General features: G+C 43.9%; 2 long non-coding RNA genes across 3 annotated transcripts; one reads left to right on the top strand and one right to left on the bottom strand.

The window, feature by feature from the left end:
* The first annotated feature begins 28,120 nt into the window (after positions 1-28,120).
* LOC111186707 (uncharacterized) lies at positions 28,121-34,190 on the top strand. Its single transcript, XR_016387945.1, has 2 exons — positions 28,121-30,933; positions 31,387-34,190. It is a non-coding gene; the product is annotated as an uncharacterized LOC111186707 (long non-coding RNA).
* On the bottom strand, positions 32,705-52,170 carry LOC111186708 (uncharacterized). Of its 2 annotated transcripts, XR_016387946.1 has the most exons (4): positions 49,791-52,170; positions 45,355-45,532; positions 34,956-35,109; positions 32,705-34,667 (listed from the first exon to the last, which is right to left on the bottom strand). It is a non-coding gene; the product is annotated as an uncharacterized LOC111186708 (long non-coding RNA). The 2 variants fall into 2 exon arrangements; XR_002647933.3 differs by having other exon boundaries at positions 32,705-35,109; positions 49,791-52,167.
* Between the last annotated feature and the right edge of the window lie 19,919 nt (positions 52,171-72,089).

Below are 72,089 nucleotides of genomic sequence, written 5' to 3'. Positions count from 1 at the left end.
CTTCTGGCAGGATTCTTTGCTGGAGTCTTCCGCTCTCCCCACGGAAGGGGGCTGGAGTCCCAGCTGATCTCATGTCTGCTCTGGGCTTCTCAGTGTTCGTAATTCATTACTGAGCATAGTTTGCGATTTATTTTTCTGTATCTAAGGGGTGAAGTGCTGAGGCAAGTTTGGGTTTGGGTTATTGTTTTCCTGTTTTGGTACCTCGAACATAGGAGGTTCAAAAGCTCCTTTCTAAATGGATGTTCACTGCTCTTTTCAAGATTCCCGGAAAACTTTTTGAAAGGGCTTCTCGGTGGCAAACCCCCAGGACTACTCTGTTGTACCTTCTGGGAAGAAGACAAGCCTGCGGCTGGGCTCCTGGGCTCTAGTTGCTGGGCAACAGCCAGTGGTTTGTCGGCGGCATCCTCAGTGTCCTTTTCTGGAATAATTGCGCCTTCCTTAAGGAATAAGTAGGACGGTGCAGGTAAAGGGCTTCGGGAAGGCACATGGCATGGACTCAGTGAACTGCAGCGAGTGCTAGTTTATTATTTCTTTGCCACGAGCTCCCTCCAGGAGGCTAGAGCTTGGCTTCTGAGCACAAGTGCTTGACGGAGGGAGCTTGGTGTTCCCTGAACCGAGGAGTCCTGCGGGAGAGGTTTGGCCCTACCTCACCTGCGACTTCCTCTCTGTGACTTTGTAAGTCAGGGCTTTGTGATTCAGTTTCTCTTTGAATAAAACAAATGCTCTTTACTTACCACCCCTCCCATACTGTTGATAAAACACACTCAACACACCTTTATGGAACCCTTATGATGAGCTAGGTTTAGAAAGAAATACCCGGTCACTGCCCCACCTCGCATGGTGAGGGTGCCTGGGGCAGCGCCCGTGTTCGCCTCAGTGCTAAGGGCACGTCCTTCTGTTCCCCAAGTGTGCTTGGTTGGGTGACAAATAAGGTCACTCTACAGAAAACGTAACACCAGGCCTGGGTAAGCTCAAAGTCAGGTGTAAGAGACAAAGATACATTGATAGATGACGGAGAGATAACTGATAGATAGGAGATAAATAGATGATAGATAAATGGATGCATAGATAGATAACTAGATAGACAATTGATTAGAGACAACAGATGAAACAGATAGATAGATAGATAGATTAATAGATGAGAGAGACAGACAAACATACGGGAGATTAAGAGAGCTAGACCTAGACCGGGCATCACATCCTACCTGCAGAGCTGAGTAGCTCTGTGACCGTGGACAAATCACCTCCTCTCTGCGTCTCCATTCTTCAACTGGAAACCAGGGATCACTGGGTGGTACCCACCTCTGGGGCTGGTGGGCTGACTAGCGGGCAGGTGCTTTGGCCTGTGCTCATGCGCAATCAGCTCAAGTTTTCTCAGTGGGCAACCGATCACACGGCCGCGGCTCTAGCGAAGAAGGGGTTCACCTCCCCAAGAAAGAAAGAGAACATCTCAAAAGGAAATAACTTAATTGTAGCATGCAGTGTTGCGTGTCGTGTCAGGAAATAGAATTCTATTTTATGGTTTAGTACATTTTTCTTTTGGAGTTCATCTGGGGCTGGGGAGATGGGCTCAACTGTCAGATTACGGGTCATCTAAACTGACAACAACACAGCAGGCCAGGGGCGTGAGGGCTAGGGTGGAGGACGTACACCATGCAACAGGGGAAAGGATGATGGCGTGATGGCTTCTGCCTAAGCTGGGTGACAGGAGAGGGACAGGGACAGGGGAGGCAGAGAAAGTGGCCTTCTGAATAGGAGCCCAGACCTCCTGCCACGTCCTGCTCGCACATACCCCCAAACAGAGCAGATGAGGTAGAGGCCGAAGGAAGCACGGTTTTCATTTCAGAAACATCCACATCTCCTGCTCCACCAACTCTCCAAATGCCTTTTTTTTTTTTTTTTTGGCACTACATGTGGCAAGTGGGATCTTAGTTCCCCAACCAGGGATCAAAACTGCTCCCCCTGCAGTGGAAGCATGAAGTCTTGACCACTGGATCACCAGGGAAGTCCCCAGATGCCTTCTTGAATTTTATTATCCCAACCCCCCAACCCCTGCCCCACTGAGGAGGAAGCCGGAGCCCAGGGAAGCTGGGTGATTGTGACACCCCACAGCCACAGGCCAGAGGACCAGTGTTTGGACTCTCCTCCTTCTCTAAGGCTTTCCTGCCTCTGATTACTTTCCACCTTAGGTCAAGTTATGGGTCCTCATAGCTGAGATTTGTCTTACCTGCTTCTTAAACCTCAACTCAAACTGCCTTAAGCAAAATAGGAATTTATTGGCTCATATAACTTAAAGATCTAAGAGCTGATAGCTTCAGGCATGGCTGGATCCAGGACTGGGGCTCAAACCAATATCCACCAAGTTCATCTCTTTTTCTGCTTTCTTCTATGTTGGCCTCACTCTTGGACAGGTCCCCTTTCCGAGGTCCCCCCTTGGATAGGGGACCTATCCAAGAGTAACTTGGTACTCTTGGGCCAAGTAACTCTGGTAACTTCAGGTTACCAGGTAACCCTGGTAACTTGACATTAACATTCTCTCAGCTATAAGCCCCAGTGGAAATAAAACACCTCTTTGCCAATAATTCCAGCAAAAGTCTTGGCTCAGGTCTCATCTAACTAACTTAGACCATTCGCGAACAGATCAATTTGCCAAGCCTAGGTACTAATGTCCATCCCTGAAGACAGGATTCAGGGTAAGGCCCCCAAAACCCACGTGAGCTGCAAGTTGGGGTGGTGTTAGTCAAAGGAAAATGAGGGAGCTTTTTACTCAAAGAAGGGAAAGTGGATACTCTGTAAACAAAATATATGGATGTCCATCGCATGCAGTAAGGGCTCAGTACACTTTAGCTATTAAAGGGAGCGCTTGACCAAAAGTTAAAGACCTTAGGGGATCATTGAAGCTCCAGAATCATACCTTTAAGCTGGTGGTTCTTTATCTTGGGGGTTCTTTGTCTTAAAACTCTTCCATCCCTGAGCCCCACCTTCACGGGTTCTGATTCAGTTGATCTGGGGTGAGGTCTGCCCAGCACTGGTTATTAAATGCACCCAGGAGAACATAATGTATGGGGCTGAAAACCACTGCTTGAAGCTAATACACACTCTTGGCTGGTGCCCACAAACTCTCAGCCATGGGACCACCTCCTTTAAGACCCAAGGAATTATGAGGAAGTAATGGTTATATGTGATGCTTCAACGCAGAATTTTAAAATCTCTCCACATTATTTCTTCCAGTGTCCCATGTACTGAAACCGGACTTTGGTGGTAGCTAAAAAAATGCAAAGTGGAACAGAGCTTGGGCGTGTGAAAGTGTGTGTGTGTGTCCCTTGTGATTATACAAAACCTTACCTGGAGTGGTTAAGTCAGCAACACAGATGACTCAGAAACTTAACTAATGCTGAGTCACATGCCTCCTTGTTTTTCAACTTTCTTCCCCCTTCCTCCACCTCATGTCATCCACAAATGTCGGATAAAAGGTTGTGGGTATTTAATATCATCAATGACAGACGGGTGGACATCATGTGCCTCCGGAGATGATATCCTGAGAAGGATACAGCATCTTCTCTGCTCCGCATTCCAGCCAAGAACGCACAACCTATACCTAATCACACAAACACAACTTGAGGAACATTCTGTTATGATGGGGTAGCAGGCAGGGGAAGGATGGTGGTTTTCAAAAATGCTAATCTCACAAAAAACAAAGAAAAACTGTGGAAATTTTCTGGATCCAAGGAGGCTAAAAGAACATGACAATTAAATGCGAACCCTGCCCCTAGACAGGACTCTGTACTGGTGGGGGGAATGTCAAAAGCAACAGCACAGGCTAACTGATGAAACTGGAATATAGATGATAAATTAAAGAGTTGTATCAGGATAAATGTATGAAGTTGTTAAATCTGTGGCTGTGTGACAGATTATCCCCATTCTTAGCAAATACATACTTGGAATATTCAGGAGAAAAGGGCCATGATGAATGTAACAGCCACAGATGGTTCAGGAAGAAAGTTTGTGTGTGTGTGGTGGGGGGGCGGGGAGAGAGAGAGAGAGAGAAAAACCGAACAATCAAGTAAATGGAGTAAAATATTAATAATATTAGGGGCTTACCTGGTGGCACAGTGGTTAAGAATCCGCCTGCCGATGCAGGGGACATGGGTTCGAGCCCTGGTCAGGGAAGATCTCACATGCCGCGGAGCAACTAAGCCCGTGAGCCATGGCCGCTGAGCCTGCGCTCTGGAGCCCGCGAGCCACAACTACTGAAGCCTGTGCGCCTAGAGCCCGTGCTCCGCAACAAGAGAAGCCACTGCAATGAGAAGCCCGCTCAACGCAACGAAGAGTAGCCCCCGCTCGTCGCAACTAGAGAAGGCCCGCACACAGCAACGAAGACCCAATGCAGCCAAAAATAAATAAATAAAATTTTAAAAAAATTATTTAAAAATTAATAGGTAAATATGATACACGGTATACAGGTAATCTGTATTATTTCTATATTTGCAACTTGGTGGGTAAGTTTGAAATTATTTTCAAGTAAACAGTGTTTTAAAAGCTGGAGACAGAGAAAGGCTATAAACAATAAACAGTGTTCGTTTAGTTGAAATGTAGAAATATACTTCATAACTCATGAAGATTAAGAATTCCAAACACACGCACACACACCCCAACCCCCATATATCAAAGCTCGTACCTCATACTAATAAAATGAAGCGTTCCTGTTTGCACCCAAGATAATTCAACAGTCAAAATGTGAGGTGCATTCCTGAACATTTTCATAAACTCTCCCAGATTAGGGGGTTTACAGGAAGCTGCCGGATGGCACAGCCACACCCCAGTGGTTTCTCAGGACCCACTAAGTTACACTGCAGTACACACAGAACACTCCCTCTACTTAGAGCTTCCCGGTGGTATACATTGCCCCCTTAGAATAAAATCCAAACTCTGAACCTCTGGCTCACGAAGCCCTGTAAGCATTTGGTCTCTCTCTTTTTTTAAATTTGGCTGTACCACGTGGCTTCCGGATCTTAGTTCCCTGACCAGGGATAGAACCCAGGTCCCCGGCAGTGGAAGCGTGGAGTTCTAACTACCAGACTGCCAGGTAATTCCCTGGTCTCTTTCATTTACTGGGCTTCATCTCAGACTCCCCCTCGTTAGCCTGCTTTCTGGTTCTCGAACACGCCAAGCCCTTTCTTAACTCAGGGTCTTTGCACCTGCTGTTCCCTCTCCTGGAAAACTCTTATCCAGTGCTTCACATAACTGTCTTCATCTTTCAAGATCATGTCGGTCTCAACTGTTGTCCAGCTCTCTCTATTTATCGTAGAAATGACCACCAAGTGGATTTCTTTTAAAACTCCATACAAATATAGTGCAGAAACCTTATCTAAACATCTCCCACTCTGCTCAGTTTCTGGGCACTTCTTTTCGCTTCTGCTCTTTATAAAGAGACTATGCTGCATGACCCCACCTTTCTTTTGGGGTTACCCTCACCTCCTCAGAGAGCCCTTCCCTCAACATTCTCCTCCTTCCTTTCCTTTATTTTTCTTCATAGCACTTATTACTCTCTGACCACACACACACAGTATATATCTGACAAATATAATCTACATATATTTCTATCACTCCAACTCCCCAACCCCAACCTCCAATAGATTGTAAATTCCATGAGGGCAGGGAGTGTGTATATTTTTATCACCACTGTATCCCAGCACCTAAAGCCGAGCCTGGCATAATAGACACTCTAGAATTTTTCTTGAATGAATCAGTGAACAAACGAGCAGAACTGGATACACAGCTGGCACTCCATGAATGAACGTTGAAAAGAAGAACAAAATTGGAAGGCTTCAAGTACCTGAATTCAAGACTTACTATAAAGCTACAGTAGCCAAGAGAGAGTTTTTACTGATGTAAGCAGAGATTTGTAGATCAGTGGAACATCCAGAAATATACCCACACAAATAGGATCAGTTGATTTTATAAAAAGGCATCAACTTAACGGGAAAATGGTAATCTTTTCGACAAATGATGCTGAACAATTGGATATCCATAACAAAAAATAATGAACCTTGACCCTTTTCTCACAGTATACATGAAATATTCATTTGAAATGGACCAAAAAGCTAATAGACCTAAATGTGAGAGAGAAACTTATAAAACTTTTAAAAGAACACAGGAGAAAAATCTTTACGGCCTTGGGTTAGGCAAATATTTCTTAGGACACAAGATCATCTATATAAAAGAAAAAACATGGATACATTAGTCCTCATAAAAATTAAAAACTTTTGATCTTCAAGACCCTATTAACAAAATGAAAAATCAAGTTACAAATGGGGAAAATATTTGCAAAGCATATAGCTGATGAAAGGCTTGACTCTACGGTAGAATAGATAAAGAATACCTATATTCTAGATATATAAGTAATAAGAAGACAATTTTTTTCAATGGGGAAAATGTTTAAGCAGACACTTGACCAGAGAAGAAAGAAGAATATCAAATAAGCACATGTACAGATATTCAATATTATCAGTCATTAGGGAAATGCACATTAAAATCACAATGAGATATTACCACACACCCGCATTCTAGGCTAAAATTTTAAAGACTGATAATACCAGCTGTCAGCAAGCATCTGGAGCAATTGGAACTTCCATACAGGGCTGATGGGAATGCAAAATGGTGCAGCCACATTGTCAAACAGTTTGGTATTTCTTATAAAGTGAAACATACACTTAGCATGCGACCCAGCAATCCCACTCCAAGGCGTTACCGAAGAAAAATAAAAGCACATGTCTACACGAAAACTCATGTTCAGCCATTCATGACAGCTCTATTTATAATAGCCCCAAACTGGAAATAACCCAAGTGTCCATCCACTGACGAATGAATAAACAAATTGTTATACATTCCTGTGATGGACTATCGCACAGCAATATAAAGGAAAGAATTACTAATATGCTCAAGAACACGGGTGAATCTCAAAAACATGTTCAGGGAAAGAAGTATATGATTCATTTATATGAAATTCTGGAGAAGGCAAAGCTATAGAGACAGAGAGCAAACCAGTCATTGCCAAGGTTGTAGTGATGGTTATAGGGCTGTATGCCTTCGTCAGAATTCGAAACCAGACTTAACATGGGTGCATTGCGTTGTATGTAAATTATACCTCAATAAAATACAAGCATGTTGGATGAAAAAACAATGTATTTCTGTCAGATGTGATATTTATTCACGTTCCACCTCCGGAAAAGTGCCAGCCTCAGCAGCTGTTGCCTGTTGACACTGACGTTCTTGTTAAGCTGCTGGGTCAGAGGACAAATAATAATAATGATGACTAATGTTCATGCCTTGGCCCAGTCACTGACCTTGACCTCCTCATCTGTAAAATGGGATCATCGCAATGCCTGCCTCCTAGGCTTGTTTGGGGGAGGGCAAGAGGAAGTCGTCCATATTAAGTATGACTTGGCAGATGCTCAGTAAATATTGGCAAGCACTATACTAATTATAGGTTGGGCGTTTATTACTGTGTCTGGTCCTGGGCTAAGCTCTTTGCAGACTTTATTCCATTTCACCCTCACAGGGCAGGGCTTCTCCTTACTTCCCTCTTACAGATGAGGTTGAAGATCAGACCAGTGGGGGATAGAAGGTCACACAGCTGGTAAGTGGTTAGATTTGGGATTCAAATCCAACCCTGCCTGACGGCACACTCAGAAGTGCTACGGGAATCCAGTTCTGATCATCACTGCTCTCCTTTCTCTTGTTTCCCTTCTATTCTTGAGTCACCAAGGAGTCATTTCCTGTGTCGTTAGATCCTTCAATGGCCCCTCTGCCCACTGAGTCCTCCACCCACCTCTAGGGCACATCCTTTCTTAGTGTCTTGCTAAAAGGATATCAAATCAGTTGGAAAGCATTAATGGTCATCTCTTCAGAGAGGCCTTCCCTGACCTCTCTCCATCTCCTTCTATTGCTGTATTGTTCTTCATGGCATTTGCCCTCTCTGACATTGTATAGTATCATTTTTGTTGACTGTCAACACACACACACACACACACACACATACACACACATACACACACACACAAACCTCCCTATCCTCGTCCCCCACTCCACAGACAAGGGCTGAATCTGTGTGGAGTGTTGTTTTTTTCTTCCCCACCATGCTACCCCTAGTACTTAGACTCTTCACACGGAACTGGTGTAACCATAAAGTTTGAGAAGGAACTTGTAAGGCCCTCATCCAACGCTTGCATTTTTATAGATGGGGAAATCCAGAGGGGTTAAGAGACTTCCCCAAGGTCACACAGCTGGTTGGGGCAAAGCCATACAGCAAGCATTGAATTCTTTTGGGTCCCCATCAGGTGATGGTTCTGCTTCTTCACAATGCCCTCATGTCCAGGTCTAAGAAAGCAAGAGGCACAAGACACAATTTAATCATTTTAAAAAATTAATTTGAATGTCATGTAGTAGGGCTGGCAGTGAGGGATCTAGGGGACATTTGACCCAGGCCTTATAGTGATCTTCTGATGTCATCTCCAAAAATATTGCAGGCCTTCACAGGGATGTAGCAATAGGGCTTCACCTTTATACTTGTGTCCCACCCACAGATCATGCTGCTTATATAGTTCATTCTAAGATATGGTGTCTTATAAATCCTATAATCCTGTATACAGCCCAACGTCATTGCAGTGGACAGTAATCAGTGTGTGTATTCAAGTTCTTATTTTATTCAGTGTAGACACTGAAAATATTTCATAATTTTTGGTAACCCTTGTTTCCGCAATTCTTTATTTTTATTTCTTGAGATGCTAGAAGTCTCATCAAGTAGGCACAGCCTGGTCCTCTCCCAGACTCTCTGTGGTCCTGGGTCCCATACCTGTGTAGTGTCCACATTCTTTGAGATAGAATCCCCATCATAGTCGCTCCCTGGGGGTACACAGCTCTCTGGAAGGCTGAGAAAGAGAGACAGTCTTCTCAGGCACAAGCTCTAACAGGAGGTGGTGTTTCTGCAACTGGCTTTTACACAATTTCCCTTTTGCATCTCTACACAGCTCAGCCTCATCCCTGGTTGCATGCTGTTCTGTGGATGACTTGGCATGAAACATTATCTCTGCAAGAAAAACAAGTCAAAGGCTTAGGCCCTGATGGTGAAATCAGCACTCACTCAGCGAGCAGCCAAGGGAAATGGGTACCTGGCTATGCTCAAGCCACTAGATTAAAAGGCAACATCCCACGTGCCAGAGGGCATTACATAGAAGGTCATAGGGGACAGATATCTAGGAGTGTGTTTGTCATAAACTCAAAATCTGTTTGAATAGCCGACCCAAAGTGGCAAAAAGAACTATTAGCCAACCAGTGACCCAAAGGGTGACTTTATACTTCTGGGATGAAAACTGATTGTTAAAGAAATCCTTTGTGCTTATCACAGATATCAACGTTTGATAGCATTGGCTGGTCCCAAATTATGCCAAAAATGACTATTCAGTAGCAATTAGAATACCTTTTTGCTTCCCCTTAGACAAATTTTCTACGGTTGAAGCTGCCCAGTTTCTTAAAATGAAAGTCCATCCTTGCATATAGATAAGCCCTAGCACTTGATTCTTGGATTAGTGGATTTTCTCTGTTGCAAAGTTTGGTCATTAGTCAAGGTAAATATTTACATATCCATTTAGAGTTCAGATCAGAAGGAGGATGATGTAATAGCAAGACCACTGCAGTTGCAAGTGGAAGCAGCATAACTCAATCTGCTTTAAGAATAAAAAGGAATTTATCATTGTATGTAACTGACGCATCCAAATATACTGTCAACTTCAGGCATAGCTGGATCCAGGTGTCTAATGCAGTTAGCAGCAGGAGCGGGCCATTCTCCTTTTCTTGGCTCTCTTTTCCTCTGTGTTGGCGTTATTTTCAGGTAGACTCTCTCCATATGAATATAAAGTTATCATCTATAGCTTTAGGCCTAGATGATCCTCATGGCTGGTGAGTCCAAAGGAGACACACATGCACACACGCACCTTTCCCAATACCTCTAACAAAAGTCCCAGGTAAGAACCTCACTGACCATATACTTGAGGCACGTACCCAATCCAGAATACGTTCTCTCTTAACTGGCCATTTCGTGTGTATCCAGTTGTTTACCATTACAAACCAGACTGACACGCCGATGCTCTCCTAGGTCTCCCTAGGCATTCATGTCAGTTTACTCTGGAGCAGAGAGATGACTTATGTCTTTGGACACCAGACACAATAGCTGGCTTACCTTTAGGAACCATGGTCTAAGAAAACACTGTGAATCTGTAAACCAGGTTTACACACCAAAGAACAAGAGAGCTCTCCCTTCCTACAGGAAGACCAGGCATGTCCTCCCACCTCAAGCTCCCTTGAGAGCTGGAACCACCATCACCAGCGTCACAAACATTACTGTTTGCTCTCTCACCTGAGACCATCCCTGGCCACGTTGGATCACAGAGTTTGAGTAATGTATATATTCAATGAGCAGAACGATGCAACGTCTCTGCATTGATGGAAGGATGTGAGAAAAGAGGACAGAGACAGAAAAGGCTGAGTGAGCTCTGAAGTCCCACCTGCCACTCTGCTAGCTACCAGAAGCATTGCGCTTCCTTTTGCAGACGGTGCCAAAGCCAGCCCTGAGCGCTTCCCGCCTGAAACCGTGGGCGGGGAGGCCCTGCTGCCGGGGCTGAGTCCACAGAGCCCACAGACCAAGCCCTCAGCCAGGAAAATGAGTCAAAATGACCTTTCCACTCTGCCTCCTTCCTTTAGAAGGAAATTTTCCCTGACATGGCGTTTCATCTTAATAAATCATGTGCAGTAGACTTCAGGGCTTGAGAAAACATTAGCACTGGCTAACATAACCGGCAATAACAGAATTTCTTGGAGCCTAAATAAGAAGTTGATGTATGACTTCCCACTTTCATTCCTGCCTCCCCACACTTAGGCTTTAATACATTTTTGTAAACGATAATAAAATTTAAAAAAAAAACAAAACAACAGAGTGAAGTACTTCTTGAGATCCTGCCCAGTCTATTTTTTTTTTAAGTTTACAATAGTCAGAATCATCGTTCAGGGTTAGGATATTCATCCAAAGCAAATCCCAGATCTTTTCATCCTGAGTCGGACCCTGGCTGAACACCTGCCCTCGTTCAAATTATGGACCTTCTGACCTAGCTCAAGGCATGGGATTAAAGCTGCTACGGAATCTGAACTCACAGATATTCGTCCTGACTTAGCCACTCCGAACTCTGCTCCACTGTAAGAATCTGTGCATTTCCTACTCTCATTTCCTCAGAATCTGCTTGGGAGTGTCCGGGAGGCTGTCATGAACAGACTTGCCATAAAAACAATGAAATAAATGGAGAGCAGGTCTCTTTCTGTAATTCGATTTTTTTTTTTTTTGTGATAGGAAAGAAAACAAAGTGGGTAAGGGGCAGAGAGAAGTCAGGTGAATCTAGTATTACCATGTCCACCTACTTACATTTCACCCCTCTGGGACTCATTGCTCCTTAACAATGGCCCTTTTAGCTGCAAACACAGAAGGGCTAACCTTCTAGCCTGTCAGTGAGAACTACCACCATGTATTGGTAAGTATTTCTGTACCAAATTCACTTGGAAATGATATCAAGTCTGGACAAAGCTCATACTGTCATGGTCCAGTTCCAGTTATTTTAGGCAAAGAAGGGAATTTCCACTTCTCCCTCTAATCTGTCGTGGGCACTCTGCTCTGAGTAACCACTTCCCTGTAATCTGTCAGAGTCCAAGTTATTTGACAGGAAAAAAAAAATCCCCTGATATTTTTAGAGAATTCCTAACAAAGCCAGCCACTATAAGAACATGTCGATGAGCTCACGCAGGATCGAAGGTGTGACCTCTTTCAGTGGAGGGAACGAAAGAGAGTTGATTCTAAAAGGCAGGAATGAAACGGGGCAAAACTGACAGTCATTCAACATCGATGTTGATGGTGACAGTGGCTCTCATTTATAGCAAACTTACCATGTGGCAGGCACTAGTTTATCTGAACCATTATTGCACTGGTCTTATTTGCAAGTTTACAGTGTTTAAGGATTTTTTTTTTTAGAGTCAGTTAATGTATATTAAATAAAAAATAAGTGCAGGTGGTAACAGATATGGCAAAAATCCATAGTAATGTGCAAATAACAACGGAGAAACGATGAGCTGGACAATACTATTTCTCAAAATAAAACAAAACAAAAACAAACAAAAAATACCACCACAACAAAGAAAAGAAAAACGAAAAAATTTTTTACCATATATTAAACATTCCTTAGGTGCCAGACACTTGATGCTTATAAAATATTATAAGCATTAACTCTAATCCTCACAAAAAAACCTATGAATTAGGAAATATTATTATTATTATTTACATATTTATTGCAGTATAATTGCTTTACAATGGTGATTTAGTTTCTGCTTTATAACAAAGCAAATCAGCTATACATATACATATATCCCTATATCTCTTCCCTCTTGCGTCTCCTTCCCTCCCACCCTCCCTATCCCACCCCTCTAGGTGGTCACAAAGCACCGAGCTGATCTCCCTGTGCTATGCGGCTGCTTCCCACTAGCTATCGATTTTACATTTGGTAGTGTACATATAGCCATGCCACTCTCTCACTTTGTCCCAGTTTACCCCTCCCCCTCCCCGTGTCCTCAAGTCCATTCTCTAGTAGGTATGCAGCTTTATTCCTGTCCTGCCCCTAGGTTCTTCAGAACCATTTTTTTTTTTTGGATTCCATATATATGTGTTAGCATACGGTATTTGTTTTTCTCTTTCTGACTTACTTCACTCTGTATGACAGACTCTAGGTCCATCCACCTCACTACAAATAACTCAATTTCGTTTCTTTTTATGGCTGAGTAATATTCCATTGTATATATGTGCCACATCTTCTTTATCCATTCATCTGTCGATGGACACTTAGGTTGCTTCCATGTCCTGGCTATTGTAAATAGAGCTGCAGTGAACATTTTGGTACATGACTCTTTTTGAATTACGGTTTTCTCAGGGTATATGCCCAGTAGTGGGATTGCTGGGTCATATGATAGTTCTATTTGTAGTTTTTTAAGGAACCTCCATACTGTTCTCCACAGTGGCTGTATCAATTTACATTCCCACCAGCAGTGCAAGAGGGCTCCCTTTTCTCCACACCCTCTCCAGCATTTATTGTTTGTAGATTTTTTGATGATGGCCATTCTGACTGGTGTGAGGTGATACCTCATTGTAGTTTTGATTTACATTTCTCTAATGATTAATGATGTTGAGCATCCTTTCATGTATGTGTTGGCCACCTGTATGTCTTCTTTGGAGAAATGTCTATTTAGGTCTTCTGCCCATTTTTGGATTGGGTTGTTTGTTTTTTTGATATTGAGCTGCACGAGCTGCTTGTAAATTTTGGAGATTAATCCTTTGTCAGTTGCTTCATTTGCAAATATTTTCTCCCATTCTGTGGGTTGTCTTTTCATCTTCTTTATGGTTTCCTTTGCTGTGCAAAAGCTTTTAAGTTTCATTAGGTCCCATTTGTTTATTTTTGTTTTTATTTCCATTTTTCTAGGAGGTGGGTCAAAAGGGATCTTGCTGTGATTTATGTCATAGAACGTTCTGCCTATGTTTTCCTCTAAAGGAAATATTATTTATCCCCATTTTATAGATGAGGACACTGAGGCTTAGGAATGCCAAGTAACTGGCTCAGGGTGACCTAGCTACAGTGTCAGAGCTAGGACACCCACTCCCACTAGACGCCAGAACCCTGGGCAGGTGTTAACTGTGATGTCATTGCCGTTCGTGCCAAGCGCAGGGCTGGATCATCTGGATGATACCACTCACTCCTCTGGGCAAAGGAAATGCCACAGGCCACTGGGAAAGGAGCCAATTCCTGTCCCTGCAGAATGAGAACATCCTCCTCGAGGTCCTCACCATCCCTGGGTTCAGCCTCTAAGCTAAACAATTTATCCTTGTAGTGACAGATGACGACTTAGTCACCCCGACCCTGCCCTTTTCCCTCTGCCTATAAGCAGCCGTGTTTCATGAGTGGTTAAAGCACGCCTCAGAATATAATTTACGTAACCAGCAATCACTGGGCACTGTGTGAAAGGTTGTCGGTGTTCCCTCAGGTCTCCCTCACCGGCAGAGCACCTTCCCGGCTGCAGTGATGCTGACGGCAGCGTCAGCACAACAGGCGCCAGCTCACCTAGGAGATGGTCCCTCCCCCTTCGCGGGGCAGCCCACAGCCAGTAACTGACTGTCCCAGGGTGTGACGGGCCAGCCCCTTGGCCTCCAGGTAACACCGTGGTGCCATGTATACTTTAGAGATCACCGTGGGATTGGGCTTAGACTCCAGCTAAGAGAAAGCTCTGCTTAACTCCTCCCCCTGCCCTGTCCTGCTTCCCTCCCTTGCCTTCTTCCGGCCGCCTTCTCTGGCTAGACCGTGGGCACCCAAATCCACATCTGCTTCTAGAAACCCACCGTGTGCCAAGGCAACAGGTACTGGGACGCTCAAATAAGATGTGGTCCTTGAACTTCAGGAGAAAGAAACTTAGTGGAGAAAACAGTTACACAAACCCACATACAATGAGATAAGAATTATAACACCTGCATCCTTTTTTATTACCTTTCTTTTATTATAGTATTTTTATGTCCCAAGACCTATGTGAAACACTACTCACGTGTTGTTCTATTTGATTCGGAGAACAAACTCATAAGGTGGGGACTCCAATTAGTCCATTTAGAGTCAAGAAAAGGGATGTTCAGAGAGGTTAATTAACTTGCCTGGGGTCACACAGCCAATAAGTGGTACAGATGAGATTTGAAGCCAGATCTCTCAGAACCTCCTTACTCTTTTACATGGTCTCTTTCCCAAGTCTCTAGATCAGGGGTCAGCAAGCCAGGCTTCCTGAGCCCTGTCTGTTTTTATAAATAAAGTTTTATTGAAACATAGCCGTGCACATTATTTACATATTGTCTGTGACTCTACCAAGGCAGAGTTCAGCCTTTGACAAGACCCACACAGCCAAAAATACTTGCAATCTGTTTCTTTGCGGGAAATTTGCCAACCCCTACTTTATTTATTTATTTATTTATGGCTGTGTTGGGTCTTCGTTTCGTGCGAGGGCTTTTCTCTAGTTGCGGCAAGCAGGGGCCACTCTTCATCGCTGTGCGCGGGCCTCTCACTATCGCGGCCTCTCTTGTTGCGGGGCACAGGCTCCAGACGCGCAGACTCAGTAGTTGTGGCTCACGGTCCCAGTTGCTCCGCGGCACGTGGGATCCTCCCAGACCAGGGCTCGAACCCGTGTCCCCTGCATTAGCAGGCAGATTCCCAACCACTGCGCCACCAGGGAAGCCCGCCAACCCCTACTTTAAATGATGTTATTGTTGTTGTAGTTTAGCTTCAGATGAAACGTGACTTCTCTTCCCTTCAAATCAAAGTTTCCTGTTCCACCGCGTTTTATAGCAGAGACTGTATATCCTCGCTCAACCCGGGGGAAGGGAGCAGCTTACCCACTATATTAAGTTCTCATGAAACACTCACTGGAGAATAAAATCACACCGTCTGTTTGGCCTACATCTCCCTGACTGTTTCACCTACTAACTCTTTCAAAGGAATTCTATCATTTCCTCAACAGATGATGCTTATAGAGACCACAAGGAAGTTTCCTCTCGAGACTTCATTGTTCAAATATATCCCATTACCTTTTGAACCGCACCCCCCCCCCCCACAAGAAGTTCCTCTTCTAGCCTTTTATTTACTGAATTTCAATGCTTGGAAATGGTGATCACCTCCTTCCAGGGTTTTCTGCCACACAGCTCTCAGACTTTGAGCCCTTTTCATCTTTTCCCATAAGTCAGGTGCTTCTTAATTGTGTTTTGTTGCCCAGTCAGTCTTTGAACTGCATCCAATCTGTTTGCATTCTGGGATGATTAAAATACAATGAGTGCCAGGAGACTGACTGAAAGGAAACATACCCAATCCATTCAGGTTCAAATGGCAAGTTGAATTTGAACCCAGCATACTATTTCCCTCTCTCTGAAAGACTCTTCTGGTCACCAGAATTTGCTAGCTGTGTTGTTGGTAGCTTGTACTAGCTATGTTTGTTATTTAATCTTTAAGACTCCCGATTTTTAAATGTAAACTCCTACGCTAGGTAAAATTTGAGACAACCTTTCTGCAAAGCAATTTCATCGTGCACATCGAGGCATTTTTAAAGTTTATACCCTTCAACTCAATCACCTCACTTCTAGAGTCAGTCCCAAGCCTTAGAATCTAATGAAATTATCAGAGATGACACCAATGATGTGGATGTAGGGATATTCATCATGGTATTATTTTAAAAAATAGGAAAAATGAAAAAATCAATTTTAATATAAAGGAATGGCTAAGAAAACAATTTCACATTTTTTTTTCTGAAGGAACACTTAATAGGCATGAAAATCCCGTGTTTAAAGAATTTTGTGAATATTGTAAAATGTTCATGAAACAATAAGTTAAAAACTATATACTGAAGAATACCAAATGTGTAAAACGCTTATATTTGTTTGTGTGTATATATGTATATTTTATAAATACATAGTAAATAGATTTATGTTTTATTGTTTTGTTGGTTGTGTATGCCCAGAACCTAGACCAGGTTTCTCAGTCATGGCACTGCTGGAATTTGGGGCTGGATCATTCTTTATTGTGGGGCCTGTCCTGAGCATTGTAGGATAGTTAGCAGCACCCCTGGCCTCTACTCACTAGATGCCAGTAGTACCCCTCCATCCACCCAGCTGTGACAACCAAAATGTCTCCAGATATTGCCAAATGTCCTTTGCAGACAAAATCACCCCTGGTAGAAAACCACTGGCCTAAACATATAAAAGGTGTTCAATAATATTGTTGAATAATTCAATTAATTAGAAAAGAGACATGGAAATTTCAGTAGTTATCTCTTGTTAATATGATTATTTTGTTACATCGTTTGATTATCATTGTATTTTTCCAAATTTTCCACCATGGCAGGTCCTGTTCATAGTCTCTCACCCACAATTCCAAAATCCACAAAGCTCATTTGACAGCAAATCTGGACTCCTTTGAATTTCCTTGAGGGCTTTAATGATCCCAGGTGGTATGAATATTCATACATTTGTTTGAATAAGTATTAATGTGTTATTTGATATTCAGTGTAAACAAAACATATCTAAAAATCTGAAAAGAATCTGGCTTACACAACACACCTGGTTTCTAGGTTTTGGGACATAGGATTATGGGCCTGTATTACTTTTACAATCAGCAAAACAAACAAATGAAAACATAGGGAAAGCATCGAGATACTCCTCTACTCAACAGAATAGAATGAACCGAGGAGGTATTATTAAGTAAACACTCACCGCAAAAATCCTCTCCAAAAAGTAAATTATGGAAAGAAGAAAAAGTTATGGGCAGTTGTAGTAATCTTTTTTTTTTTTTTTGCGGTACGCAGGCCTCTCACTGTTGTGGCCTCTCCCGTTGCGGAGCACAGGCTCCGGACGCGCAGGCTCAGCGGCCATGGCTCACGGGCCTAGCCGCTCCGCGGCATGTGGGATCCTCCCGGACCGGGGCACGGCAGGCGGACTCTCAACCACTGCACCACCAGGGAAGCCCTCAGTTGTAGTAATCTTATTTGACAGATGTGGAAACAGATGCTCGGTGGGTTTCAAAACCAAAGTCCCACAGCTGGCAAACACTGGTGCTGGGTGTGGATCTTGGGTCTATATGATTGTCTCCCACCTGAGTTGCTTTCTTGCTTCTGTGACACAGAACACAGCACCTGGCAGTCAGCCTCCACGTCGAATGAATGGATGAGCACCTTCCTGGGATGAAGTTAATTTCTTAGAAGACCAAGGTCATCTGAATTCTACCTTAAACAGGAAATCAAGCAAGGGGGGGCTTGGCAGGGGCTAGATAAGACCTGGGGCCGACTGATAAATGTTCAGTTGCAAAGTGGAAACTGTCACAGGCAGTGACATAAACAGTCATGCCGTTTATACGATGCCTTGATAAAATTGTGGGGACAGAGGCTCAGGACCAAGACCCCTTGGGTTCCAATCCAGGTTCACCACTGACTAGTTGCAGGTTCATTAAAGGTTCTGTGCCTCAACATGCTCATTTGTAAAATGGGAACCACAATAAGACCACTATCACAGGTCCGCTGTGAGGACGGGATGAGTTAACACAGAAAAATTGTTAAGAAGAGGGTCCCATGCTAGGCAACCATAGATATCCTCCCTTCTCTTCCCCCAGTACATCCTCCTGAGCATTAGCTGATCTGATTGCTCTCTGCCCCATAAAGAGGCACAGAGAGGCACGAGAGTCCCAAGTTTGTAAACAGATGGACTTGGTGGCACATTCCTGTTCTTGCAGCCTCGAGTTGTGTGACGGGGCAAAGCCGCTTCCCCTCTCTGTGCCTCGGTTTCCTCATAGATCCAACCTCAGTTAACAGCCATCATTATGGAGACTTTGAGAGAACTGAATGAGCTATGGGGTGTACACTGCTCAGCTCAGTCATTTCTCTATAGTGGTGGCTATTTTTATTGACATCCTATCCTAATGACAAGAAACTGAGAAGCAGAAATTCAGGCAACAGCACCTAAAGGTGCAGAATCCTCAGTGTTTTCCCTAAGAACAGTGCACCCCCAAGGATGTTATGTCGACGGCTGGTGGGATACAGAATGACATTAGGGGATGTATGGACAAAATTATTTATTACCTTTAACAGTCATGTTTTTATTTTCACAGTTTCTACCTGTGGCAAGTGAATCAGTCTCCCATTTACTAAGGTGACAAAGTTTCCTTTTGATATAAATGTAGTTAAGTAGTAATAAGTCCTACTTATTAATACAATATTATTTTAATATTAATATTAGTTGTGCAGTAAGAAGTAGTAGATCGATCTAAAGAAAAGTATTAACTGAATCCTATACAAGGCAGAGACTGTGGTCCATCATATCTGGTGATTAAAACAGCCCAGCAAGATGGTCAAGGGGCCTCTCGAGGGCTGCAGGCAATGACGGCCTGTGTGATTCACCTTGCGTTCTACGTTCTTTCTTAGTGAATCCTTCCTCTCTCTGACTACACATTGACCTTGTCCTTGACAGATTTCCTAACCACAAATTAGAACCATCTTATCAACTGTCTTGGTCTCCTATGTTAAGTCCTTCCTAATTTCCCATTTTACATCTTTAACTGGCACGCATATGTGTGTAACAAAGAGAGAGAGGGATCCTTGTGAACGAAGATCATACTTTCTTTCCTTACACTACGTGCTTCAGTAGTGGACACATGGAGGTGACTTAATCATGATAGTTTACCATGTGTGATATGAATGCATGATTGTTTCTAATCCCCCTGATAACTTGATAAGGTAGATATGATTACATGCCAGTTTTTATAAATGGGGAAGAATTTGAGACTTACAGAGGTGCTGTGGGCCCAAAGGGAAGCAGCTGAAACTAGAAGTTGAACCCAGGTGGTAGTCTGAACTTGGAACCTAGATCCTAACTATTACACAACATTGAATCCACTTTAAAAGATGCCTCAGGTGGATGGATGGATGGATGGATGGATGGATGGATGGATGGATAGAAGGTTCAGGACAGGCATAAAGAGGCAACAGGACGATCTTTGAATAGTCCTGAATCCATGTCATGGGTTCTACTATGTGCTAGGCACTGGACAGACATTACCTTTAATCCTCATGTAAAATCTTTGCTCAGAGAAAGGGTGACATGGAGATGTCGTAGAGGTTTGCTATTAAGACATCTGCTGTTAAGACCACAGACTCTGAAGTCAGACAAACTAGGTGCCAATCTTGGATCTGCCACTTAAAAGCTGAGCGACCTTGGGCTGCTACTTATACTGCCTGGGCCTCAGTTTCCCCATCTATAATGGGATGATGATATCTACTCCACAGGGGTCCTAGAAGGATCAAATGAGACCTTGTGTCCCCAGTGCCTGCTTTACATCATGTTCTCAACATATGGTCGCTGTAATTGTTGCTGTTGCTGTAGTTATCATACTTGAGAATCTCAGAACTGAACTACCAACCCAGGTCCATTTTAAGAGAGGGAAGAGGTTGGGAGTTGAAGTCGGACTTGAACATCAGGGGGTGTAGTTGGAGGACTAGTGGCTCTCCAGAAAGGTCCGTAGCCTAATCCCCAGAACCTGTGGCTCTTGTTACTTTGAATGGCAATGGGGAATAAAGGTCGCAGATGGAACTAAGCTTGCTCATCAGCGGACAGTAGGGAGTCAGCTGAAAGTAGGAAGGGTAGCCTGGATTATCCAGATGGGGTCAATGTAATCACAGGGTCCTTAAAAGTGGAAGAGGGAGGCCCTAGAAACAAGTCATGGCGGGATCGGCGTTGCTGGCTTTGAAGGTGCAGGAAGGAGCCAGGGGCCAAGGAACGCGGGACGCCTCTAAGCTGCAAGAGGCGAGGAATCAGATTCTCCCCCTGGAAACTCCAGAAAGAACGCGGCCCCGCCAACACCTTCAGTTTAGCCCGAGGAGGCCTGGATTGGACGTCTGACCTCCAGAACTGCAGATAAGTTTATATTGTTTTAAGTTGTTTTAAGGTGATTTGTTACAGCAGCCCTAGGAAACGCATTCAGCAAGGAAAGATTCAGACTCTGGCCTCAGATTTATAGGAAGTCAGAGGTCTGGGCAATTCGCTTCACGGAGGCAGGTTGGTTTCACTTGCCCTCTAAAAATAAAACCATAGGCAGCCACTGCTTCTGCTTCTCCAGCTCGCCTGCCTGCGTGCTCCGACCCTTGTGCTTGGGAAGGGGGTGGGGCGCGTCTATGCAGCCTGATGGGGGAGTGGGCTTCCGGCTAGTCAGCCGGAGGAGGGGTGCCCCCGGGCCCCAGCCACCAGCAGTTTCCACGCGGTAGCAGGTGGAAGGCGTTTCCAGCTGAGCGGAGGGAACTGTCGTGTTTTTTTTGCAAGACCAGGAAACGGCTTTCTAGTCTCCGAGTTCCAGGGCTCAGAGGAGGAGGGATCGCTGTTATTTCCTTCACACCAGAGCTCTGGTTAAAACAGACATCAGGGCACCGTTGGTTTCTCTTTTTCCTTTAGCAAATGTGACTGGCTTCATCACGGGCAGGAGAGGCTGACCCTTAGAGACTGGTCCACCTGTAAAGGGAGATTTTCTCACTTTCAACTTCAGCTGTTCCCTCTCATTATTTAAACGGCAGTCAATTTTACAGACAAAGCACAGATCTCAATTGTTCTCAGTTTTGACACTTACATACACCCAAACCAAATTATAGAATGTGTTCATTACCTGTGCCCTGTCCTGGGCAATACCAGCCACCAGCCACTCTCCAGAGGCAACTATTCATCTGTTTTGGTTGCTATAGGTTAGTTTTTTTTAGAATTTCATATAGATGGCATCAGGCAGCATGTGCTCCTATGTGTCTGTTTTTTTTTTTTTTCCACTTTGCATAATTTTGATTCATCTGTGTCATAGATCAGTAGTTCTTTCCATTTTATTACTGAGTAGATACATCCAATGAATGTACCTTATTTTTAAAAAATCTGTTTTGTTGTTAATGCTATTTGGGTGGTTTCCAGTTTGTGGCTGTTCTGAATAAAAATGCTGTAAACATTCATGTATAAGCCTTTTGTATGGACATTTGTTTTCATTTCTCTTGAGTAATACCGAGGAGGAGTAGAATTATAAGAAACGGCCAGACAGTTCCCAAAGCCCTTGTACTTCCGTCAGCCATTAAATAACAGAACCATAGTAAAGGTTTAAGTTGTTCCTCCTTGTGGGTGTGTGTTTGTTCTTTTTTTTTTTTTTTTTGGCTCTTCTGATGTGTGTGAAATTGTATCTCATTGTGGGTTTAAGCTGCATTTCCCTGATGACTAATGATGTTAAGTGCTTTTTCACATGCTTATTGGCTATGCCTATATCTTTTGTGAAGTGTCTGAGTTTTTTGCCCATTTTTAAAACATGTATGTTTGTCTTTTATTAGTTGTAGGAATTCTTTGTATAGTCTAGATGCAAGTTCTTTATCACATACAGGTGTAAAAATTTTCTCCCGATCTGTGGCTTGTCTATATTCTTTATAGTATCTTTGAATAAGCAGAAACTTTAATGTCCAGTTTATTTTATGATTCGTTCATTTTGTGTCCGAAGAATTCTTTGCCTAACCCAAGTTTACAAAGAAGTTTTTTTAATGTATTCTTCTAGAAGATTTCTAGTACTAGCATTCACGTTTAGTTCTCTGATCCATCTCAAATTTTTGTGTGTGTCTGGAGTTAGCGCGGGAGATGGGATCAACAAATTCCACGGCCAGTTCTGTGGAGACATCAGGATGACTGTTCTAAGTTCAGGGTCTACTGCAGGAATCAGCAAATCTTTTTCTATACGTAGAAACGGGGCCAGAGAGTGAATATTCTGGGCTTTACAGGCCATATGGTTCCTGTTGCAACTTCTCTACTTTGCCTTTGTAGTGCAAAAGCAGTTATAGACAACATGTAAACACAAGGGCATAGCTGTGTGCCAGTAAAACTATTTACAGACAATGAAATTTGAATATCATATAATTATTACATTTCACGAAATATTATTTTTTTATTTTTTTAACCATTCAAAAATGTAAAAATCATTTTTAGCTTGTGGGCTATATGAAAACAAACAGCAGCTGGATTTGACCTGCAGCCTCAAGCCATAGGTTGCCAAGTCCTGGGCTGCTCAGCAAGGCAAACATTCAACAAACAGAAGGACACGCTGTGATACCAGCCTGAGAGTAAAGAGCTGTGTGCTGTGGGCTAGAGAATAATAGGCGATGGGTAATCTACTTTGGATGAGATCAAAAGGAATTATAACTAAACCACAATGAGATACCACTTCACACCCATTAGGATGGCTATTATTTGTTTAAAAATAAAGTGTTAGTGAAGATGTGGAGAAATTAGAACCTTGGTGCCTTGCCGGTGGGAATGTAAAATGGTGCAGGCTGTGTGGAAAACCTGTAAAAGTTAGACAGAATTACCGTATGATTCAGCAATTCCACTTCCAGGTAAATACCCAAAGAATTGGAAAGCAGGAACTCAAACAGAAACGTGTACACCCATGCTCATAGCAGCACCATTCACAAGAACTGAAGGTGGAAACAACCCAAATGTCCATCAACAGGTGAATGAATAAACATGTATAAATGCAATGGAAAATTATTTGGCTATAAAAAGAAAAATGAAATTCTAATACATGCTCCTACATAGATGAAACTGGAAAACATTATGCTAAGTGAAATAAGCCAGACACAAAAGGATAAATATTGTATGATGCCATTTATCTGCAGTAATATAGAATAGGCAACTTCAGAGAGACCGAAAGTGTAACAGGTTACCCAGGAGCCGGGGGGAAGGAGGAGTTATTTAATAGCGTTCCTGTTTGGGATGATAAAGTTTTAGAAACTGACAGTGGTGATGGTTGTATAACACTGGAAACATACTGAATGCCACTGAATTGTACACTTAACACTGGTTAAATGGTAATTTTTTGTTTTAAACAGAGAACAGGAGTATTTATTTATTTTTAATTAATTTATTTATATTTTTGGCTGCGTTCGGTCTTCGTTTCTGTGCAAGGGCTTTCTCTACTTGTGGCAAGCGGGGGCCACTCACTATCGTGGCCTCTCTTATTGCGGAGCACAGGCTCCAGACGCACAGGCTACTCAGTAGTTGTGGCTCACGGGCCTAGTTGCTCCGCGGCATGTGGGATCTTCCCAGACCAGGGCTCGAACCCGTGTCCCCTGCATTAGTAGGCAGATTCTCAACCACTGCACCACCAGGGAAGCCCCTATGGTAAATTTTTTATTGTGGTAAAATATATATATTTTTAGAAATTAAAGGAATTATAATTAAAGGTCTTTCTCTGAGTCTGTCAGGCACTGCACTAAATGTATCACATATCAATTTACTTAATCTTTACAACACTACGAGGTAAGTTCCGTTATTATCATTATACCCATTTTATAGGTGAGGAAACTGAGGCACTAAGTTTTGACAACTTGCCCAAAGTCACACATCTAGTGAGTTGCAGAATCAGGATTCAAACCCCAGCAGCCTGGCTTTCAGCTACCACGATCCACTGCCTTTAAAAGCAGTAACTCTCAGCTTTGGCTGAACTCGAGCATTTTCTGGGGAGCATTTAAAAATCCCCGTGTCCAGGCTGTACCTGGTTAAATCAACCTCTGGAGGCTGGACCAGGCATCACTCTCTGTAAAAAGCTCCCCGGGTGCTGCCAATGTGTAGCCAAGGTGAGAAAAACTGAGATGATGTTACAGCCATGACCTCAAAAGTGAACAGGAGTCAGCCATGGGGGGAGGGGGAGAAGGGTTCACTCCAGGCCATACATTTTATGAGTCACGTATTTTTGTCAAACCGCATTGGTCTTTTCCCTATGTGAGAATAATGACGTGTCCTAATAGGAATGGTTGCTGGTATTTATTGAGCAATTATGCCCCAAGCATGACACTAAATGCTTCTCACACTTTGTCTCCATTAACATTCATGATGATATTAGGTGTAAATGCCATCATCCCCATTTTACAGATGAGGCAACTGAGGCCTAAAGAGAGTGAGTTGCTTGCCCAAGGCCACACTGGTACTAAGAGGCAGTATGTGGGTACGCAGGCACATGTGGTCCAAGGTCAGCTCTCCAGCCTGCCCGGCCAGGGAAGCTGGCCAAGGGTGTCCCAGCAGGAACAGTGAGAAAGGAGGTGACCTACCGACTGCTGTTGGTTTTGTCTTATTTTGTTTTCTGTACCTGTCTGCCTATGGAAAGGCCTCTTGATTGAGTCAGGACCTTGGTGCTCCCATAACATCACCATGGCCCGGGGCTGCTCCGAGGAAGAAGTTTGTTAAAGAATCTGAATACTGTCACTCTGGGGTGGAGAGGAGGCCTGAGGCTGGGAGAATTTTGTTGGGGGAATTTAATGCATCATCAGCTGGCATCCAATAAGGAGATTTACAAGGCCCCTGGTTCAGGGAGAGTGGACCAGGGTGTGACAGTGTGTATGTTTCTAGGTCTGGATCATGTTGATTGTGTCCACAACTCAGAGCAATGCTCCACTAGGGAGAGGGGCTGACTCCAGGAGACACAATACAGAGAAGAGTCCCTTAACATTTTCCCCTGATTCTGAAAGGCCGAGACCACGTCTTGCTAACACATAACTCTGCTTCGAGAACAGTGTCTGGCACGCAGTGTAGCTGCTCATTAAAAACTTGTGGAGCAAATGCATATGTGCAATGGGTGGGGGAAGGGCTGCCCTGCAGATGCATAGATGAACTGAGATCCTGGCTGGACACTTGTTAATAGACGAAGGGACGAAGGAAAAAATGTTCCAAGGAAGGAAAAATTCATGTTTCAAGTTCAGATTAAGCTTTTCTATGATGTCACCCATGACTGACGAGGAAACTGAGGCTCAAAGAGTTCTAGTGAGTTTGTCAATTACAATGCAGCTAGAAAGTACCAGAACTTGGATTTGAACTTGGGCCCCCAGACTCCTGTTCCCGGGTTGTTTCTACTGCACATTAGCAAACAACCAGAGGATAATGCAAGGGAATAGAAAGAATATTTCATGGCAACACGAGGACCCTAAACATCATCACCAATGAGAAAAAAATCATAAGAGCATTAGCTAAGATTCATTAAGAGCTTACTCTGTGCCAGGTGTATGTGTATTTGAAATACATTATCTCTAGAATCTTCCCCCCCAAAAAAACCCCATGGAATGGAAGCTATTATCCTTATTTTATTTTTTTATTTTTTCTGGTACGCGGGCCTCTCACTGCCCTGGCCTCTCCCGTTGCGGAGCACAGGCTCCAGACGCACAGGCTCAGCGACCATGGCTTACGGGCCCAGCCGCCCCACGGCATGTGGGATCCTCCTGGACCGGGTCACGAACCCCTGTCCCCTGCATCGGCAGGCGGACTCTCAACCACTGAGTCACCAGGGAAGCCCCTATCCTTATTTTATAGCTGCAGATATGAGGTCCAGGGGCATCAACAAGCCTCAGTTTACACAGTTAATACGGAGCAGAGCGGAAACTCAAACTCGGGAGTCTCAGACCACAAAGTTTGGCCACTGTTCTCCTGTGGGTCCGTTCACCGTCAGGCAAGCTGCCCTCTGACTGTAACTGAGTTGGTGATAATAATTACTATACCTTCCTTTCTGGGGCTTTTAATGTTTCTTTTTTTTTTTTTTGCGGTACGCGGGCCTCTCACTGTTGTGGGCTCTCCCGTTGCGGAGCACAGGCTCCGGACGCGCAGGCTCAGTGGCCATGGCTCACGGGCCCAGCCGCTCCGCGGCATGTGGGATCTTCCCGGACCGGGGCACGAACCCGTGTCCCCTGCATCGGCAGGCGGACTCTCAACCACTGCGCCACCAGGGAAGCCCTAATGTTTCTATTTTAAGAGAACTTTCACAGTCCTTTGACAAAATGTTCCACATTTCAAAACCAGGTGTTTTGGTGTCATGTCCTGAGTGATGGAAATATTTCTGGTCTCAGCTGTGAAAACATAATTGGTAGATAGCCACAAAGAATATGAACAGGGCTGCAGAGTAGGTTGTTATCAGCCTGGGGTCAACACCTCTGTGTACCTTCCCCGGGCCCCCTGGTGCCCAGTCAGGAAGCTGGGAAAGACTGCTTCTCCCCTTGCTCCTAAAGCTCCTGGCCTCTCCCTGCCCTTCACCCACTCCCCTTCAGGAGAGGAGCAGAGACTTATCTGGTAGGTAAATTGGGGAAGAATCAAGCTGTCCTCTGCTCCCTGTCTCCTTGTGGAGGGGGAGTTGTTCTCTGCTCCTATGTTGGAATTGGAAGATTCATTTCATTCTGGGGTCAGTGTGGGGAAGTCCAGTGGCCCACAGATATCTAGATTTATCAGCAATAGAGGTGACATTTGGGCTCCCATCTGTGCTATAGATTGAATGTTTGTGTGTTCCTCCCCCTCCACAAATTCATATGTTGAAACCTAATCCCCGGTGTCATGGCATTAGGAGATGGGGGCCTTTGGGAAGTAATTAGGTCATGAAGTTGGGGCCCTCACATGTGGGATTAGTGCCCTTACCAAAAGAGATCCAGAGAGCTCCCTTGCCCCTTCCACCACTGGAGGACACAGTGAGAAGACAGCAACTCGGAGAGGCCCTCGCCTGGCCATGATGAACCCTGATCTCCGACTGCCAGCCTCCAAAACTGTGAGAAAGACAATTCTGTTGTTTGTCAGCCACCCAGTCTGGGGTATTTTTGTTACAGCAGCTCGAATGGACAAAGACAACCTGCTCCTTCTTTTGTCTTATTTCTCAATTGGTTAAGGACTCTGGCTGGGAAGGGACCTACCCCAAAAGCCCATCCCAGAGGATGCTAGTTTTAAAAAGGTGTGATGTCTGGTCTATAAGCGGGAACAGTGATTCAGCATTAGGGATGTTCTTTCTTTTCAGTTCACTTACTTATCCCACATTTACTTGCTAAGCACCTGCTGTTTGCCTGGCCCTGCACTAGACACCCTTTAGATAAGGATGAGCTGCTCCAAGTGGGAGCAAAGGCTTCATCAAGACAGAAAAGAGTTTTCCCTTCTGACCTTTTGACGGTCGAGTGGTGTCAGCTCTTTTTGAGAAGCCTAGCATCCATTTCCCATTGCCTGGGTTACAGTGCCCTGATTTTTCTTTGACGCACCCCATCATGAGTCACCCCGGTGGGACTGTCAAGGCACTCTGCCCTTTCCTAGCGGAGGGATGAATCCACAGCCAAGATTAAGTCAACACACTGTAGATTCTGGGATGGTTGATCTTCACCAGAGTGAGGCAGGGTGGAAAGCAAACTGTAGCTCCCCTACTCCATAAGAATACTTTTGAGAAGTCTACTTGCTCCCTAGATGCATGGGATGGCTCTGGTTCTGTCTCTGTCTTCCTCCCTTCCTCTCTTCTTCCTTCCTTAGCTCTCAATTCCCCATCTGTGAGTGACTCAGTATCAGTCCCTTAAACTCTTCTCAGCACAGGTCAGCCAGAGTTGGTTGCCTTTGCAAGAGAAAATATAACCGCACTGTCTGCACATGGACTGGAAGAATTAGAACCTTGGGTTCTACACCTTCATCTAACAGCTGGGGAAAATGAAGTTAAGAGGAGACTTTCCAGTTTGGGGTCGAGGAGGCCTTGTGGCTTGATGATTAACAGCACGAGTTCTTCAGTCATCTGGTCTGGACATAAAGCCTGCCTCTGCCATTTTGTAGTTATTGATTGATACGGGACACATTAACTTCCAAGCTTCAGGTCATCATCTCTGAATATAGGATACTAATAGTACCTAGCTCCCAGGGCTGGGAACACTATGAAGTGCATAATAACCTTTGGCTGTTAATTTTAGTGATTATTCTTCTAGATTTCTTCTGAGAAGTCATGCAAAACAGGAATGTAAATTGCAAAAAAGATGCTGAGCAGGGAGGCACTAAAGAAAGCCTTTCTCCAAAGGGGATGTTTATTTCAGAGGCACACAGGGGGAGGCTCAACCAGCTGTTTTCCAGGAAATCATCCACTTAACCCAGGGTGAGCTCTAAATTTTAATGACCAGCTAGTGTCGAAGGACTGGAAAAAGAAGAAAACAAACAAGGATGATGTAAAAATCCAGCCACACACTGTATAAACTCTGAGGTCTCCAATATTTAATCGGATTCCTGAGTTTGGAGGTGGTTCCCACCTCCATCAGGAAAAGAATCATAACCATCACTAATATTGGCAGCTAAAAAATGAACTTAATAGTAAATATCAGAAACCAAATACCAAGGCTCACTAGGATCTTGGAAACAGTAAGATGTAATTGATTAATCCACACGCGTTGGATTAAAAGTCTGGGGGTGGGGAGGGGAGCTCTGTACTGGAATTTTCTTCTGCCACAAATGCTCTCCCCAGTCCCCCACTTCCCTGTACACCCAAACTTTCTCATCTCACCTCAAATGTCACCTCCTCTGAGGAAGCCTTCCCAGTTCTAATGGAGCTATGATCTCAGAAGGTCCTCTTTCTTCCCAGCGATACCAAGTTTGTAATGAGATGCTTTTTGCAGTTGTTGGATCAGTTGCTTTCCCCAAGCAGACTGCAAGTTCCAGGTGACCAGAGATCTTGTCTGTTGTATATACTACTGTAGAACAGGTTAGATTGGTTTCAGACCCACGACAGAAACTCTGTGTATCTTTGTTGATTTAATGACTTCGGCAATGTTCTATTATCATTCATTCACTCACTATATGAGGACTTAAATCTTTAGCATGAATACTATATATTCATGCTAAAGAATATTTAGCAAGAATACTTCTCATTCAATTAATTATTAATAACCTATAAGTGTTTACTATCTGCCAGGCACAAATGTGGGCAATGAGGACACAGCCGTGACAAAGAGACAAAAATCTCCACCCTCATGGAACTTAGGGGGAAGGGACCGTAAATGAATACATAAATATGACATAAGTTTGTGGAGCCTTAAGTGCTTTGGAGAAAAATAAGTAGAGGAGAGAAATAGGGAGGGTCAGGATGGGGGCAATTTTGAAGAGAGATGCTGGAGAAAGCCTCCTTGGGCAGAGACCCCAACAAGTGAGAGAACACAGTGAGGGGCACCTGGGGGATAATTCCGGAAAGAGCAGCAGGTGAAAAGGTCTGAGGGGGTGTGCCCTTGGTTAGTGTGGCCACAGTGGAGAAAGCAAGGGAAAGAGTGTGGGTGAGGCAGTCAGGGGAGCAGATGCGTGCAGGTCACCGAAGGACTCTTTTAGATTTTGCTCTGAGATGGGGGGTCATTGGAAAGACACATCTGGAAAGAGATGTGGGATTTAAAATTATTTTCGATGGAACTCCCTGGTGGTCCAGTGGTTAGGACTCCACTCTCACTGCCAAGGGCCTGGGTTCAATCCTTTGTCAGGGAACTAAAGATTCCACAAACCGTGCGGAGCGGCTAAAAAAAAAAAAAATTTTTTTTCAAATAACCTGACTCTGGAGACTAAATGGAAAGGGGGACCCAGAGAGATGTAGGGGGTTGTTAGGCAGCTCCAGGAACCCTTTTTCTGCCTGCACCAGGGCAGGGGCAGGACGTGGCAGATGAGTTGTCAGGCTCTGTGAAGGTAAGAGCACCAGGAAGTGCTGATGCATTGAAGGTGGGATGTGAGGGGAGAAAGGGGTGTCAGGGGTGACTCCAATGTTTCTGGCCTGAGTCACTGAATGAACAGTTGCCACGAGCAGAGTACTATGAGGAAAGCAGGTTGGAGGGAGGTGGTGATGGTGGGGAGGGAGAATTCCAGAGGCTGGGTTTCAGGCATGTGATGTTTCAGACTATTTTTATAACATCCAACTGGAGATACTGACAGGACAGACACAGTCCTTGCCTCTCTGGGAACCCATATCCTGGTGAGGGAGAAATCCCGTCAACACCACAACTAAGAGACAACCTAACCTGTCATATAGTGCCAGGTGTCGTGACGGTAACGTGATGGGGAGCGGTGACTGTCATAGTTGACTGGGGGCGGCCTTGGTGGGCAGGTGACGGGAGAGCTGAGACCCAGGACAGGGACAGCAAAGCCAAGTCCCGGAGGAAGGAATGAACTTAGTGAGTTAGAGGAATAGAAGGAAAGCGACTCCAGAAGGCTTACCCACAGCTGGGTCTTACTTTACATGTGATGGGAAGCTGACTTTGAGGGAGGATGTGGTCACCTGATTTCCATTTTTAAAAAAGGTAACTTTGGAGACTGGATTAGCATTAGAGGGAGCAGGAAACCTGACTGGCAGTCCATTAACCGTCGTCTAGCCAAACAGGACGTTGACTTGGAAGGCCACTGGAGATGGAGTAAATCAGAGAGATGTGGAATCTGCTTTGGAGGCAGGGCCAGCAGGATGAAAGGATCCAGGATGCTGCTGCAGTCTTGAGGTAAGTCGTTGAAGGCTACCATGAGCTAAGTGGGGGCGACACAGCTAGGAGGATCCAAGCTCTCTTTGAAATGAATGAGGAAGGAGGCACAGGGAGATCATATTGGCATTTTTTTAATGTTAGTAAAATACACATAATCGCAAATTGGAACTTTCCAGCTTGATGAATTTTCCCAAAGTTGTCACATATCCGGGAAATCAGCACCCTGAAAGTCCCCGTGTCCTCTCCTAATCATTCCTCTTTCCCCAAAGTAACCTCTGTCCTAGCCTGACATAGTTTTACTGGCATTTTTAAACCTATGATTAAGAGATAATAATCAGAGGTAAGCGTGGGGCATTTGCTTATGTAATTCTCAGAAAAATAACCTCACTTGGTTTTTTAGACTAAGGCTTTGTTTTCTTTTGTCGTAATTCTGAGGTTTGCTCGTGCGTCTTTTTCTCCTTCTTCCCACAGGAGGTGCTCACGTGGAGTGTGAGGTCTCGCCGGACCCCAGGCTGGCAGGTGGCCTTTGTCTCCGTGAGTCAGAAGGGCATCAAACCACGGCCCGAGGTTTAACCGCGAAGCCCTGCCCCTGGCAGCGAGCAGGTCCTCCCCCCACCCACCCCCTTCCCCTCTGCGTTTCATTTTACTCGTCCAGTCCCAACAGAAGGCTCTTCATAAGGCACCGTCGTCAGTTTACAGTGCTTGCAGTGTTTTAACACTTTAATGACATGATAGCCAATTTTATTCTGTCCTGGAAATTACTCTCTTCTGTTTCTGTTTCTGTCTCCCTCCCTCCCTCTCTTCTCCTCCTCCTCCCGTCTCACTGTTCCTGCGATTATTTCTTTTGGAAATAATTCCCCTCACACTCTGCCTCCATAAATCTCTGAATCCCGGCAGATGGAACAAGGCTGCTATTACGAGGGAACAGAGTCAACAGGGAAGCGGCAAGCGGGAGGCAAGCTTTATGCTCTGTGGTTTCGCCCCAGTAGGAGGACGTGATGACACCTCCAGGACAAAAGGTTCATCTTTTCAACTACTTTGACTTCTCAGGAGCCCCCCAGCCCCGTGGTCTTTTTATGAGAGAACTATTTTCACCTCCTTGGCTCTGCACATGTTTTCTACATAATATTAAACAGTAACCTTTGAGTCCCCACATACTGGACGCACAGACCACAGTACACACAGACACGCGCGCACACACAGACACACACACACGCACTCTGGCAAAGATAAAACTTTTAACTTAATTTGGCTCTTCCTTTTTTTTCTTTAACACCTTGAGATATAATTTACATGCCGTAAAATTCGCCCATTTTTAGCCATGTAGTTCGATGTTTTTCTTATTTACTGAGTTGTATACTGGCTGTTTCTTTTTGAAAATGGAGCCCCTGGGTGAACATTTTGACCCCACGTGCTCCCGCCTCACTTTGAAAGGTGACATCTAAAGTGCAGAGAGCAACTTCTGTTTCACCCCCAAAATAGTTGTTTTATTCATTCTGCCATTTACAACTTACTCCCTGTGTTTTGATTCTGAGCTGCTCAGACCTGCTTCTTAGAAGCCAGGTGGATTCATTTTTTACACTGTCAAGAAGTTTCTCTTGTGTTGGAGGAATTTTCTGTTTGCTTGTTTGTTTTGTTAGTGTTTAGTGAGTCTTCAGATCTTTGTTTCATCTGCTGGGCTAATCGGAGAGGCCTGAAATGTATCTTTGTGACACGACAGACTATATAGAAACATTTGGTATTTAAAGCTCAGCTCAAACGGTCACAGCATTCTGACTGCTGAGATTGGTAAAAAAAAAAAAAAAAAAAAAAAAAAAAGAAGTTACCAAGAAATAGAAATAGGGCATGGAGGCCTAGAACTTTTTCCTAATATTACATCTTCACCTATAGTTCGGTCTTGATATCTGAGTCTTTCTCATTTGAAAAACAAATGAAAATAATCACTTTAGGAGATCTGCCTGAGGACTGCGTGAGCTAATTCACGTGAAAACACCTAGAATGCTAACAATTTTTAAAAATTTATAAATGTTCATTGAATACAGATCCTAAGGAACTTCACCAATGGCATAAGGATCGTGTTTTGGCCACGACACGGTACATTAATAAAAGCATAGCACCTGCTGTTGAAGACTGTGTACCAGTTTAACCAATTGTTCAACGAACAGGTGATGAGGCTTGCCGTGTGCCAGGCACCGGGGATAGAATGGTGGACAGGCAGGTACAGTTGGATGGAAGAGAGATGTTCAACACATAGTTGAGCAAGTAAGTATCTAAGTACAAACTGTGCAAGGGTTAAAGAAACCATTCTGGTATGTGTGTATGCATGTGTGTGTGCGCATTTAAAGCAATTTAAGGTATATTTTGCTAGTAAATGTATACCTATGGGCACAGAGAAATTTTCTGGAACAACTCATGAGAAATTGGTTACAAGTGTTTCTTTTTGTAGATAGGGGAATGTCTTCTACTTTTTATTCTGTAACTTTTCTATGCAATTTCAAGTTTCTAACTATAAGCATGTACTTTTGTTTTGCTGTTTAAGTATCAGTAGGCTTCTCTGGTCAGTAGGCTGGGAGTCCAGTATTATTTTCTTCGTTAGACTTCTATTAAAAAACAACCTGTTATTTAAAATGAACAAATGATTAACCGCTTGCAATAGTTAACTTGTCATGCCAATTAAATATTAAATATTACACTTGAGAAGACAAAGGTCATTTACAAGAGTGCAAGACTGCATCAACCCACACTAAATTGTTACCAGCCTGCTCGTGCCCGCAGTTTGCCCAGACAACACTTTCATTCAACAGATATTTACTGAGCGCCTACTGTGTACTAGGTAGGCATTGTTCTGAGCACTACTAGATAAAACAAAGCCATCAGGGAGTCAGGCTAGATTCTAGTTGGAGGAAACAGACAAATAAGTAAACCAAATACATATTTATATATAATATGTGCTATAAAAAATCAAAGCAGGGCTGGCGGGCAAGTGACGGATGGTGCCCTCTGTTCATCATATAGAATACACTGTAGTTGTATCACTGTAAAGAAAGACTGGGAGGCCTGAGAAGGTGCCATTTCAGCCTGGATGAGGGAAGGAGGGAATGAGCCGTGCAGATAAATGACTGCCAAAAGGACCAGTAAAGGCTCTGAAATGGGAAAGCTGGAAACCAGCAAATCTTGGCAGTAAGTACGTGTACTGACCATTGCACCATTCATTCTGTCCACTTGTCACAGCGTTCAAAACACTTCATTTAAAACTTAAAAAAAAATACTCAAAATGAACACTGATAGCTTCATTATTGTACATACAGGGCTCAGATCACGTGGTTCTGGGCACTGCTTCTCTTGTTCGATATTTAATAAAAATAGTTGATGCGAACTATACATCCTAGTGAAACAGAGATACATCTTTATTAAGACGTGTTTTAAACTTCTTTAGCCATATCGTCATTACGATACATTTTTATTATTCTAACAGTATCTCATAAAATGTGTATTACTGTACTACATGCCCATTTCTAGCCACTGAAAATTAAATTAGTGAATATTAATCACTTCACAGTCATAAGGAAAAGGATCCTGAGATGCGTTGTTTCCCCGTCTACTCTGAGATGCTTCCCAGCAGGAGGGGCACAACGATAGGTAAGTGAATCCATGAACTACTTGAAATAACAAGAAAAAAAGCTGACAATAACTAGCCTTAGCTCACCATCTAGCTGTATATGCTGGGATGCACTTCCTGCTGTGGTCCCCACCTGTAAAATGAAGGGCAGCTATTACGTTGTCTGAGTCCTTTGATTCCTTCTCTTGCTCTCTCTCTCATATTCTGAGATCTAACTTTATGAATTGATTAAAATAACTGCTTTGTAACCAATGATTTTCACTATCGCTGGCTGAACACTAAGTTAATCTTCTCTTCCTCCTTCAAACAGGATTCTGTGGGTGGGTTGCTCTAAAACAGTGGTTCTCAACCCGAGGCGATCCAAACGCCCTCCCCACCCCCCTTCTAGGGGACATGTGGCAGCTATAGGAGCCCAGGTTACCTGTCATGACTGTGGGGGGTGCCGCCAGCATCTGGGGTCTAGGCCCAGGAAGCTGGTAGACACCCCACAACGCACAGGACGGCCCCCTGCAACGCAGAATGACCCAGTCCAAATGTCAACAGTGCCGAAAATGAGAATCTCGGGTCTAGAGAAACTGGAAAAGATGGAGAAGGGAGGAAATGAATGGAGGACACTGCCTACTTATGTCCAGCTGGTATTTTCCCACCTAAGAAACAACACAGCAACTTTGGTCTTTTTTGATGCTGATTCTCCTCTATTGATTACGCTTTATTATTCCTGAAGACTTGGGTGTGTGACTTAAATAACCCCACGTTAGACACAAGCACAACAGAATAAATGAAAACTGGAGGGCAAATTCTAACATGTACCGTAACTATAAGAACATTCTTTCTAAGGCTTGAAAAAGTCTTCAGATCCTTGGTTTAATTTAATCGACAATGCGTTCATCTGCATATGGCATTCAGCAGCAAAATAAACTTTTTTTCCTGCATCTTTTGTTTCCGAATCAATGGGGAACAAAGGATACCCCGGTTCCATTCAGGCAGTTTCAATGATTCTCAAACGTGGGAGTAGTAGTCGAGCCATTTAAAATACAGTGATGAGAAAGCATACTTAGTAACCTTGTAAACATGCTATGAAAGTACAAGGGAACCTTTAAGAAGGATATCCAAGTGTCCTTTTTATATAATAGCCCTTTGTACTATGAAATGTTCAGAGGTCCATAAAATGGAATTGAACAGAACAGACTAGAAGAGTGCAATTTCCAAGTTTTCTAGTAATGGTGCTGTTAAAACATTATTTTTGTTTCTTAACACTCAGAAAATTAAGTTTCCTCACCCCAGGATCAGCCCTACTCACAGAAAGGACTTTGGACCCATATTTAACCAACCGTCAGAAGGGATTCAAAAGGAGGCTAATTGAACACTGAGGTTTTTGAAACTCTCAAACGGTGACCCAAGTGTTTTCTTGAAAACAGCAGCAGCTTGGCAGGAAGCAGGAATTAGACAAGAGAATTGATGGAAACCTGCCCTCCAAATGGGAAGAAAAACTTCCAATAACAAACTGTGAGGTTTGAAATCACTGCGTGTTATACTATTCATTATTCAAATGGCCACCACCCTTATTGCCTGGCATTTTCTCCTGCTTCTGAGCTGCCCCAAGAAACGCACTTTAGTAAGGAGGATGATCCCCCCTTTCTGAGGAAAGGGAAACCCTCTTTGTCTCCCCATTCTGCAGCCCCCCCATCTGCATTCTCTCTCTGTTCTAGCTGCATGTTTTGCAATCTCCTCCAGTGTTCCAAAGGCCAATGAAATCAGTCTCCCATAAGGGTACTCAGCCAAGTACATTCACTGCTCAACTGTATTTTTCTCTTTCTTAGCCCTTTCACCCACTGATTTCAAATTTCTCTTTAATAGGCCAGCTATGGCAGACCTCAACCGAATAAGTTATGAAAAGGCAAGCTAGGAAACCACACAGGTAAGATTTCTCGAAGAGGAGAGCAGCCTGATGTTTTTCATCTAAATCCTTAGGCCTCACTCCAGCCTACAAAGACAAGTGGCAGGAAACTAACAGCAATAATCAAAATGAGCTCAGCTGGCCTCGAATTGCTTTTAAAAAAGTGTGTGGAGGGGAAGGAATACAGGCACTCTGCCCAGGAGAACCGAGAGAGAAAGAAATCGTCTCTCTTAAAAATCCCTGAAGTTTGCTGCCAGTGATTCAGTACATACCTGACCAAAAAAAGAAAATTTCCTACCCTAACTGGTTTGGCTGTTTCCTGGCTACTACCTAGAGAAATAAACAGAACCTTATCATCTCAGTTACATCTGATTTGGACTTTTTTTTTTTTCAAGTAAATATTTGTAATTTCAATGCAGTTCCATTACTGCCACTGCTGTCTTTGAATTGGACTGACTGACAATACTGTCTTGGATGACGCCGACTCCATAGCAACAAGCCAGGGAAGACTGCACCTTCCTCCCAGCTGGCCTCCCTGTGGCCACTGGGAGGGCTGGGGGAGTATTTGGTGACTGGGGACCTCGCAGTTATCTTAGGTTGTAGCTGAACGGAGAAACGTTCTTCCTTTGCCCTCTGGGCCCCTCAGCCGGTCAGGATTTCTGCTGATCGCTCTGCACCTCTCAATGAATCCAGCACTCTGGGCATTTTTCTCTCTTTATTCAGGAAGTGGCGAGCTGAGCCCTGAGATTCTTTCTGCTCCGATGATATAAACAAATTGCAGAGGAAGTCAAGTCAAACTTTCCCTTGCTGCTTTTGTTCTCCCAACTAGCAATTCAGAAAACAGAGCCAACTTTTTTTCTTTCTGGATGCCTTTTAAAGATTGCTCTTAACTGGAAAGGCAGAAACCCTCTTTTTTTTTTTTAAACAAAAATACTCAACTTATTTTTTCAAAAAAGAAATGCCCTAGACGTGTTTTTTTTGTTTTTTTTTTAAAGGCCGTTTCTGAGAGTTTTCAAACCAAATTGCTCCCCTGACATTGCATACTTACCTAATGGTTGTTCTTCCCTTCAAATTTCAACCAAAAGAGCAATAATGAACTTCGTGAGGACAATGGCTAAACCTGACTGGAGGCTCCTGGGGCCCTAATTCACAACCAAGGAGAGGCAACAGTCACGGTTCAATAAGGGTGCTAGTACAAGGCACACACCAGACAGAAAGGAGACATCTTATCTGTATAATCTACAGATACTGCTTGAAAAATCACACATAATTAAGCCCTTCTCACAGTGGAAGCTACTTGAAGCTTTATCACCAGCTTGTAAGATGTCATCTCTGGGCTTCACTGATGGCTCTGAGTGAACATTTCCAAACCAGAGGCATCTGACAATCCGGGTGACATGTTTACCATGCCTACCTTAGTCATCTAACAAAGAAGCTCTGCACTACATAACTGAAGGAAAGCAGAATGGCGGGGATGGCCCTGAGGTGGCTTCCCACACTGGGTGTTCTGTTACATTAATCCTGGTGCAAGAAATAAGACGTGACAGTCATATGCATATCTATATGCCACGCTTGCTTGTCCTCAACTGGCCCTCCCTGTACACAGGTGGGTAGTCAACTTTCAAATCCGCCTGATTTTCTAGTGAAGCATGTTAGAGTTCAAATACAGGCTCAAGCTACTTACTGCATCTCTGTGTTCCCTTCTTTACTATAGGGATATATTCTAACATGGCAGTGCTGTTACATGGGTTAAAAAGAATAATATATAGAGATATCTCACCCCAGTGTGTGGCATAATAACTACCTACTCTCAAAGGTAGTTGTTAATAAAATTCATAACACTGAGTTCCCCGGGTCAGGAAAAACTAGCATTGGTAAAAGCTGAACATCGTAGTATTTGCAAGGTTATTTCTATGTCAGAACATGTTTGTTCAATCATGATCATCCCTGCCCTCCTTATCTACAAACATATATATACTGGAGATATTTATAGACTACTAGGTATATAAAATCATTTATGCAAGTTGTAATTGTGCAATTACTGAATAAACAGTAGATGAAAGGAAAATGTGAGGTTCTGAAAGCTGGCTTTAATTCATGGCTTTTTTTTTTGGCGGCGTTGGGTCTTTGTTGCCGCGCGCAGGCTCTCTCTAGTTGCAGCCAGCGGGGGCTACTCTTCGTTGCGGTGCACGGGCTTCTCATTGCGGTGGCTTCTCTTGTTGCGGAGCAGGGCTCTAGGCATGCGGGCTCAGTAGTTGTGGCTTGCGGGCTCTAGAGTGCAGGCTCAGTAGTTGTGGCACACAGGCTTAGTTGCTCCGCGGCATGTGGGATCTTCCCAGACCAGGGCTTGAACCCATGTCCCCTGCATTTGGCAGGCAGATTCCTAACCACTGTGCCACCAGGGAAGCCCTAATTCAAGTTTTATCTTATATTCATTAAACTGTTTATTTACTTGTCTACACTCTCCTCTCTGTTGATTATCTTCCAGGCACGCATTTCCCTTGAGCAACATCAGATGAGAAAGCAATCGCTTTTCCATCGCAGGGGAAACAGAGAAACAGGAAACCCAGAGGCAACGACTTGCTTGGAGGCCTCCAAGGTATGCACGGCAGTGTTAGAAGTTGTGTGCACCTCCACACCCCATAACTACTTTTAAAGCTTTGATGTAGAAACGTGCAATACCTACAATGCTCCTGAATTTCTGTAAAGCAAATAGAGCTATCATGCACTGATGCAAGTGCCATACGTTTATAGAATTCAACAACTGCGTTCAACAAACTATGTCAAATACCTACCAAGTGCTGGGCACTAGGATACAAGAAGTAGCAGTCATCAGTGCTGGCTGGCCCCAAATGAAGACCAGACACACACTTAAAGGACCAGAAAAGCAGGGACACCATTACAACCCCTCTTGCCCGCCAAAGGAGACAACCAGAAAATTCAGAAAGGCTATTTTTAACATGTACATGTTTTCGTCTCTTTGAAAAATATAACTTTTCATTTTTGTTTGGATTTTTTTTTTTTTTTTTTTTGCGGTACGCGGGCCTCTCACTGTTGTGGCCTCTCCTGTTGCGGAGAACAGGCTCCGGACGTGCAGGCTCAGCGGCCATGGCTCACGGGCCCAGCCGCTCCGCGGCATGTGGGATCTTCCCGGACCGGGGCACGAACCCGTGTCCCCTGCATCGGCAGGCGGACTCTCAACCACTGCGCCACCAGGGGAGCCCTTAGTTTGATTTTTATTTTAACTTTTATTTGGTTATGGGTCTTGGGATAGTGTGTATTACTGTTCAGGAAATACACCTCTCCCACGCCTGCTTTGGATGGAATATACTTCCCTGACCCACTGATTTGGACTCAGTCATGTAACTTTGCTGGTAATAGGCTGTTAGCAAGCAGGATGCAAGCAAAGCCTTAGTACGTGTTTACACCGCGGGTCTCACTCTTTTTGCATGTCCACCGGTGCCGTGAGAAGAACATGCCTGTTCATTCAAGGAGGATGAGAGACACCTAGAGCAGACCCTGATGCAACCCACACCTTGAAGCCCAGCCCAGACAGTCTAGATCATCTGAAAACCAGCCAACTTGCAGATGCTTTTGTGAGATTAAATAATTATTGTTTTAAGCCACTGAGCTTTGGGTGATTTGTTACATGACATTAGCATGGCAATAGCTGACTGATGTAGGCCTCGTAATACTTATAGGTCTTAATCTGTCCGTGGGCATACCGTGACAGATACTAAATTACCCACCCCCCCAAAAAAAAGTAAGTAAAAAAAAATGCTTCAGGGCTTCCCTGGTGGCGCAGTGGTTGAGAGTCCACCTGCCGACGCAGGGGACACGGGTTCGTGCCCCGGTCCGGGAAGATCCCACATGCCGCGGAGTGGCTGGGCCTGTGAGCCATGGCCGCTGAGCCGGCGCTCCGCAACGGGAGAGGCCACAACAGTGAGAGGCCCGCGTACCGCCAAAAAAAAAAAAAAGCTTCAAACACTTGTCTTACTGATTTGTTATGTAAATCAAGGTCACTTATAGCCTTTCGTGGACTAAATGAAACTTGAGGTCCATAATGTTTAAATGGAACAGCATATGGTTAAAAAATAAAAGAGGTGTGAGGCACCAGATAAAAGCCTTCATTTCCACAAATGCTTCATTCCAAAAACATTTTTCACTCAAAGAGATACTGGTTGTACTCTTGTGTCCAACCCTGAAGATACAGTACTAAGTATTAATAGCTAACCCTTATCAATTGCTTACCAGGTACTGGGTTTCGTGTTTTGTTTTTTTACTAGTATTTTTTTGGAAGTATAATTGATTTACAATGTTGTGTTAGTTTCAGGTGTACAGCAAAGTGATTCAGAGATATATATATACATACACACACATATATACACACACACATTTTTCAGATTCTTTTCCATTATAGGTTATTACAAGATGTTGAATATAGTTCCCTGTGCTGTACAGTAGGTCCTTGTTTATTTTATATATAGTAGTGCATATCTGTTAATCCCAAACCCCTAATTTACCCTTCTTCCCCTCCCTTTCCTCTTTGGCAACCATAAGATTGTTTTTTTTATGTCTGTGAGTCTATTTCTGTTTCGCAAATAAGTTCATTTATATCATTTTTTTTAGATTTCACATATACGTGGATATATAGTATTTGTCTTTCTGACTTACTTCACTTAGTATGATAATCTCTCTAAGTCCACCACACTGCTGCAAATGGCATTATTTCATTCTTTTTGATAGCTGAATAATCCATTGTGTGTGTGTGTGTGTGTGTGTGTATATGCCACATCTTCTTTATCCATTCATCTGTCAGTGGACACTTTGGTCGCTTCCGTGTCTTTGCTATTGCAAACAGTACTGCTAGGAACGTTGGGGTGCATTATCTTTTTGAATTAGCGTTTTCATCTTTTTCTGATATATGCCTAGGAGTGAGACTGCTGGATCATATAGTAACTCTATTTTTAGTCTTTTTAAGGAACCCCCAAACTCTTTTCCAGTGGCTGCACCAATTTATATTCTTACCACCAGCGGAGGAGGGCTCCCTTTTCTCCACATCCTCTCTGGCGTTTATTATTTGTAGACTTTTTGATGTGGCCATACTGACCGTGAGGTGATACCTCACTGTGGCTTTGATTTGCGTTTCTCTGATAATTAGCAATGTTAAGCACCTTTTCATGTGCCTGTTGGCCATCGGTATGTCTTCTTTGGAGAAATGTCTATTTAGGTCTTCTGCCCATTTTTTGATTGGGTTGTTTGTTTTGATATTGAGTTGTATGAGCTGTTTGTATATTTTGGAAATTAAGCCCTTGTCGGTCGCATTGTTGGCGAATATATTCTCCCAGCCCATAGGTTGTCTTTTCCTTTTGTTTATGGCTTCCTTTGCTGCTTCCTTCTTAATGCTTTATCTACAACTTATTTAATCCTCAAAGCTGAATGTAGTACTTACTATGTTTACTATGTAGTTACTATGATTATCCCTATGTTGCAGATGAGAAAATGGAAGAAGCAAGAAGATAAGTGACTTACCCAAGCTTCCACAACTTGTAAGTGACAAAGGTGGGATTCAAACCTAGGCTGTCTGGTTTCAGAGCTCACACTCTTACCCACCCTGGGATGTTGACAGGGAATTTGCAGAGTAAAAGGGGCAGCAACCTTAACGAACAAGTCATGTCAATAATTACAAACCATGGGCAGGACTATGATTGAAAAGAACAGGAAACAAGGGTTAAGAATAATAGAAACTGGCCTTCCCTGGTGGCACAGTGGTTAAGAATCCGCCTGCCAATGCAGGGGACACTGGTTCAAGCCCTGGTCCGGGAAGATCCCACAAGCCATGGAGCAACAAAGCCCGTGCACCACAACTACTGAGCCTGCAGTCTAGAGCCCGCGAGCCACAACTACAGAGCCCACGAGGCACAGCTACTGAAGCCCACGCACCTAGAGCCGGTGCTCCACAATGAGAGGAGCCACCGCAATAAGAAGCTGGTGCACCGAAACGGAAGAGTAGCCCCCGTTCGCCACAACTAGAGAAAGCCCGCATGCAGCAACAAAGACCCAACACAGCCAAACATTAAAAAATAAAAAAGAATAATAGAAACTGTTTTAGACAGGTTGCCAGAGAAGTCTTCTCTAGGTAGGGGAAATTGCTTGAAGGATGAATATGATCAGACCAAAACTGGCTGAGAGAAGATTGTTCTCCAGAGAGAATAGCAGACAGGTTAGTCTTGAGTCAGTACACAGACTGGTATGTTTTAGGGACTGAAAAATGGCCATTGCTTCAGGAGGCCAAGAAGGTGAGTGTGTCTCTTGCTCATCTCCATAGGACAGGGGTTGGTCAAGCACCAAATACTATACACCTTAAGCTTTGTCGGCTCTGTGGGCTCCGCCTCAATTACTCAACTCTGACGCTGCAGCATGAAAGCAGCTGTACACGGTAAGTAAATGGATGAGCATGTCTAAGTTCCAATAAAACTGTATATATGGACACTGAAATGTAAATTTCAGTGTGACAGTTCCATAAACAGCAAGTATGTGCGTGAAGACACACAGGATAGTCAAGTGTGGTGCATTTCTCATATATCAGGGAACTCATATTTGATACACCTTGACCTTGGAACTCTGGTGAGTTCTCTGTCAAAGTGTAAGTGATACCAGTAAAACATAATTTTGAATAAGACTAATAACTGGGTTTTTAAAATCATTCTATTAATCACGATTCTCCAGAAAAACAGAATCAATAGGATATGTAAGTATAGGAAGAGATTATTAGGAAATTGACTCACGCCATTATGGAGGCTGAGAAGTGGCACAATTTTCTGTCTATAACCTGGCAGCCCAGGAGACCCCGTGGTGTAGTTCCAGTCTGAGTCCAAAGGCCTAAGAAACAGGAGTATCTAGGGTAAGAAAATCAATGTCCCCACTCAAGCAGTGAGTCAGGAAGGGCTGAATTCTTCCTTCCTCTGCTTTTTTGTTCTATTCAGGCTCTCAATGGACTGGATGGCGCCCACCCACACTGGGGAGGGCGCACTGCTTTACTGAGTCCACTGATTCAGATGCTAATTTCATCGGGAAACACCTTCACAGCCATTCCCAGAAATAACATTTAACCAACATCTGGGCAACCCATGATCCAGTCAAGCTGACACACAAAATTAACCATTACAGTCCGCTGAAGAGGAGCACACGATAATGGTCACCCAGGAAGAAGAAGTATTGGCACTGACAAAGATAACGCAAAAGAAACGCTCCATCGTTACAAACTAGTTAATGGGTGTCATCATTCAAAGAGTATTAGAGATTCATCACTGCCCTGGAAAACTCGAATTGCCTAAAATCTTACAGGTCATATTATAAACAACTGGACAGATGTTTTCCCAAATCTGACACAACAATCCTAAAAATTTACATCACCTAACCAGTAATGTGTTGCAAAGCCAAAAGAAACTTTTCTAAATTGACAACAACAAATTTTGATCAATCCTGATGGTGGAAAGATTAAATCTTCTTTCTAGTAGTCTCTCTAAAGAAAATGATAATCCAAGATCACTGTCAGATTAACAGGTAATCCAAGAGCGTGCAGCCAAAATACATAGGAAACGCACATTACAGGAAAAGTCAGATAGTTAATAAAATATGAAGATGTTATTTGGAGGATTTTGTGATGTCAGTGCTATTTTCAGCTTTAAAAATTGGGTAATTTGTAGTATATTCTTTTATTCTAAATAAATACTAACTTTTATAACATTTTTCATAACTTTTCTACATCCTTTCTCTTAAAGCCCCCAAATTTTATAACCTTCAAGGCCTACCAACCTGGAACCAGCTCTGATTAAGCATCTATTATAGGAGCCAGGCATCTCTAGATGCTAGAAATACAACATTGAATGGAATAGACACTGGTGGTTTTAAAATGTCTACAAGCATCTGAAAAAGAATATATATATGTCTAACTGAATCACTCTGCTCTACACCTGAAACACTGTAAATCAACCGTACTTCAATAAAGGAAACTTTTTTAAGTGTAAACACGTTGGGGGAAAATATTCTGTGACACTCCCCCTTCAAAAGGCAGAAGCCTCTCCCTTTGAGCTTAGGCTGGACCTCATGACTTGTTTCTAAGGAGTAGAATATTATGCAGGTGACACTGAGCAACACCCAAGCCTAGTCAGAAAACACACTGCGGTTTCCTCCTTGCTCTTTCCCTCTGGAAGGCAACGGCCATGTCCTGAGAATATTCAAGCAGCATTATGGAAAAGTCCACATGGGGAGGAACTGAGGCCTCCAGCCAGCAGCCCTGTGAGCTCCATCTGAGAAGCAGATCCTCCAACTGCAGTCAAGCCTTTAGATGTTGGCAGCCTCGACCAACATCCTGACTACATCGTGACTACTTACAAGAAACCTTGAGCCAGAGCCACCTGTCCAGACTGTTCTCAGTGACTCCTGACCTCAGAAACGGTGTGAGGTAAGAAATGTTTGTTATTTTCAGCTGCTGAGTTTTGGGGTAGTTTGTTACACAGCAAGAGATAAATAATACACCACCAGAAGTCCTGTTTTCATGATTCTTACATTCTGATGTTTGTTTAGGGGCAATGAATAAATGTTTTTTGAGGAGATGATGAATGACAGTAAATCAAATAAATGTATCAGATTATTACCCATTCATTTATTTATCAAATATTTACTGAGAAGCACCATATGGTTATCTGTGTTCTAGGCATCAAGCTAGAATAATAAACGAGAAAGACAGAAAACCCTCCCTGCATGGAGCTTCCAGTCTGGTAGAAAATCAGGTTTTTGCCCTGTCTCTGATGTGACGCTCCCTCACTGCAGGACACTGGAATGAAGCCTCCATTTCCCTGTTGCAGTTACCTACATTATCTGACATAATCCCCACCACAGCCCCCTCTCCCTCACCCACCTCCATTCTGGAGCCTTCCCTGGTCTCCCTTGCAACTTGGCCATGTGACACAGTTCAGGCCGGTGAAGGAGATCGCTGGCAGTTTTCTGGGCAGGTTTGTTGTCTCAAAAAGGAAAAGATGTCCTTGGTTCTACTTGCCTTCCTTTTCCCTAACTTGCCAGTAAAGTGGTTAGGCATCCTGCAAGCATAAAGAAAAGAGAATCGCAAAGCTCTGACATTCTGGAGCCATTGAAACATAACAACTTCCTGCCTCTGGACTTCCTTTTAAGTGAGGGGAAAAACAACCTAAGTCTCTGTAGGCTTTTTGTTATGGTGGTTGCTACTTACAGCTGAAAGCATTCCCAACTGATTTAATGAAACTGAAGCAGAGAAAGTTTAGATAGCCAAGGTCACAAAGCCAGTGGATGGAGAGATCAGAAAGCAAAACCAGATCTGATTGACCTTAAAATCCATACCCTTAATCACGATGTTATACTGTCATTATGGTTCCCTCAAGTAAGCAAAAACGCTAGAGCAAATGTATGTGCTCCAAATAGAGTAACAAGACTATTTAATGTTGCCTCCAACTCCAGGAAACTAAATCTACATGCCGATCTTAACACTTAATTGCAAATTTCTCGGAGGTCATGGAAAGTGCTAAGGAATTCCTTAATATTGATGATGACGTTGAAAATATACTAACCATGTATATATCTTTTAGAAGAGTTAATAAAGACAGATCCTATTCCTTGAGGGTCCCTTCAGCAAAATATTTCTAGGGCATCTACAATGTGCCTCCTAATTTACTCCCATGATCTGTCTCTCTGTCAGACAAGTTGAGCCCGTGCTCCTCTTTTAGAGATGAGAAAATTGCAGCTCAGAGAGGTGATAGGAGCAGGGTTAAACTCAGTTCTGCCATAGCCCAGAGCCTGCATCATTGCAAATTAGGGGGAGAGTAGTAAAATGTATCCCGTATGTGTTAGCAGAATAAATGATGTTGGATATGGCAGCAACTCTGACAGTTTATACATGAATGAATAAAATCTGGGAAATACTCTAGTGGTAGATATTGAAGTGAAATAAAACATGGGTCAATTCCTGCTCTAGCCCCATCTAGCTGTGACATTAGGTAAATCTCCCAATCTCTCTAAGCCTCAGTTTCTTCCTCTGTAAAATGGAGAGAATATTAATACAACCTCACAGAATTGTTCTGAGGACTCAATGGGGCAAAGCTGCTGGGCTCCAGGCAGGCTGTCCAGCTAGCCCTTAACAAATATTAATGGTTATCATTATTTTAATTACTGTCCCATACTTCCTCCCTATATACAAAGGAGACAGTTTTGATCCTTGTATTGCTCCTCAACAATTATGAGCACTCTTGGTACTAGAAGGAATATGCAGTAACCTGAGAGCAAAGGATCTCTGCCAAAGCAATGTCCTGAATTTTGCTAACGTTTTCCGTGCCCATGGCACAGAACAAAATGAAGATAGAACACGGTGAGGGTGCCTGGTGGGGAAAACAGGGTTTTGCTGCCCTGGCTTGGAGGTTCTTTTTCTACCCCTGCCCTATCCCCTACCACCGCTTCCCTTCTTGTCCACATTGATCTAGTTCTCCCTCCACAATCTTATCCGGCAGTTACATCAGCACTTGTTTTCATTTTAATATAATAGATCCCCGACCTCTCCCCACGAAAGTAGTGTCTTGGTTTACAGGGGAAAGATGCAACACAACTGGGGGTGTCCTAATTTCCAAGGCAGTATTCGAACATGGCCCCCTGTATTCATGTCCCTTGGAGTGTAGGCTGGCCTAGTGACTGTCTAGCAAATAGAATACAATAAACATGGGAGGATAGCACTTCGTGATTAGGTTACAGAGGACTGTGACTTCCACCTCTGCCAGCAGACGCTCTGTCCCCTGCTCAGCTTGTACACTCTGATGAAGCAAGCTGTCATGTTGGGAAGCTCCACGCAGCAAGGAGCTGAGGGTGGCCTTTGACGGACAGCAAGAAAAGACCTGAAGTCCTCAGTCCAACAGCCCTTGAGGGAATGAGTCCTACCAAGAGCCACATGAGCTTGGAGGCAGATTCTTCAACTGAGCCTTCAGATGAGACCCTGGCCTAAACTGACACTTTGAATGCAGACTTGTGAGAGACCCAGCTAAGCAGAGTCCAGATTCCAATCCACAGAAACTGTGAGACAGTAAGTGTGCCTTGTTATAAGCTGCCATTTGGCGCAGGGGTGTCTCTGTGTGTGTGTGTGTGTGATTTGTTACACAGCCATAGATAACGAATACAGACCCACCTACTCGATAAACAGGAAGAAGGGAAAGAGTTGGATCAGGATCTAGTATCTCTGGATTCTGGCCACATTCTGCCACCTACTACACTAGTGATCTTAGAAAAGGCATTTCCCTTCCTTGCCTCAATTTCTTCTGTCAAAGGAGAGGGGTGAATTAAGGATTATAATTTTTTGTAGTTTTTCTCCTTAAAAACTAGTGATGTTCTGCCCTGGGTTCACTCTCTCCTTGGCAACAATCAGAATTAGATACAAGCTGTCCTCGTGAAACAGGGGTGGGGTTTTAACTCACCTCAGGCCTCACCTGAACCACTTTAGCCATTTATATGACCTGCCAGGCACAGTACTAGCAGATGCCAAGCTGGGAAAAGACATACAAGACTTTTCATGGGGGGGACCCATAGGATGGGAACACGAGAAAGGAGCCAGAGGAGGCTGGGAGAAGAGTTAGACCGCAACGCTCGTCTAACCCCCGCAGAGGAGAAAAGAAGAACGAACAGGTGGGTAGGAGTAGTCTGAGTCTGTGGCACAATTCTAAGAAAGTTCTGGCAAAGCCACGTGTCTCCCAGAAATGAGCCTGCTTTAGTACCCCTGTTGCAGGCAGTCACTGGTAAGGAGAAACCTGGGGGAAATGTGGTCTTGGCACAAAGGTGGATTTCAGAGCAGGGCATCCGGACCCTCGGTCAATTACAGGCCCTGCTGCGGGAGACCCGAGAAGCACATTGTCATGGCTTCCACATCCCCTGAGGTTCCTTCTAGTCTAAAAATCCCACCCCATTGTGGGGCCCGCAGGATGCACGTGGCCCACAGATGCATTTTGACTGGCTCATGGTGTTTAAAATAATTAGCTACAACACCAAAACCTTCATCCACAGAAAAAAATGTTGATACACTGGACATCATCGAAATTTAAAACATTTGCTCTGTGAAAGACACTGTTGAGAAAATGAAAAGATGAGCCACACACTAGAAGGAAATGTTGGCCAATCATATATCTGACAAAGGATTCGTATCCAGAATATGTTTGAAAACTTTCAAACTACAATAATGATAATAAGAAAACAAACCACCCAATATTTTTAAGTGGGCAAAAGATTTGAACAGGCACAAATAAAATATATACTGAAGACAAATAAGCAAATGAAAAAATGCTCAACATCTTTAGTCACCAAAATGAGAGACCACTACAAACCTATTTAGAATAGCTGAATTAAAAAAAAAACATATATCAAGTGCTGGCTTCATAGGACTGTTGTGAGGATTAAATAAAATAATGTGTGTCTGATACTTGGCAAATAATGCATCCCTAATACATGTGTTATTGGAAATTTCAAAAGAAAATTAAGAACCAGAGCTTTGGAAGAGAGGGTTAAAAAGAAGACAGAGGGACTAAAATTTGAATAAAATGTTAATGGACAGGAGTTCACCTCAAAGGAAGTGATTTCCCTTCCTGAAAATTTCAAACACTCCTAGGTCATCTGCCATTTTACAGGACAAAGAGGACGGTGCAAAAATGACACCACATTTCCTAAACCTCTGGTACTTCACTCGGACTCTCATATTGCTAGGCCCACATTATAGATGTGGCTCAGAGAGGTCAGTGGTTTGCCCAAGACCACACAGCAAATGAATGGCAGAGCCAGAATTCACAAGACGTTCCTTCTCTCCTCCTTACACAATACTGCCTTCCCAACTAGGAAGTAGGAGCAGCAGCAAGGAGGAGGATGTTGCTCACTCAGGGGAACTTTCTCACTTTAACGTGCTTCCTGCACACATGAAATCCCTCCTCCCATCCCCCTCCCTTTCCTGCCATCTGAGGTCCCGCCATTTTTAGTCTTATATTGGGTACCTGCCCCGTCCACGTCCCCCCCAGCCCGTTATATCAGGGTTAGCCAGTGTTATTTAACATGTTTCTCATTTGCATCCCCCCACAAGGAATATTTTTAGACTGTTTTTTGTAATTACCCCCTGATATGTTAATACCACATATACACTATATATCTGTTCATGCACTGTGTATATTTCTGTGCTTTATCTATAAAGAGTATGATTTTTGAGAAATCGAGAAACAGTGTGATCCCCTGGAGGGCAGCTCTGTGCCCCTTGGGAACGTGGGTGTCAGGGGGAGCAAACCCAGCAGCACAGTATGAAACGGGGCTTACCTGGTGCCCGACACTGTTGTTAAGGGCTTCACATGCATCGACTCATCCAGCCCTCTGCTCAGAGGCAATAGTTTCTGGGTTCCACCCAGAACTGGGAAGCTGCGTAACTCTGGGGACCCTTCTTGAAGATGGAACACTTTGCTTTGCTTTCATTTTGCTCATCTCCAATCTCTCTCCATCCTTGTCCACTTCCAGGCTAGAAGCAGAAGTGATTCTAGGAAAGCAAAACCACAGGAGGATGTTGGCTTCTCTTCCAGATGGCAGGCAAGATTACTCCTGATCGTCCCCACTGCCATCTTTTCCCAACTTTTAAAACCTGTTCTGAATTGTTCCTTTAATTTCAAAAGTCTTTCTGAGTCACTGTTTGCAGAGGATTTCGAGTCCGAAAACGTCCTGAAGCCGCCCTTTTCTAGAAATCATGATGACTAACCTTCACAAGCACTGAGCTAAGTTCTTTTCAGGGATTATCAAAATTTCATTTTTGCAACAACTGCCATTTTACAGGTGAGAAATGGAGGCTTGGAGAAGTCGGTTAATTCACCCCAGGTTCCATGAGGACATGCGGTGGCCAGCCCTGCTGCAAACCCAGGACAGACTGGCTCCAAGTGTAGGCTGCTAACCGCGATGAGAAGCCACCGCTTAATTTTAGTGTATCACTTCCCTCAAAGTGGAGAGGAAACAGAAGTTGGAGATTTTTCAAAGTGGGAGGGGGTACCTTTGTGCTTTATATAAGTTTACTCTCCCAGCCACAAAAGAATACCCTGGTGCTTAGTACAGACTTTTTTTTTTTAGTGATGCTTCTGATAACTGATTTGCTACCCAGTCACTTACTTCTTTTAGCAAGAGATTTCTCTCTTCCTACTCAATTACTATATCATAAAGTGACTCCCTCAAGGGAGAAACTTCCCAGTGAAGACAAAGGCTGCGAGGGGAAAAGTTCACCATCTTACACTTTGCCACATGTGCCCAGAATCTTCGGACAGATCTGAATAATGAATTGTGTTTTCTACGTTGCTCAAATTCGCTTTTCCACATACCATTCTCTAGCTTGGTTTGCACTGTGTTAACCTTGAATCTCTTCCTGTGTCCTTGGAGAGCTAAGTGAACATTCAGGTTTTTTTTTTCCATAGTAAAAGGAAGAAAAAACTTTGTCTATAATGATCTATAATGTTTCTATTCTATTATGTACAAAATAACTGGGAATATACCTTCTACTATGTACTTTATACAAATTACCTCTAATCCCTTCGAAAGCTTCCGGTAAATGTCCCAACACCCAGTTTTAGATAAGGAATCTCAGAAAAGGGAAGTGACTGACCTGGGGCACACAACAGGGTGTTGAGAGAAGCAGATTTCAAGCTCCCCTTTCGCTGGTCCCCGGACTCATGTGCTTTGCAATATCACCATTTCCTGCACGTGGCCAGAATATCGGTCAAAACTTTCTCTTTCAGGCACCTTTGAAACTTCCAACAGAAGCCTAAAATTTCCATTTCTAAACCAATGAATCCCCCCCGCCCTCAAAAAAAAATTGACATTCTCAGTCTGTCACTTCTTTGGTTCTTAAAACTGGTGGGCAGACTTCCGGTTTCTAGTCCATCATGTAAGAAGCTTAGAAGTCACCTCTCCATCATAGAAACAGGCAAAAAGCTGAACAAACTGAAAACAATTAACAGCTCTTCTTAGATCAGTAAAAGAAATGAGGTCAAAGGGCAAACCACTGCCCCCAAATCGGGGAGACAGACAGTTGAATACAGAAAATCACCACTTATTGGACCATCAACCTTGGCGGGAGCCAGTGCCAGCATAGGGAAACTGGTATTGAAATTGATGAATTGCTGGAGGCTGCTGTGGACAGATCTGAGAGTCAAAAACTCCAGGGGTACCCAGTCACGGGGGGGGGTTCCCCACACTGTTTTACTGGACCAGGTACTCACAGTGAATATCAGAGAAAAGTCCCCTCATTCTTCCAGCAGGGGAGGGGAAAAGGAAGCATTCTGAAATAGGCCAGACCACTCTGTACCTCTTAACAAGGTCTGCCCTCAGGAGAAACTACTTAACCAGGACTTCACCTGCTGGGATTTTAAAAGAACTTAACTGATTTAGGAGACGGAAAATACCTAACTCCAGGCCCCTATAGCTCTCCACGTGGAGGAAGGGAAATACCCGGCTTCAGCCCACTCTAGCCACCTGTCCCACCTTAGGGGGTGAGGAAGATGAACTGAGAAGCATCGGGGGGTTCACAGTCCAGAGGCACAGTCTCGCTAAAAGACTGAGAGCTAAACACAGGACTACGAAACGCTTCCCCTCCCCTCCCACCTCATCACCACCTTACTAAAAACCTATAGCAGTTCCTGTTACTGGGTACATCATGTCAGGCTATCAGCAAAAAATTATAAGGCATACCAAAGAGCAAAAAACAGTTTGGAGAGAGAGCATCAGAACCAGACTCAGATGTGGCAAGGATGTTGGAATTCTCAGACTGGGAATTTAAAACAACTATGATTAAGATGCTAAGGACTCTACTGGGTAGACAGCATGTAGAAGCAGATGGGCAATGTAAGCAGAGAGTCAGAGAAATTCTAAGAAAGAATGAAAAGGAAATGCTAGAGATAAAAAGCACTGTAACAGAAATATTGTCTTTAATTGGTTTACTAGTAGACTGGACACAGCTGAGGAAAGCATCTTTGAGCTTGACAATGTATCAATAGAATCCTCATAAGCCAAGAAGCATAGACAATGAAGACTGAAAAAAGAAAAAAACAATGGAATTTCCAAGGGCTGTGGGAGAACCACAAAAGGTATAACATATGTATAAGGGGAATACCAGAAGGAGAAGAAAGCAAGCAACAGAATATTTGAAGCACTAATAACTGGGAATTTCCCTTAAATGAATGTCAGACACTAAACCACAGATCCAGGAAGCTCAGAGACATCAGGCAGGATAAATGCCTATGTCCAGGCTATATCTTATTTCTTCATATCGTATAACTACATCTAGGCATATCATATTTAAATGGCAGAAAATCAAAAATAAAGGAAAAACTCATGAAGAAAAGGGAAATTGCCTTACTGGTGGGCAAAGATAATGACAGCTGACTTGCCAGAAACCAACACACAAAAGGAGTGGAGGGAAATACTTAAAGCATTGAGAGAGAAAAAAACTGACCGACTGAGAATTCTGTTCCAGGCAAATTATCCTTCAAAAGCGAAGGAGAAATGAAGATGTTCTGAGACCAAGAAAAACTGAGAAGATCTGCTGCCAGCAGACCAGCCTTCTAAGACATATTAAAAGAAGTTCTTTAGAGAGAAGGAAAAAAAATCAGAAACTCGGACCTACATAAAGAAGAGCATCAGAGAAGGAAAAAGTGAAGGTGGAATAAAAACCTTTATTTTTCTTATTCTTTATTGATCTAACAGATGCAGCTTGTTCAAAATAATAATAGCAACAATGTATGCCTGCGCGCGTGTGTGTGTGTGTATGCTTATGCCTAAGTGAAGAGAATGACAGCAATGATGCAAGGGATGGGGGAGGAATAAGGATTGTTTTTGAAGGTACTGGTGTTACCTGTGAAGTGGTACAGTGGATTTGGATCAATTATAAATGTGAGTAAATGCACATGTACGTAAGTGTATACTGCAAATTCTAGGGCAACCACTAAAAAAAGGAGAAAACACACCCCATAGCCACACAGCCTGGGAGAGCGCCATCCTCAGGTGGAGAAACTGAGCTCCAGACACAGGCTGAACGAGCAGGGCTGGACACAGCGGTGCTCCTTTAAGTTTCTTAGCTGCAAAGAGGTGTTGTTTTTTTTTTACTTCCTCACACAGCCAGTCCTGGCACCCGTGGCCTTACTTTCAGTGCAGAGTAGGGCAGCCAACAGTTATAACCTCAGCGGCTTCCTCACCTCTGGGACCTTTTACAAAATGATTGCTGCTTGCTGTTTCCTTACCTATTAGTGTCCATGCCCGCAGCATCTGAAAGCCAGATTTTAAGGATAAAAACCACAGGTGTTTGTCTTGTTCACACCTGTCTCCCATGCCTGACAAAGTGCCTGGCTCAGAGAGTTTTATGAAAGAGTAAAAAAAAAAGTGGATAAAGGGAAGGAGGGAAGGAAGGGAGGGAGGGAAGGAAGGGAGGGAGGGAGGGAGGGAGGGAGGGAGGGAGGGAGGGAGGGAGGGAGGGAGGGAGGGAGGGAGGGAGGGAGGGAGGGAGGAGTTTCTTAGAAACTCTTTCAGCTGAATCTCTTTGGAAAGGTTTCCCATGAAATATAGAGTATGGGTCAGAGTTCTGCTTTTTCAGTGCTTCAGTGCTTATAAAATATGTGTGTGTGTGTGTGTGTGTGTGTGTGTGTAAACAGTTCAGCCAGAGAAGGATAATGCCATTGATCAAAGGGGTGAGGGAGGAGAGGGAGGCTGAGGGGCGGGGGATGCTAGGACACTGCAGTCTGCAAAGTTGAAGTCTGGTCAGGGATGGGATGAAATCCAACTGTTCCCACTCGCGAAATCAGCCTCTCAGCTGGGCGCATGTCGGGTACACATGCTGGTATCTACAGGCCAAAGGGAAAAGCCCGAAAGAGAAGTCTTAGGACAGTACAGATGGGGGAGCAACCACTGCCCTTGAGCAACAGGACAGGTAAAATCCTCCATCTATCCATCCATCCATCCACTGGATATTCGCTGACTGCCCATTTTCCTTTGTGTCCTTTCTCTGTAAAAATCATGGCCATGCTGCTTCCTGGAGTCCTCCTAGCAAATCCTTAAATCCAGAAGTGGTTTTGGAGACCTCTCTGAGGATGTGACATTTGAGCCAACCCCTGAATGAAAAAGAGCCAGACTTAGGACTATCTGAAAGACAAGTATTTCAAGCAGACAGAATAGCTCGTGCAAAAGCCCCGAGGGCAAAATGAGCTTGGTGGGTTTCAGGAATAAAAAAATTAAGTGTAGTAGGGAACACCATGCAGGGTTGGGAGGTGGCCGGGGCAGGTCGGGTGGAGTTATAAACTGGGGTGTAGACTCTGAATGTGATTCTAAGTGTGGTGAGAAGACACTGGAGGGCTTCAGAAGGAAATGACTTTGAACAGTGATGGCAGCAGGCAGGGCCAGGGGAATATATTCAGTATTTCACTCCTAAAAAAAAAATATCTTGCACTCATAAGTCCAGCCTCATTCCTGCCCCCACCCCCCAGCCCCCAGGTCTAAACCCAGGCTGCAGACTACCAACTAGTAGTTAAGCAGCCATGTCTGGCTGACAAACGCTTTGGTCCCTCCTGTGCCCCACTCCCCAAAATCTGAGCTAACGTTTTAAAAATCAAAAAACCTATAAAATTCACCCTTTGGACTTTTAAAATGGGCACCGCCGAGTATATTCAGTCCCACAGGGCACCTGCAGCCGGCCATGCACCCAGGCTACCTGGGCCCAGGTCTTCTCTTCCCCACAAGCCCTCCCAGCCGAAGGGCAGCAGGTGTCCTGGTGAGACCCAGTGTCCCAGTGAGACCCAATGTCCCACGACACACGGTGTATTGAGGAGCTCGCTCTTGTTTTGGTTTTTTTTTTTTTTTTACACAGCTCCCATCAGCCATACTATTAGGCTAAACCATAAATAACCTCCATTTTTATAGTTTGAAAAGTGTCGAATATCAACAGTTTCATATGTTCTACCTGGTCCCCAGAGGCCTTTGGGCTTGCGTTTTAGGCAGTTTTAACTTTTTTCAGTTCCTCAAACTGCCGTAAGAGCTCTTGCTTCCAGGTCTTTATAAATGTTGTTCCTCCCCCTTAAACTCCTCATCAGGCTTCACTGGTGATGGGGTTTCCTCCAGGAAATGTCACCTGACCCTTCACTATCTGGGCTGCTGTGCCCCCTGAGTTCTCCCAAAGGGCCATCTTCTTCCAATATGGATAATAATAAAAATATCTAACACTTAGAAATATGTTAATGCCAGACACTCTTCTAGTAAGTGTAATACATTAGATATGCATGTCTCTTAACCACAGTTGGCAATGATCCAAGGTCATCTCTTTACAAGAGTATAATGGTGATATACACAGGCACCTTGGAAATATTGCCAATTCAGTACCAGATCGCTGGAATAAAACAAATATGGCAATAAGTGAGTCATGTGAATTTTTTGGTTTCCCAGTGCGTGTAAAAGTTATGCTTACACTGTTAAGCGTGCAATAGCATTATGTCTAAAAAAACAATGCATATACCCTAATTTAAAAATACTTACAAGATAAAATAAAAATACTTCATCGCTAAAAAAAATGCCAACCATCATCTGAGTCTTCAACAAGTCGTAGTAGTAACGTCAAAGATCACTGGTCACAGATCACTGTAACAAGTATAATAATAAAAAAGTTTGAAATAGTGCAAGGAAGGCTTCTCTGGTGGCGCAGTGGTTAAGAATCTGCCTGCCAATGCAGGGGACACGGGTTCAAGACCTGGTCCGGGAAGATCTCACATGCCGTGGAGCAGCTAAGCCCATGCGCCACAGCTACTGAGCCTGCACTCTGGAGTCCGCGAGCCACAGCTACTGAAGCCCGCGCGCCTAGAGCCCGTGCTCCACAACAACAGAAGCCACCGCAATGAGAAGCCCTCGCACCACAACGAACAGTAGCCCCCGCTCGCCGAAACTAGAGAAATCCCGTGCGCAGCAATGAAGACCCAATGCCGCCAAAAATAAAAATCTATATTAAAAAAAAATAGTGCAAGGACTACCAAAATGTGACACAGAGACAGGATGTGAGCCGATGCCGTTAGAAAAATGGCAACAACAGACTTGCTCGACACAGGGTTGCCCCAAACCTTCAATTTGTAAAAAACGCAGTATCTGTGAAGCACAATAAAGCAAAGTGTAAAAAAAACAAGGTCTGCCTGCAGATAATTTTTTTTCTCTCCACCCCACCCGACCTGCCTATAATTTAATCCTTACAACACTATGTGGTACATACTTTTATTAGCTCCATTTTACAGATGAGAAAACTAAGGCATAGAGATATACTGTGATCAGCTCAAGCCCATATACTTAGTAAGTGGCAGTGCCAAGGTTTGAACCCTGTTTTTCCCAGAGCCTGTGCCTTTGCCATGACACTCTCCTGTGTCGTCACTGTAATGACTGTTTGTCTTTCTCAGCCACTGGACTGAAAGTGCTTCAAAAGCAGGGCCAGTGTCTACACTGCCCTGAGGTGTATGTGCAGTGCCTACTTCCATGGTATCTGGCACAAGGAAGGTGCCAAATGCATTCTTTATTTACTGGACTTGACAGGAGGAAGAGAAGGGAAGGAGGTGTTGCCCAAATATTAAGGGATATATGATCTTTTAAAAAATGATATGAGCCACTGCTGATTAGGGAGCCTGAGAACTGATCAAAGGGAGGGAGCACAGAACTAAGAGGAGGGGCAACAGCAGAAACAAGATTCGAATGGGTCCGTTCTGAGGGGTGGGAGGGCGGAAGAGTCACCACAGGATATAGCCTTTGGCTTTTCCCAGCAAAAGTAGGTCAATGGCAGAATACATGATCACGGCGACTTTCTTACATTTTGATATTCTTAGAGTAGTAGGCAAGAGGGAAATGTTAGGAAGAAGAGAAAACTAGAGGCATTGCAGCATGCTAGATGACATGTAATACACAGGCCTTTGGCTAAACAGTGTGGTCATTATAATTTTAATATTCATTTGCTATTTCACTATTTACTATGCACTTAGAATGTGCTTAGTATTTATTTTCTCTAGTGAACAAAGCAAAGCCACTAACCATGTGGAGATTACATCCTAGAGCCATGCTGTCCAACATGGCAGCCACAAGTCACATGTGGCCCTTGAAAGGTGGCCAGTTGGGATTAAGAGGTGCTGGGAGTATAAAATAGACACCAGATTCTGAAGACTTAGTCCAAAAAATGAAAATGAAATCACATTAGCAATCATTTTACACTGATTTGATGCTGAAGTGATAATATTATGGATGTATTAAGTTTAATAGAACATACTGTTGAGATAGGCTGGGACCTGGGACCCTCTACCAGAGTGCTTGCACTTCGGCTAACATCTCTCTGGGCAACAGAATACAAAGAAACTATAAGGGACTAAAATAACTGCAAGAATGGGCATTTGGGGCAATTATGAACAACAGGATACAAAAAGGCCACAAACCAACTGCCATTTCTGTGGTGCTGGGAGCAAAAACAGGGGATTGTGTATGATCCCTGCATGCAGCACCACTGAGTGGGTGGGCAGACCACCTAAGCTAGCCACCTACCCACCCCACAGACCCGCCCCCTCCGTCATTACCCCATTTAAGGACCTAAGCAGCTCCTCTCAGGGAGAGTGCAGAGGCACCTGTTTCTTGTTCTCACTCCCTCGTGCTGTAGCCTGAGCCCCAATAAAGGTTTGCCTGGAATTCCCATCTGGCCTCTTATCAATTTCTATTGATTAAAGAGTCTAAGGGCCTGGGTCAGTAACACTATCATAATTAATTTCACCTATTTCTTTTCACCTTTAGAATGTGTTTCCTAGAACGTTTTTAATGTCCTATGTGGCTTGCACTGCATTTCTGTTGGGTGGCGCTGTTCTAGAGGTTTATAAGCTAGCAGATAAATATGGGTGTTAATAAATAACCTGTATTGATGAATGCTTTGAAGAAGAGTAAAGCAGGGCAAGAAAATGGAGAGAGATGGGAGGTGAGGGCTCTATTTCATAAAGGTTGTTCTTGGAAGGACATTCTGAGCAAGGAATATTTGATTATCCAAAGAAGTAGATAAATCTTGATTTCTAGAAAAACTGCCTAGAGCCTGTTCTTTCACTGTATTATCAGCCAAAATACTGAATGAATACTCATAGGAAAACTGAGGGAATAAAAACGGTTGAAATATTTTGTGCCTCCTTGTATGAATGACTTCCAGACTTAGGAGCCAGGAATAATGATTTTCTCTTACAAACAGCCAGCAAATAATCAGAGAACAATCTTATTTAGGCACAAGTAGTAAAGATTTTAGAAATAGATTTTCCCTTCCCTGTAGCTATTTGCACTCACATCATCCATTTTCATTTAATTCTGATAAAATAAAACTCATGTCTGATGATGGGTAGGGGGTGGAGGAGAAAATGAGAGTTTCACGTTCCTCAAGGGCCTAGTTCGATTCCAAGCAATAATTGGGTTTCCTGTATCTACAGAATAAATGCACAGTAGTGGAAATTCTGTTTTAAGTGGGCAGAGACACTTTTAAAGTCTTCCACATTAAGAGTATTGCTATTACGAGAATAGGGTAATTTAAGCCCCTCTCAAAAGTATGGTATGAAAAGCCCAGATTAGAGAGTTCTGCCCAGGGGAAATGAAAATAAACACAAATGGAAGCAGTGCAACTGCTGAAACTATTAAATGTGCTTGAACTTTGATCATCAGGAAGCCCTTAAAACGTCAGGTGTGTACAATCTCAGAGCTATTTATCAGTTCATGGATTCCATTGTCCACAGTTGCCACAGGTTCACTGCATTTTAATTAAACTTGACAATGGACACAATGTTTACTATTAGAACAATGAGACTGTGTACACAACTCAAGAGCTGTGTTTAGTGGGTTCAAATCCAATAAAGTAAATTATTGCAAAGTTTTGCTTTCATATTCAGGGAACCCTAGGTATATCACAGATCATACTGTGTGGCTGACAACAAGCCCCATACACTAAAACCTTGATGTACAACAGATCTCTAAATTGTGGGAATTAGAACTGTGCCTACCACTTAGGAAAGGGTTCTACTGTATTTGTTTTATTCCTAGATCTTGGCTGTACATGAATCAAAGACTCTGTCTCTTCTCATTCCCCACAAGGAAAAAAAAAAAAAGAAAGGACAAAGAGTATTTCCTTTATTTTCTAAAATTGCTTCCAGTTTTTCCTAGCAATTCTTAAAAATAGAAGCTTGGCCAGTGGCTTAATGGTCAGCTCCTGAGACTGACTCAGACATCTGAGCCATCATTTAGGGAGGCATTATCTAGAAGAGCCCTGGGAAAGAATTTTGTCCTAATCACTAATATGTTATGTTTTTAAAAACTAGGTTGTGGCCAGAGTTCTCAGACACCCTTGAAGAAGAAGAATGATTTGGATTATTATTTCTGTTGACTGGCCCTTCAAAACTTAACAGCAGGGCTTCCCTGGTGGTGCAGTGGTTGAGACTCTGCCTGCCAATGCAGGGGACACGGGTTCGAGCCCTGGTCTGGGAAGGTCCCACATGCCGCGGAGCAACCTAGGCCCATGAGCCACAACTACTGAGCCTGCGCGTCTGGAGCTTGTGCTCCGCAACAAGAGAGGCCGCGACAGTGAGAGGCCCACGCACTGCGATGAAGAGTGGCCCCCGCTCGCCACAACTAGAGAAAGTCCTCGCACAGAAACGAAGACCCAACACAGCCAAAAATAAAATAAATAAATAAATAAATAATTAAAAAAAAACTTAATAGCAGCTGGAATGACCAAGTCATCATATACCATGAACGGAGAGCTACGTGTATTTGAGGACATATTCAGAAGAGCAGAGGTTGACTCCTCCTTTCCCCCACCCCACACGCTTGCATACCTCTCATCTCTAACTCACACACGATTCAAGTGCCTGCAGCAGTCCACAGATATTAGCTCTCTGGTGGAAATACCAATACTGGTAAAGGAAACCCCAAAGGGCCCAGAAAGAAGCATTCACACAAGAAGGTCGTACCAAAATTTCATTAGAAAGGAAATAGGTCCTTATGACAAAAAACTGTTGGAAGATGCCAAGAGGATGGTATTAATGTGCTTAGCTAGAAAGCGATTAATCAGCCTCCTTGCTTCCCTAGTTTCCAGCTGTAGAAATATGCCAAGGGGAAAAAAACATCTCCCCTAACACTATCAAGTGTAAGAAGAGTGCTGTTTTGACTCCAAAGCCAAGGCTGAGGATTGGGGGTGTGGGGTGGGAACGTGGGCCCTCCCTAACAACAGAAAAGACTTTTTTTTTTATTAATTTTTTTATACAGCAGGTTCTTATTAGTTATCCACTTTATATATATTAGTGTATATATGTCAATCCCAGAAAGACTTTCGCAGTATCCGTTCCCAGACTATAAACATTCAAAGACTCCTAGCCAAGTACATAATAAAATTTTCTTCTCCCTCTCTGATTTCCTGTAGTTTATATGTTCACATGTAAATCGTGATTATTAGTGTAGTCTCTGACTTAAAGAATGCTGAATTTCTCCGGAAGTTACCAAAGCCTCCTGCTGAGAAGAAAGCACCTTTTAGGAGATATTTCACTGGTTGAGAAATGTATGTGTTCATTTCAGCAATTGTTAGATTTGAAACAAGAATATGAAAAACGATCCACTAATAGTGATAACAACAAGAGATGTCACCCAGGAAAGCCTGTCTCTACAAACAGAAAAGGAAAACACAGCGTTCTTAACCCAAAACTCTAAAGACAGTCTTGCGTAAAAAATCACGAATCTAATCCAAAAGTCAAACAACGTTTGCTCCAAAAGGTGACACTGAGAATGTTCCTACAACTGGTTTAGATCAAGAAGCAAATTTTCTCTTTCACTTGGGAAGTAAACACTGACTATAAGACTCTTTTAGGAGACGAATCATTTAGCCCCTGCATCTGACATGGGATTAGGTCATTTGTTTGTTTCTGGGATATATTCTATGCTTGAATATGACTGGGTTCCACGATTTGTTCAAATGTTTTCTGGCAATCTCTGATTTGTTCAGACAAAGACCAGAAGCTTAAATCCCACTGAATTAACCGGGTGGGTTATTACCAAGGTGGAACAGAGCCAGAAAGCTGAAAACATATACACCATGCGCTGTTGGAACATAATGTCTGCCTTCCTGAGGACAGGATCATTCCTACGACTCTCACCCACCAGTTAGCTAGATGAACTGGAAATGTTTTTTTTCTTATTTATTTTTTTTTTTAAACAGCAGGAACAGAAGAGACTGATAATTCTCAGGTGAGCAATTCTTTTGCCTCTTGGAACATACTAGAAAGTAAAAATAACCATCTTCTTTCTTATAACATTGACATCTCTATGTTAACCAAAAAGGGGAGAGGAGGAAAAAGGGAGAGAATAAGAAACAGAATACCATGCTCCACAGTCACAGAATAAACAACCCAAACACACCTGAATGCACTATTCTAAAAACTCAGAAGTCACCGAAGTAGCGTCCATATTCAACTAATTGAAAAGTTTAAATACCTCCAATTTGAATGCCATTTAAAGTTTACCCAAGACTTTCACATATATTATTGTTTTGTCTGACATCATTAATCATTTTGTATATTGAAGAAAGTCGAGGATTAAAGGAGATTAAATAATTTAAGAAAGATCATGCACCTAGTACAAGATTGAGCCAAAATAGACCTTGGTATGGGAATTCCCTGGCTGTCCAGTGGTTAGGACTCCGTTCTTCCACTCGTGGGGATCCAGGTTCAATCCCTGGTCAGGGAACTAAGATCCTGAAAGTTGCACAGCACAGCCCCCAAAAAAAACAAAAAACAAAAACAAACAAACAAAAAAACTGACCTTGGTATTTCAGTCTTAGTTTCTGGTTTTTATCATGACACCAGAGAATTTTCTGGTCCTGCTATAACACTTATAACATCTCGAACACGTTCATAGGTATCCCCCAATTTTTATGTACCCTGTCACAAAATTATTTTGTAAGAATTAAAGCACTGAACTAAACTGTACCCGTCAGTGGTTCATTGTACATTAACAGATGCCAACAATTGGTCCACCTCCTTCTGTTCTGCTCAGAAAACACACTGGAATAGGTCACAGGCCTATTTTCCCAGCCGGCATCTCTTCCCATAGAAAACTACTCTCACTCCATAGAACTGGTTCTCAACGGGGGTGACTCTGCCCAGCAGGGGACATGTGGCAATATCTGGAGTTATTTTCCTGGTCACGGTGGGTGGAGGGAGGTTAATACTGGCATCTAGTGGGTAGAGGCCAGGGGTGCGGTTACACGTCTTAGGATGCACAGGTCGTCCCCCACAGCAAAGAATTCTAGGGCCCAGAAGATCAGTGCTGCTCTGGTCCTATCACCCTGTGGGCCTGACCTCCTCCTGACCCTGCACCAAGGACCGACAGGGGACCCAAGCCTGGCCAACTGGGATCCCCTTGCCCACGGGACTTTTGCCGGAGATATTGGGAAGAGTGTTCTCTATTTCTCTCTCAGGTCAAAACCTTAAGGCCAACAAAAACTTGGTCCCACCAGATTGAGAACTAAGAGGGAGAGAGACAGAGAGGGAGAGGGGTCTGAAGACTGTTTGAATCAGGCTCTGCCTTCCCACCTCTTAAGCTTTTGAGCTATAGGAGCCTATAAATTCCACTTATGTAAGGGGATTTCTTCTAGGACTTTTGCTTAAGCTAATTTGAGGTGGACTTCCACGACTTGCCAGCAAGTCTTGGCTAATACAGAAGCTGGCGCGTGACAGTGATATTATTATAAGAATACCTTACTTTCTAACTAATATTTTTAAGACTACGTCATTCACCAATGCCAGGACTTTAGCTGCTACTACTAACAAATAGCACTGCAGCCCATTAGCCAAAAGCAAAGTCTCTTCCGTGTATATTTAAAATAAGGGATAACCAGAATCACCAATGTATTGTTTTCCTTTACCTGATCAGGGAAGAAACAAAGCTAAAGTTTTGAGGCTCATCAACCAAATCAAAGACCTAGTACATGAAATAATTTAAGGAGTTACAGCTGCCAGACTGAGTCCAGAGTCAGATTCCAAATGTCAAGGCAATCACTTGATAGGCAATGTTACGTTGCGTAGGAGGTGCACCTGAGTCTTTGACTCACCTTGAACACGAGAAGTCTGGGGTGTCAGGAGGGATTCTTCCAGAAAACATTTCAAGGAATCTCCAGTGGGATGGTTAAGAGGCATCTCAAAGTCAATATGTTTGGGGAGGGAGAACCCAGGAGATGCAAGATGGACTCTGAGCTGAAGAGATGGAACTGAGAGGCTGGGGAGACTGAGGCAGCTGAGTTCAGAGGGCAGGGTACCAGAGAGAGGAGTGGGGTGGAGAGAGAGAACTCCAGAGACAGGCAAAGGACCCACGTGAGGTCTTCAGCTGACTATGGATCAGCACACACACAAGAAACTTCGAGGCTTCAGAGACAACCACCCTGGATTCGAGCAAACCACACTGGAGCTCACACAGCCCAGCTGGACGAGCTCACACAGCCCAGCTGGACAACCTCACAATTCCCGGGCAATGGGCAGAACACTGTCTTGCCTCAGTAGCAGAGAATAATTAGCCTTGGACGCTAAACGCTGCTTTGATCCTGCCAAACAAATCTTAAAAGCGAGACCTGAAAGAATCAAACCATTTCCAGGTCCTTTAACTGCATTCCAGAACAAAGCTTGGAAATATTCATGGAAACATAAAAACACCCCACAGCCAACAAGGTCAAATACATATGGGCAAACATTAAAAAAAAACAAAAAACACACACACAAAAAACTAGGCCTGCAAAGATGGAGGAAAATAGGACCCAGCTGATACTTGTGAAGCAAAAGAACTGCCCAGGCAGCCTACAGAACCATGAGAAATAATAAACTATTGATGTTTTAAGCCACAAATTTTGGGGTGGTTTGTTAAACAATAGTAACTGGGAGAAAAAAATCTTCTCTCCTCTGGAGTGTTGGACTAGCCTCCAAACTTGTTTTCCTGATTCCGTTCTTGCCCCCTATAAATATCTCAATAGCAGTCAGAGTGATCTTTAGTCTAGGTCACGTACATCTTAGGCTCCCAACCCTCCCATGGCTTCCCATTTCCCCAGAGTAAACAACAACAATCCCTAGGGGGCCCTCCACACTGTGCTTCTCCACCCACCTGGTGAAACATACTTATGCCTCCCAAAATGAAGCACAGTCACTCCTCTTTGTGCTTTCACATTTAAGGCATACCTAACACATCCTGATGTCATATTTCCCACCCCCTCCCCGCCCCGTAGAAGGAGAAATCCCAGCCATAAAATAGACCCAATACAAAACACAAAAACAAAAGAAGAAAACAACCTAACCTCACGTCCAGCCTCCTCCTCTTGGCCCTCTGGCTCCAACCATTTGGGTCTCATTCCCAGTCCTCAGATATGCCGGGTAGCCCGAGCGAGGCTCGGAGCCTTTGCCCTTGCTGGGGCCTCTTCCTGGAATGCTCTTCCCATGTATGGCTCTTCTAAAGGCTTTCCTCGTAGGAGATCCTCCTCTGACTGCCTGCAGAAAACAGGGCCACTTGCTGGTGTTCCCTGTCCCCTCTAGGCAGCACCACACCCATTTGACATGCAGTATGCTTTGCTTATTTGTTTGTCTGTCCCTGAGGGCAGGGGCTTTATTGATTCTGATTCCTGCTCTCTCTCCAGCACACACAATTGGTCTAAGACCTGTAGCAGGCAATCAATCAAAATATTTGCTGGATGGAATGAATGAAGAATGAAGATGAAATGAATGTATGATTGACTACTAAAAACAGGACCAGATAATGCCGAGTATAAATTTTCTCCCGTGGAGGTCTGTACTAAGAGGTTAGTAGGACGATATTCTTGTAAATGTTCTTAGCCTCCAACTGTATCTCATCAGCTCTTCTAAATGCCTTAATTTTTTGTTATTAAAATGCTGTCTTTCTGCATTTCCATCAACAGCCCCCCTTACGGGCCCAAAGCAACAGACAATGAGGGCTTGCTCTCCCAAGGCTACAGACAAGATTCCATCGGCTAAGGTTGAATCTGAAAAAGAAAAGGGGGAAAAAAGGCACCTACAACGACCACAAAGCAAAGCAAAACAAACTAATGCATGGAGCGTAAGGGGGGTACGAGAAGAGTTTCTGGGGTGCTGGAATATTCTATGTCTCTATCTGGTGGCTGTTCACACAGACCTGTTGTTCAGTGGGTGAAATTCCATTGAGCTGTACGTTTACGATATATACACATTTTAAAATGTACCTATGCATAATAGAAAATTCTCTCAATGATCTACTTCTTAATTTAAAAAAACTACAAACTGTGACGTATGTGTTCAAGTCTCTGCAGTGGTCAGCTGCTGCCCATCAGTGACCAAGTCACACTTGACCTCTCCTCCTGAGCTTCCACCACATGCTCTGTGTTGTGCTGGGGTCTGGAGACCTCAAGGGCGGAATGAGGATCAGTCTTTGCCCTCAGAACACTTCCCATGTGGTCGGGGCCAAGAGAGTAACACACCCGGATGAGTCAACGAGGACAATGAAAACAGCAAAAATTTAAAAACTTGAATATTCACTAAGCCTTTCCCCAACGCCATTCCATTTGATAAACAGATATTTTTAAATGCCAAACTGCACTGTAATACAGTGACAAATAGAAAATAACCTGTTACCCACCTTTGGAGTGGGGCGCGAAGAAGCGTCCTCCGGCCTGGCGTCCTTGGAGCCAATTGAAGGAGACCGAGGTGGCTTCAGAAGTAAAGGAAAGCTTCATTCTTTAACAAAAGATACAACAGTCCGGCTCTTCACGCCACAGCACACGCTCTCCCAACGGGCGGTGCGCAGGACTGCTTTACAGTCTCAGCGGGGAGGGGGCGGAGTTCTCGCGGGATGAGCGTAGCAGTACGGCTGGCGATGCTCTGGATCCAAGCGCCCTGCGCAGCCACTGCACACGGCCCGCCGCCGCCATCTTGAATTGCAGTGCCGTGTGCAGTGTTTACGCGTGCGCAGCCCCACTGAAGGCTCCTGAGCAGCCATTTCACGGTAGGAAACCTGAAGTTCCGGGTGCAAGACGTCTGCACGGGGTCTCCTGCCAGCCAGTGAAACTAGACCAAGCACAAAGGAAAAAGGAAAAAAAAGGTTAGACTTTATTTTATTACCCAGATTCTGTTTTTATTTCCCAGGAGTTGTTAATGGTCTTTGCCGTTAGAAGCCTAAATATTTCACAATGAGGGAATAATACAGTCCCGTCATGAAATAGAAAATAGAATATTCGATAGCCCTCAGAACTAAGGTATAAAAGTATGTTTAGTGGCATGAAAAGATGCTCATAATGTCCTTGACTAAACCGTGGGGAAAGTGGTGTGTACAACATGGTATGGCGCGCACGCACGCGCACACACACACGCCCACACACAGAACAATTCTAAAGAAAGTACACCACCATGCTGTTGCCGGTTAACTCTGGGTGGTGAGAACGATACGGTCCTTATTTTCCAGAGCTCAGCTCTGATACGGCCTCTTCTTTCTACCTTTTCAGTCCCTCCAAACACATTTGCTCACTCCCATGTTCAAACATGAGAACACCCTGACACCCACGGGAGATGCCGAGGAGCTTTTCCCAAACCAGGTTTGTCTCGGGGCTTCGTCCCCTCTTTTGGAGGTGAACACACATCCGCTCAACCACTTTGAATGCCTTTGCTCACTCTCACCCACACACTCTCACACGCACAGCTTTCTTGATGGTCTCTGCCTACTGAGTCCGTTGGTGCCGATGTCAGTGTCCCACGGCGCATCATATATTCGAAAAATAAAACAAGACACCTGTGTGCACACCTGTTAAGCTAAAAGTAGTGGTGAGAACTTAAGAAGAAACCTGTGTGCAGAGCAATGTGGTTGAAACTGTGGTTTCTGTGCACCAGCAACTGGGTGAAACACTTGTAGGATCTGGGTACCTTATGGGGAGGGCAGTGCAGCATTAATCAGTAATATTCCTGTTTCCCTAGATCTTTTTTGGCATGAACTCCAGGGGTGGAGCCAGCACTCACGATGCTGGGAGTGAGTCACAGTAAGGGTGGGCGTTGTGTGACTCTTGGGAGAGTGTCTAAAGCTGGTGTCAGAGATAATCTGGGGGTCCCTCCTTTACTGCTCCACCTCACCCCTTCTCATGGAGTATGAAGACATACACATGCCCTCAGTCTGTCCTGCTGTATTAAGTGAAAGCTTCCCAGGTTTGCTAATCACTTTGCTAAGTGCATAATGAGGACATCAGTGCCAAGCACTCATGCTAGACATTGGGGATATAGTTTGGTTCACAAAACATGGCTGGCTGCCTTCATAGACTGTGATGGGGACAGATAACCAGGCAGAACAATGAAGTGTGATCAGGGATCACTGGGACGACGAGGGTTAGGGGAGCAGGGGCAGACCCCCAGGAAGGGAGCTGGGAAGGATTCCCAAAGAAGGTGAAACTGGATTTCCCTTATATCACTGGGTTCAACAGGGAAAGTGGGCTCAGCTCTTCAGTGACAAGCAGAGACACTGAGTCTGGGAGAAAGGGAATATAGAGAGAAGACAGCGGGAAAAGAAACCCTCCAGAACGTGCGGACTTTATATTTCAGTGAAAGAGCATGGACAGCGAGAGCAGTGAGAGCCACTGAAAGGGTTCCATCCAAGGCATGAAGTGGTCCCCGTTGTGTCCCAGAAAAGCCACACAGGCCACAGTGCAAAGACCAGACTGGAGGGAGGCATAGTACGTTGTGATGGAATATTTGGGGTCAGTTTAAAGTATGTGAATATAAATGTATATAAACATAAATGCCAAATGTTAGCAGTAGACTGCATTGCAGGTGATTTTTTTGTGTGTGTGTGCTACGCGGGCCTCTCACGGTTGTCGCCTCGCCCGTTGCGGAGCACAGGCTCCGGATGCGCAGGCTCAGCGGCCATGGCTCACGGGCCCAGCCGCTCTGCGGCATGTGGGATCTTCCCAGACCGGGGCACGAACCCGTGTCCCCTGCATTGGCAGGCGGACTCTCAACCACTGCGCCACCAGGGAAGCCCTGCAGGTGATTTTTATTTTTGTCTTTTAAAACTTAATCATATTTTCGGATTTTCATATGGTAAATCAGACATTTATAGAATTGGGGAAATTTTTTATTTTTAGTGTACTTAGGAGCAGGGCTAGGACATTGTTGGGAGGAATGGTCAGCCCTTAAAGGACAATCTTCCCCCTTTGGTTCTGATATCACAGAGCTATGTTCTCGAAAGTTCGAAGGGGCCCTTGGACTCACACACAGACCTAAGAGTAACTGCCAGGCCACAGGCATTCATGTGGGTTAACTCAGTTCCCTTCAGCAGCTCCGCTGGATTGGGTTATGGTTCCCATTTCCTGATGAAGAACCTGAGGCTTGGAAAAGTCAAGTCCGTGCAGCCACTTGTTGGGAGTTCCTCTCGTAACACCACAAATTGCTGTTGATAGGAACCTGACACCTGTCTTGTTCTTTTGTCTCTTTGTCACCTGGATGCGTATGTGTGCATATATGTGCGTGAGCTCGTGACCCCCTCGGGGGAATTGTGGGCATCCCTCTCATTCTCTTCCCGTCTCATTAGAAAGTCAAGCAGCTGCTGCAGGGCCCTATGGAAATAGGTTTGAATCCCAGCACCACCTCTGACTTGTTATGTGACTCAAGTCAGCCTCTGAGTCTGTTTTCCCACCTGTAAAATGGGGGTGGTGAAAATACCAGCCCCACAGCGTTCTTGGGAGGATTGCAGGCTATCAGATATATAAAGCGCTTAGTGGGTGCCTAGCTCTTATAAATATCATCTATTAATATTATTTTTTAATTCCCCCCCCCAAAAAAGATTCCAAAGAACATTTTGATAATAGCGTAATTGAGATGAAGTGTTTGTACCATTTGACCTAGGAGTTCCAGGGTTAGAAATCTGTGGATATATTCAAACAGGGACAATAGCCAACAGGGAAGACCAGGAGAAGCATATTGACGTTAAAATACAGGAGGGTTTCCATACCAGATGGTCAACAGCTGCTTCCTCAGTCCCATCAATCCACCACCCAGGCTGCCTTGGCCTCTCCCTGGAACCATCTGGGGCATCCCAGGATCCAGAAACTAAAGGGTCAACAAAGGGTCCCACTGCCTGCTGCCTTCCAATTGGTCCGGCCAACAGGGCTACTTTGAAGCTGTACCACCACCATCACCACCACCACCAGCTCAAGGATGTTTCCCTGTTTCATTTGCTTCTTTGCATGTTGTTTGTGTGTGTGTGTGTGTGTGTGTGTGTGTGTGTGGCACAAATCTGAAAGCAACCTAAGTGCTTCATAATAGGAGGCTCATTAAATAAATTGTGGCATGTCCCTCCTATTGAATATCATGCAGCCTTATAAGAAAGAACGGCCGGGGACTTCCCTGGTGGTGCAGTGGTTAAGATCCCACGTGCGGAGGGGGTGTGGCCAAAAAGAAAAAAAGGCACAGAAAACTGTTGGCTCTAAAGTGTAGACATTAAAGACAGCCAGCGAAGCAGGTCACCTGTGCGTATATATTGTACAATTCCATTTGTGCAAAATAAATGGGACAGACATAGGTGAGTATATGCAATATATGTATATATTTTTATATATGCGTATATAAAACATGCAATGCATGTACATAGTGTTCAGCTGATACCGTTCATTATTATTTAGAAAAACTAAACATCGACAGAAGAAAGACTGTATCTTCCAGTTTGGTACTATGTATCAAAAATGTAAATACATCCCAAATATGCACATATGCTTACAGACTAATATATATATGTATGTAATTTGAGTGTAGGACATTCCTATGTACACTAGAAACTGTGCGCAATTTTTACTTCCAGGACGTGGATCTGGAATGCAGGTGATGAGTGCTCAGATCACTTTTAGGTCTCACTTTACACTTCTGTTTAAAATTTTTGACCATGAGTACATATTACTATTATTTTTACATTATTGTTATTGTTTTGAAACAGACTCCGAGCAAACTGTAGTGTGTTCTGGCCACTGCAAGGGAACTTGGTAAAAGGGGCCGCAGGGGACCCTGGGAGCCTGCATTGTGCAAGGGAAATACAGGGTTAATACCCCTTCCCAGGCAGCCTGCTGCTGCAACCCTGCAGTTAGGCTAATTAAGCAGTTTCATGAGTAGGACAGAAATGTAATTGGGGGGCTCCCCTGGTGGCGCAGTGGTTAAGAGTCCGCCTGCCAACGCAGGGGACACGGGTTGGAGCCCTGGTCCGGGAAGATCCCACGTGGCGCAGAGCAACTAAGCCCATGTGCCACAACTACTGAGCCTGCGCTCTAGAGCCCGTGAGCCACAACTACTGAGCCTGTGTGCCACAACTACTGAAGCCCGCCTGCCTACAGCCCGTGCTCTGCAAGAAGAGAAGCCACTGCAATGAGAAGCTCGCGCAATGAAGAGTAGCCCCTGCTCGCCGCAGCTAGAGAAAGCCCACGTGGAGCAACAAAGACCCAACACGTCCAAAAAAAAAAAATGTAATTGGCCGCAGACACCTGAGGTCTCAAAGGTAGATGCTGGAAGGCTCCTGGAGGGGTGGAGGCACCATCGAGGAGAGGAGCTCACTGCAGGGGCTTATCTAAAAGTATTCTCTTTCCAGACTTCGGAGAAGATTTGGAACAGTCTCCCCCCCCACCTCCCACCCTGGGGGCATTCAAAGATTGAGACCATGGGGGAACCAGTACAGAAAAGGGGTGAAAAACAAAGTTGAAGCTCTCCATTCATTGCATTTTTTTAAAGGGGTATTTTTCCATTCATTGAGAAAGAAAAAGGAGTCTCTCTTGACTGAATAAATAAATTGGACTCTTTCAGGGTGAGAAGTTCTGAGCCAAGGCCTGGGGATGGAATGGTGGGTTCTCCAGGAGCTCCAGGCTGGTGAACTGGTACGAGCTTATCTTACATACAACACCACCTAACGTTTCGTGGGGGCCTGCTGTGTGTCAGGCGCTGATCTAAGGTGCTGATCTATGTTAATCCATTCGACCCGCACCTCCCAACGCGATGTGCACTACCATATTTTAGAGTCTAGGACATATGTTCTTGACCTTTATAACTAGAATTACCAGAGTTAGCAAATAAAATTCAGGACCCCAGTTAAATTTGAAATCTGGATAAACAATGAATAATTTTTTCATATAGAGATGTCCCAAGTAGTATGCCCCAAATGAGATACACTGATCCTAAAACATTATTCATTTTTTATCTGAAATTCAAATTTAACTGGACATCCTGTATTTTATGCAGCAACTCTACTTAAAACATTTCTAAAGTCCCTGTAAGTCTTAGAGTCAGTGGGTTATTTTATAATTAGTAACAATTTTTTCTTTCTTACTGGTTCATGGTGTTACCTTTCGGTGGCTTCTTGGAGTGGTTGAACTGTGATATTATTATTCCGTTAGACAGATGAGCAAACTGAGGCTGGTGGAGATTAATTCACTCCCCGAGGTTGCAAAGCCAATGGCACAGCCAGAATTTGAGCTCCGGCAGGCAGCTCTAGGACTGCACATGTGACTACTGTGCTTCTGGCTAAGGAGGGGCACTCCTA

This window comes from Delphinapterus leucas, chromosome 15, assembly GCF_059928025.1.
Source record: "Delphinapterus leucas isolate spDelLeu-1000000601 "Yukka" chromosome 15, BTC_Dleu_Yukka2, whole genome shotgun sequence".
In the NCBI taxonomy this organism is placed as follows: Eukaryota; Metazoa; Chordata; class Mammalia; order Artiodactyla; family Monodontidae; genus Delphinapterus; species Delphinapterus leucas.
Note: the sequence above shows the minus strand (reverse complement) of the source record. Positions and strands in the feature narration are given on the sequence as shown.